Below are 72,089 nucleotides of genomic sequence, written 5' to 3'. Positions count from 1 at the left end.
TACCTATTACAGGATATATTGTACGAGTATTCTGATATATACCTCCGGTCTAGGACCGTGCTGTGTTATATATATCTGTACATATACTAGTCCAGTGCAGTTTATTTGTTATAATAATTATCTGCATTGCCTGTGACTGTGTGTGCCTGTATCTGCTGTGTGGTTTCACTTTCAGTGTTTCCCCAATATATCTATCACTATATTCTGTACCCTAAGGGACTAGGTGCATCAGTGTCATATATAGTGTGTCACAGTATTTACCTATTATGTGTATTCTACTGTGTACTCAGGCACATAATACTGGATTTATTCGCTGGTGTAATGTACTGTGTCTACAGTCACATACTAACAGATTTATTTGCAGGTATTGTACTCTGTCTGGCTTTATCATACTAATTCGCTCTGTTGTTGCATTTGTGTACAATGTCTATCAAGAAGGACAGTGAGTCTGTGGATGCTTCTGCATCATGCAGAGCATGTGCCAAAGATTTACCACAGGGGAAAGCTGTGTATGATGGTCTGTGTACTATGTAGCATACATCTCCCAGTCAGTCTGCAGCTCCTGTATCCAATCAGGAGCCACCCTGGGCTGCGTTCACAAACCTACTGGGTACTCTATGGAACGCCTTACGCCCCTTATGGGACCACCTGTACATTACAGCCACAAATTGTCCCTATGGTTAATCCGCCTTGGGCGGAAAATTTGTATAACCAGTTGTAGCAATTAAATCATTCCTTGGTCAGACAAAAATCTAGTTCAGGTCACTTTAGTGTCTCTGGGTTATCTAAGTGGGCTGCTTCCTCCTCACAATCCACTAATCTCTCAGATGTTTCATCTGACAAAGAGAGGGAGCATACTATCCTGTCAGACACTGAATCAGGTGTTTCTGACGAGGATTCGCCATTGCAAATTGATGTCTCTGCCCTTGTGGTTGCTATTAAGCAAATTCTACAAATAATTTTATTTACAGGTACCCCTGGATTATACTGGAGAAGAAGACCGACTCTTCGTGTCAACATAGGTAAGTATGTATGTATGTTGGTGTGCATGTATGTAATAAACTTGTACTATCACGGTGTGTTTGTTTTGTTTTTATTTGGGTATTTTTTTTTAGTAGAACTACAGGTACCAGCGGGCCCATTTCCCCCCCGCATGCTGGTACTTGTGGTTCTCCAAATACCAGCTTGCGGGGGAGGCTTGCTGGGACTTGTAGTACTGCTACAAAAAAACAATATTCTTATTTTTACACAGAAGGCTATCAGCCCCCCATCCACCGTCCTTGGATGGGGGGACAGCCTCGGGCTTCACCCCTGGCTCTTGGGTGGCTGGAAGGAGGGGATCCCTTGATTTAAGGGGTCCCCACTCCTCCAGGGTACCCCGGCCAGGGGTGACTAGTTGGTGATTTAATGCCAGGGCCGCAGGGACCAATATAAAAGTGTCCCCCGGCTGTGGCATTATCTCACTGACTAGTGGAGCCCAGTGCTGGTGTTAAAAAAAAGGGGGACCCCTACGTCTTTTGTCTCCCGTATTTTTTGCACCAGGACCTGGCGCACAGCCTGTGCAGGGGTGCGATCGGCTGTGCACAGAGCTGCACATACAAAAGTTTGTGCAGTTTCTGCACAGCTTAGGACTTACTCAGCCGCTGAGACAGTCAGGGATGTTGCTGTCGTCAGGAACCCTCCCAGGAAATGGCCAGGCCCGCCTGCGTTTTTCCGGACACTCCTAGAAAACAGTGAGTTGCTGCCCACGAACGCCTTCTGTCTGTCAATATTCTTAGTAGGATCCGTCGCTGCCTGCACATTGCGGGTCACACGCATGCGCAGTTCAGACCCGATCGCACGGCTGCAAAAAAATGCAGCATGCGATCGGGTCTGAATGACCCCCTATATCCCTCCTGTGGCTCCATGGGACCTGTTTGTTGTCCTGAATGCCATGCAAGAGTCTCCATTTGAACCTCTTGAGGTGGTGGACCCTAAATGGCTCACGGCCAAGGTCTTGTTTTTACTGGCTATTGCCTCTGCAAGAAGGGTGTTGAACTTAGGCGCATTGTCCTGTCGTCCACCCTTTCTAATATTTCATCGTGACCGGGCAGTTCTTAGAACTCGCCCAGGTTATTTACCTAAGGTGGTGACATTATTTCACCTTAACCAAGAGATTGTGGTTCCGGCCTTTATCTCTTCTGATTTGTCCTCCAAAGAGCAGTCTTTGGATGTGGTAAGGGCTCTCCGTGTCTATGTGGAGAGGACTGCCTCTATCAGGAGGTCAGATACCCTTTTTGTCCTGTTTGGTTTCCACAAACGTGGCTGGCCTGCGAGTAAGCAAACCTTGGCCAGATGGATTAGAATTGTGATTGCGCAAGCTTGTGCGCAGGCAGGGTCTCCCAGCTCCTGCTGCTATTAATGCCCATTCTACTCGGTCTGTTGGACCTTCTTGGGCGGCCCGCCGTGGTGCGTCTGCAGAACAATTGTGCAAGGTGGCTACGTGGTTCTCTGTGAACACGTTTATTAGGTTCTATGACTTTGAAACGTCCGCCTCCCATGATGCTTCCTTTGGACGCCGGGTTCTCATACCCGCTAAGGTGCATCCCCTCCCTTAAGGGACTCACTTTAGCAGGTATGAGAACCAGGCGTCAGACACCCGCCCTGCAAACGCTTGGACACGCTGGCGTTTTCCCAAACACTCCCAGAAAACAGTCAGTTGACACCCATAAACGACTTCTTCCTGTCAATCTCCTTGCGATCGGCCATGCGAATGGATTCTTCGTTAAATCCATCGCTCAGCAACGATCCGCTTTGTACCCGTACAACACGCCTGCGCATTGCGGTGCATATGCATGCGCAGTAGTGACCTGATCGCTGCGCTGCGAAAAACGTCAGCGTGCGACTAGGTCGGAATGACCCCCTATGTTCAGAGTTAATTATAAGTGCTTTAATAACCCCAGCACTTAATTGTGTTACTCCTTCGAGTCAGTGTTGCTCTGCTGTATAAGAATGCTCAGTTTTTTTCTGGTAATGTTTATTCTGCTAATGTATTCATCTGGAAGCGTGCCATTGTAATTTGTTTACATTTGTTTAATGAGTGCATTCCAATCTTGCTGTCTCCATGGTATATTTTTCTCTAAGTCTTTTTAGGTGTGTGTTATCTTAAGTAAACATTTCTAGAATAGCCATCAATAGAGTTGTGAAGCGATACTGCAATAATCACTAAAGACATTTAGTGTAATTCCTAGTTGTAACATCAGGAATCAGAATAAATTCCCTTTGTTTTAACCACCTGTTAGATACTTTCACAGAACTTTTGAATTACTCATTAAAAAGAGATCCACAAAATCCTTGGCTTGGATTTTTACGTTTCCGGTTTCCCACCAGCTGTCTCATTCCTGCAGCAAAACCATTACCCGAGCAATGCTATATGTACTGGCTAAGAAAATATCCACCTGATTATACACACGCCAATATTTTATAATATGACATCATGCATACCTCCCAACTTTGCCTCCACTGAAGGAGGGACAGTAACGCGCGCAGAAGGTGCACGTCCGATTTTGGGGGTGTGGCCTATCGGTAAGGGGGCATGGCCTCCCGGCAACCGTCACTATCTCAAACCATGCCCCCCATTTTTGTCATTATGGGAGCAGGGACAGCGCTCAGTGAGCTGCTAGTCATGCCCCCTGCCCCTCTCTGATCAGAGCAGCGAGTGACAGGGGGGGTTCTCCCAACTGCCCCCCCACCCGTGGGACACTGCGACCCGCGGGTGGGACAGCTGAACAGACCGTGAAAAATGGAACTGTCCCGCCAAAATCGGGACAGTTGGGAGGTATGCATCATGGTGCATATTTCTCAGTTATGTGGATTTGGTCCCAATAATTGTAATTTCTTATCACCTCATATTGCAGCAATAAGAAATTAAGGACCACTGAGATCTATCAATGGGGGTAATTCCAAGTTGATCGCAGCAGGATTTTTTATAGCAATTGGGCAAAACCATGTGCACTGCAGGGGAGGCAGATATAAAATGTGCAGAAAGAGTTAGATTTGGGTGGGTTATTTTATTTCTGTGCAGGGTAAATACTGGCTGCTTTATTTTTACACTGCAATTTAGATTGCAGATTGAACACACCCCACCCAAATCTAACTCTCTCTGCACATGTTCTATCTGCCTCCCCTGCAGTGCACATGGTTTTGCCCAATTGCTAACAAAAATCCTGCTGCGATCAACTTGGAATTACCCCCAATATTCACATGAAGGGACAACAGGCCTGATTCCAATGTGGTTGTAATTGCAATGCCACAATACCGTACAAGTAAAATTCAAAAGCAGCAGGAGGCGTCTGTAGCAAATACTGTAGATGGCTCCTGCCTGCTTCTGCGAATGGAGTACTGCTTCCAAAGACACGGCATCGGATCACCATCGTGACCATCGGTAGTTACAGCTCAAGCCAAAGCTTATTCAGACTGGGCATCAGAACCAAACTGCCAGGTCCAGGAAGTCTGCTTCAGAGCCAGAGAAGCTCATCTCTGCTTCATCTGTAAGTGGAGTGTGGCCTTAACGGGGATAATATGAATAATATCACTTTGATATGCTGTGAAGTTACAATCTGTTAATCCTAAATTGGGTACACAGTTACACATTATACCATATATTGCGTAATGTTGGTATTTTTGACCAATCTGCAGGACCGTCGTATACTGTAGTTTGTATGCCCAATTCGCCTTTCACTGTCATTGTCCTTTGAATCTTGATCATTCCATTGGATGTGCTGCAGACCCAGTGGGATGATTCCACAGATGCAGTGTAATTACACACAGAATATAATGATACAATACACCATTGTATAATGTATTGATTAGTGTGTATTGTGATGTGATGTATTATTACATCGCATAGCTACGTTGCTGGGTCGCTACGTTATTCAGGTGTGTATCTAGTTTTAGAATAAATTCTCCCAGAATTTAGTCTATCAGATACAATCTATAGAAACAAGTCACCATATCTGTGATGAAAAGATAACCACCAAGAAACAATAATGACTTATTACAGTAATGAGGCAGACAAGTGACAGATCTGTGTTTGTTGATCAGTCACAGTCAAGGGCGTAGCTACCAGGGGTTCAGGGAGTGCAGTTGCTACGGAGCCCCGACTACCTCTGGGGCCCGCCGTCACAGTGCTGTTCAGGTCTTTCATACTCCAGCCCTGGTATCCCGGCACCCACCGCTAGCTGGGATAGGTGAGGTGCGCCCAGCTCCATCTCGCACCGTTCATCTAGCCAGCGGGCAGTGCTGCAGAAGTCCGCCCACATGCTCCGCCCCCTCCCACATCCCCGCTCCTGGCTGCAGCATCTCCTGCGGAGACGTCTCTCTAGTCTCCTGCGGAGACGTCTCTCTAGTCTCCCAGCTCACTATGGGGATAGTACCCTGTAGCCATGAGGGGCCGCGGTGTGTGAGCATGGGGAGGAAGCAGGACTCCAGCCTGAGACAGTCAGCCCAGCCCAGTCTCCAGCAGCATCGGTTCCTCCAGGTTGAAATGTGACAGCAGCAGCAAGCAGCAGTGACTCAAGTAAGACACATCTATCTGTCACTGTCCCTAATACCAATCTCTACCATGCCCTCTGTTCTGTCATGGCCCTGTCACCCCTGTTCTGGCCCTGTCACCCCTGTCTTGGCCACATCACCCCTGTCCTGGCCCCGTCACCCCTATACTGACCACATAACCCTTGTCCTGACCACGTCACCCCTGTCCTGACCACGTCACCCCTGTCCTTGCCCCGTCACCCCTGTCCTGGTCACGTCACCCCTGTCCTGGGCACGTCACCCCTGTCCTTGCCCCGTCACCCCAGTCCTGGGCACGTCACCCCTGTCCTGGTCACGTCACCCCTGTCCTGGTCACATCACCCCTGTCCTTGCCCCGGCACCCCTGTCCTGGGCACGTCACCCCTATCCTGACCACATCACCCTTGTCCTGGGCACGTCACCCCTGTCCTTGCCCCGTCACCCCTGTCCTGGGCACGTCACCCCTGTCCTGGTCACGTCCCCCCTTTCCTGGCCCCGTCACCCCTGTCCTGGCCACGTCACCCCTGTCCTTGCCCCGTCACCCCTGTCCTGGCCCCATTACCCCAGTCCAGTAACATAACAAAATGTGGAAAAAGTGAAGCACTGTGAATACTTTCCGGATGCACTGTAAGTGAGACGATTTTAATCATCACCTCCCAGCACACACTGATATGTTGTATTATTGTTTCAGGAGAGGGGACTGTACAGTGATATATAAGGAGGGTATAGTACAGCTCTTGGCACACGCTGATATATGGTATTATTATCATATAGGGGAGAGGGGACCATACAGTGAAATATGAGGGGGAATAACAGCTCCCAGCACACGGCACACACTGATATACAGTATTATTATACAGGGGAGAAGGGACTGTACAGTAATGTATGAGGAGAGTATAATATACACCCTGGCACACACACTTATATGTTGTATTGTTATAGAAAGGAAAGGGGACTGTACAGTGATATATGATGAGGGTATAAAACAGGTCACTGTGTACATACTGGGAATATTTTCATTAAAAATAAAAATATCCTTCGGAATACAATCTTCTTACCGTTTCTGTCAACACTGGGTGGGGGCCCTTTCAAAATTTTGCTATGGGGCCCATAGAATTCTAGCTACACCCATGGTCACAGTGGACTATAGTAGAAAGGTCACTGCAGGTTGGGATATCCACAATAAATAGTCTGGGTTCCTGCAGTGAAAAGTGCTGCTGTGTAATTGAGGAAGTTCTCTCAATTACTCCAAGCTTGGCTTCAGCTTATACCCCTGGCATTATGCCACGGTTAGGAGGAATTAGGTGGGCTAGTTGAACAGGATATATTATTTATTCCAATATCAATAAACTGTATTTATCTTTCAGCAATAAAATCTTCTGAGAACTGGGATTACTGGTCTGTGCAAATATTTTCATATATAATTAGTGTCATTATTAACGACCAATATTGTTAAAGGGAAATTACATCCGATAAATAAGTGAAAAATACATTGCCATTTTACAATATATATATATATATATATATATGGATACATATATTACACCCCTATTTTAATTATATTAACAAACTGAATTGTATGCCTTATTGCTTATAATACAATAGCACGCAGTAATCTGTGAAAAACAAACCCTCTATACTAGGAGGGGGGCACCCTTGGGTTTTAAAGAGTTGCCCCTGGAATCTTTGTGTCAATGGAAATATCCATCTTTTTCAGTATTAATAAACAGAATACATTTTATCTTTGCCAATCTCTTATTGTATATTCTTAGTCTATTTACTAGGTCTCCGTGGTAGAAAGCATTATGTATCACTGCATATCATGATTACCATTGAGGGTCTTCTTTTGGTTACCAACAGCAACCTAACAATTCAGATAAAACTTAATTGGATATGTGCATTCGTGGCTATCTACAGCACATTTGTGTAGTGCTTTCACTGGGAGACCTTCTAACTAGAGATGTGCACTTGAAATTTTTCGGGTTTTGTGTTTTGGTTTTGGGTTCGGTTCCGCGGCCGTGTTTTGGGTTCGACCGCATTTTGGCAAAACCTCACCGAATTTTTTTTGTCGGATTCGGGTGTGTTTTGGATTCGGGTGTTTTTTTCAAAAAACCCTAAAAAAACAGCTTAAATCATAGAATTTGGGGGTCATTTTGATCCCAAAGTATTATTAACCTCAAAAACCATAATTTCCACTCATTTTCAGTCTATTCTGAACACCTCACACCTCACAATATTATTTTTAGTCCTAAAATTTGCACCGAGGTCGCTGGATGACTAAGCTAAGCGACCCTAGTGGCCGACACAAACACCTGGCCCATCTAGGAGTGGCACTGCAGTGTCACGCAGGATGGCCCTTCCAAAAAACACTCCCCAAACAGCACATGACGCAAAGAAAAAAAGAGGCGCAATGAGGTAGCTGTGTGAGTAAGCTAAGCGACCCTAGTGGCCGACACAAACACCTGGCCCATCTAGGAGTGGCACTGCAGTGTCACGCAGGATGGCCCTTCCAAAAAACACTCCCCAAACAGCACATGACGCAAAGAAAAAAAGAGGCGCAATGAGGTAGCTGTGTGAGTAAGCTAAGCGACCCTAGTGGCCGACACAAACACCTGGCCCATCTAGGAGTGGCACTGCAGTGTCACGCAGGATGGCCCTTCCAAAAAACACTCCCCAAACAGCACATGACGCAAAGAAAAAAAGAGGCGCAATGAGGTAGCTGTGTGAGTAAGATAAGCGACCCTAGTGGCCAACACAAACACCTGGCCCATCTAGGAGTGGCACTGCAGTGTCACGCAGGATGGCCCTTCAAAAAAATACTCCCCAAACAGCACATGACGCATATTTTAATAGGCACAACTAAAAGGCACCTCAGGTAAACAATGGAGATGGATGGATACTAGTATACTTATGGATGACGAGCGACTGCCGACACAGAGGTAGCTACAGCCGTGGACTACCGTACTGTGTCTGCTGCTAATATAGACTGGATGATAATGAGATAAAATTAAAATATATATATATATATCACACTAGTACTGCAGCCGGACAGGTATATATTATGTAATGACGGACCTGCTGGACACTGTCTGTCAGCACTGCAGACTCCTAAAGTAAGCTACTAGTATCAAGAAGATAGAAAAAAAAAACCACGGGTAGGTGGTATACAATTATGGATGGACGAGCGACTGCCGACACAGAGGTAGCTACAGCCGTGGACTACCGTACTGTGTCTGCTGCTAATATAGACTGGATGATAATGAGATAAAATTAAAATATATATATATCACACTAGTACTGCAGCCGGACAGGTATATATTATGTAATGACGGACCTGCTGGACACTGTCTGTCAGACTCAGCACTGCAGACTCCTAAAGTAAGCTACTAGTATCAAGAAGATAGAAAAAAAAAAAACCACGGGTAGGTGGTATACAATTATGGATGGACGAGCGACTGCCGACACAGAGGTAGCTACAGCCGTGGACTACCGTACTGTGTCTGCTGCTAATATAGACTGGATGATAATGAGATAAAATTAAAATATATATATATCACACTAGTACTGCAGCCGGACAGGTATATATTATGTAATGACGGACCTGCTGGACACTGTCTGCAGAATGCGTTTATAAAAACACCACACGACGAGTGTTTAACTTTTTCAGGCAGACAATCACAATATACTGGTGGTCAGCAGACAATCACAATACTGGTGGTCAGTGGTCACTGGTCAGTCACACTGGCAGTGGCACTCTGGCAGCAAAAGTGTGCACTCACTGTACTTAAAATATGTACTCCTGCTATAACTGCTCCCCAGTCTCCCCCACAATTAAGCTGTGTGAGCAGTGAGCACTCAGCACAGTCAGATAATGATATACAGTATTATATATGATGCAGCACACTGGGCTGAGCACAGATATGGTATGTGACTGTGTCACACTGTGTATCGTTTTTTTTCAGGCAGAGAACGGATTAATTAAACTGGTGGTCACTGGTCACACTATCAGCAGCAAGTAGTACTCCTCCTAATAATATGCTCCCCAAAATTTGTGTCTCTCTCTAGTACTCTAGTCTAAACGGAGAGGATGCCAGCCACGTCCTCTCCCTATCAATCTCAATGCACGTGTGAAAATGGCGGCGACGCGCGGCTCCTTATATAGAATCCGAGTCTCGCGATAGAATCCGAGCCTCGCGAGAATCCGACAGCGGGATGATGACGTTCGGGCGCGCTCGGGTTAACCGAGCAAGGCGGGAAGATCCGAGTCGCTCGGCCCCGTGTAAAAAAAACTGAAGTTCGGGCGGGTTCGGATTCCGAGGAACCGAACCCGCTCATCACTACTTCTAACAAAGTCTCTCCTGCTTTGCTGGTCCCTATTGCTGAGTATAACAAACGCTATCCTGAGACTGTTAAACTGAGTCATGCTGCTGCCCCAAAAGAGGTCTATGAGGATGGCAGTGAGTGGCATAGAGGTACTCCAGAAGAAATCAGTTATCTCTTAGTAAATTGTGAGAAGCTGATATGTCCTCTCTCTGGCTTTATCTCAGCTTAATAAACAGACCCCTTAATCTTTAAATACAGGACCAAGGATGCGGGAGCACGTGTTAAGGTGGGTACACACGGATAGATATATCTGCACATCAATTAATCTGTAGATATATCTATGGACGGACCGGGCGGTGTGCTGTGCATACTGACGCAATCACCGCAGCATGTGTACGGGCGGTCGGCTGATTGCCCGTACACACACAGCGATGCGCCAATATATTAGCTGTCGGCTGTGCTGCAGGGTCGACGTGATATATCTTTGAATGACAGGGTTCACAGACATATCACCTGTACACACTGGCCGACGGACCCGCGATATATCGGTCATTCAATAGTGTACAGGCCATTAGACACTAGTAAAGACATTCTAATTAAAATAATAAACATTTGTGTATCAGACTCAATATTAATATTGGACTAATATGGTTTTATAATATAATACACAGTAATAGATTAAATAAACATTAGCTTTCTCATGCACCTTTTAATAAAACTAAGAACACACTTCATTTTGCGCCTATATACAGTTCTACAGTTCTACCATTGGAATGCACTTTGCACTTTGTTGGTTGCAAACCTTGATATACCTTTATACATTAACCAGTAGGCCAAATCACTGATAGTAGTGAACTTTCTCATTGGGGCATGTATCTCTGTAAAATAGACACAGCTTCAGGGGGGAAAACCCATTCAGGGTTAGTAGGTGAATGTTTGGTCAGAGGTCGTAATCTGAGAAATGTGTTGCTCAGTTCCATCTGTTGTTCATGTGAATGACAGGAAGATATGTGGGATGGGGTGAATTCACAGCTGGGAAACTCAGTCATAATCCCCAGAGAAACAAAAATGTATATAAGATTACAATTACACAAAAATATGTCATTTAATAAAAGGTTTGCAAAAATAACACCATATACATAAACAACATGTTGGCCCATCCCGTTAGGCTGTCCACAGTGAATTAATGTCCACAGCTAGAAGGGGCACCTGCTACAGACCTGTAATACCCTGGGAACCTTTCCAGTAGATAGTTGCATGAATATCAGTACCTAAACTTGCCTTCCAGCATTGGCTGCATCATCTCTGTTGAAGGCATCTGGTGCTACTGTATAATGCTCAGCAATGCTGCTTACGCAGGGTGTACGCTAATGATCATGATCAGGACATATATCGCAACTGAGATGAGCGGGTTTGGTTCTTCGAGAACCGACCCCCCCCCCCCCCCCCGAACATAACGCTCCAAGCCCGGATCTGAGGCCGGCTCGGGACATCCCGCCGGACTCGGAAACCAGAACCAGGCGAAATTTCATCATCCCACTGTCGGATTCTCACGGGGTTTGGATATCATATAAGGATATAAGGAACCGCGCATCACCGCCATTTTCACTCCGGACTGTGTACTCTGTAGGGGTGCTGTTCCTGTCACTGTGGTGTACTTGTGCTGTTAGGGGTGCTGTCCTGACTGTCCTGGCTGTCACTGGTGTTCTTTGTGCTGTTAGGGGTGCTGCAGCTGTACATGGGTGTTGCTGTCCTGGCTATCACTGTGTTGTACAGGGGGCAGGGCACTGTCCTCCTGTATGCTTTGAAAATACAGGGGTGCTGGCTGTAAAAAAATATGGGGTGCAGTGAAAACAATGTACACTGGCACTGTCTTGTATGCTGTAAAAAACTGGGGTACTGCTGTTAAATAAATGTACACTGGTACTGTCTTGTATGCTGTAAAAAATCTGGGGTGCAGTGAAAATAAATATACACTGGCCCTGTCTTGTTTGCTGTAAAAAATCTGAGGTGCAGTGAAAATCAATGTACACTGGCCCTGTCTTGTATGCTGTAAAAAATATGGGGAGCAGTGAAAATAAATATACACTGGCCCTGTCTTGTATGCTGTAAAAAATATTTGGGGTGCAGTGAAAATAAATGTACACTGGCCCTGTCTTGTATACTGTAAAAATTCTGGGGTGCAGTGAAAATCTATGTACACTGGTCCTGTCCTGTATGATGTAAAAATTATGGGGTGCTGTTGTTAAAATAAAAGTACACTGGCCCTGTCTTGTATGCTGTAAAACTTCTGATGTGCTGTTGTTAAAATAAAAGTACACTGGCCCTGACTTGTATGCTGTAAAATTCTGAGGTGCTGCTGTTAAAATAGAAGTACACTGGCCCTGTCTTGTATGCTGTAAAAATACAGGGGTGCTGTTGTTAAAATAAAAGTACAATTGTCCTGTATGCTGTAAAAATGCAGATGTGCTGCTGCTAAAATAAATGTACACTGGTCCTGTATGCTGTAAAAATACAGGGGTGCTGCTGTTAAAATAAAAGTACACTGGTTTTGTATGCTGTAAAAAAACAGGGGTGCTGTTGTTAAAATAAAAGTAAACTGGTCCTGTTTACTGTAAAAATATAGGAGTGCTGCTGTTAAAATAAAAGTACACTGGTCCTGTATGCTGTAAAAATACAGGGGTGCTGCTGTTAATATAAAAATACACTGGTCCTGTATGCTGTAAAAATTAGAGATCAGCGGGTTCGGTTCTCAGAGAACTGAACCGTACCGAACTTCACCATTCGAGTCCGGATCCGAGCCAGGCTCGGGTTTTCCCTATCTGACTCGGAAACCAGTAAGAGGCAAAAAGTCATCATCCCGCTGTCGGATTCGCGTGGGGTTTGGATTCCATATAAGGAGCAGCGCGACCTCGCTATTTTCACTGCAGCATTGGAGAGTGTAGAGAGAGGACGTGTCTCCGTTCTCACGGTGTCCTCAGTGTCTGTGTCTTGTGCTGAATCTATTCAGAGTGCTTGTGTCCTCTGCTGTGTTGTGCTGCATCAGTTCAGTGGTGGTGTGTTGTGCTGCATCAGTCACAGTGGTGGTGGCATCTGCTGCCATATGCCCTGTGCTCCTGTATAATTAATTATTTGTGTTGTCCTGCATCAGACCAGTGGTAGTGTCCTGGGCATCAGTCAGTCCAGTGACCATTCACAGTGGTGGTGTCATCTGCTGCCATATGCCCAGTGCTGCTGTATAATTAATTATCTGTGTTGTCCTGCATCAGACCAGTGGTAGTGTCCTGGGCATCAGTCAGTCCAGTAACCATTCACAGTGGCGGTGGTGGCATCTGCTGCCATATGCCCAGTGCTGCTGTATAATTAATTATCTGTGTTGTCCTGCATCAGACCAGTGGTAGTGTCATGGGCATCAGTCAGTCCAGTGACCATTCACAGTGGTGGTGGCATCTGCTACCATATGCCCAGTGCTCCTGTATAATTCATTATCTGTGTTGTCCTGCATCAGACCAGTGGTAGTGTCCTGGGCATCAGTCAGTCCAGTGACCATTCACAGTGATGGTGGCATCTGCTGCCATATGCCCAGTGCTGCTGTATAATTAATTATCTGTGTTGTCCTGCATCAGACCAGTGCTAGTGTCCTGGGCATCAGTCAGTCCAGTGACCATTCACAGTGGTGGTGGTCCTGCATTCAGGGCCGGCCCGACGAATACGCGGGCTACGCAGCCGCGTTGAGTGCCGGGCCGTAGAGGGCGCTGCTGCAGAGAGTGAGTCACGGTGACTCACTCTCTACAGCAGCGGTGGCTAGCAAGCGGCTCGACCCGCTCCCGGCCACCGCTGCCCGGCGCGCACTGACGTCTCCAGCAACGGTGTGTATCTGAAATTCGGCGCCGGGCCGTGAGCCAATTAGAGCTCGCGGACCGGCAGCTGAGGCTCCTGATTGGCTGCCGGACCGCGAGCTCTGATTGGCTCACGGGCCGGCGCCGAGTTTCAGATACATACCGCCGCTGGAGACGGAGGGGTAGGAGAGGCGCGCGCTGCCCTCTCCTCCCCTCACAGCAGCAGCAGCAGCAGGTGAGCAGCACTTTTTTTTTTCAGGGGAGGAGGCACTGTGGGGACATGTATCAACACTAGGGGCATATTTGGCGCTGTGGGGGCATATCTGGCACTGTGGGAGGCACGGTGGGGGCATGTGTATCAACACTGGGGGCATATCTGGCGCTGTGGGAGGCACTGTGGGGGCATGTATCAGCACTGGGGCATATCTGGCACTGTGGGGGCATATCTGGCACTGTGGGGGCATGTGTATCTGCACTGGGGGCATATCTGGCGCTGTGGGAGGCACTGTGGGGATGTGTATCAGCACTGTGGGCATATCTGGCACTGTGGGGGCATGTGTAGCAGCACTGTGGGCATATCTGGCACTGTGGGGGCATATCTGGCACTGTGGGAGGCACTGTGAGTGCATGTGTAGCAGCACTGGGGGCATATCTGGCGCTGTGGGGACATGTATCAGCACTGGGGGCATATCTGGCGCTGTGGGAGGCACTGTGGGGACATGTATCAGCACTGGGGGCATATCTGGCGCTGTGGGAGGCACTGTGGGGACGTGTATCAGCACTGTGGGCATATCTGGCATTGTGGGGGCATGTCTAGCAGCACTGGTGGCATATCTGGCACTGTGGGGGCATATCTGGCACTGTGGGAGGCACTGTGGGGGCATGTGTATCTGCACTGGGGGCATATCTGGCACTGTGGGGGCATGTGTAGCAGCACTGGGGGCATATCTGGCGCTGTGGGAGGCACTGTGGGGACATGTATCAGCACTGGGGGCATATCTGGCGCTGTGGGAGGCACTGTGGGGACGTGTATCAGCACTGTGGGCATATCTGGCACTGTGGGGGCATGTGTAGCAGCACTGGGGACATATCTGGCACTATGGGGGCATGTGTAGCAGCACTGGGGGCATATCTGGCACTGTGGGAGGCACTGTGGGGGCATATCTGGCACTGTGGGGGCATGTGTATCTGCACTGCACTGGGGGGCATATATGGCACAGTGGGGGCATGTGTATCTGCACTGGGGGCATATCTGGCACTGTGGAGATATGTGTATCTGCACTGGGAGCATATCTGGCACTGTGGGGATATATGTATCTGCACTGGGGGCATAGCTGGCACTGTTGGGATATGTGTATCTGCACTGGGGGCATAGCTGGCACTGTGGGGATATGTGTATCTGCACTGGGGGCATAGCTGGCACTGTGGGGATATGTGTATCTGCACTGGGGGCATATCTGGCACTGTGGGGATATGTGTATCTGCACTGGGGGCATAGCTGGCACTGTGGGGATATGAAAACGAAATGGTTCAGGTTGTCTGCGCTAGAATATACCATACATAGTATATTATTACCACTTCTATAAGGCAGGTATATATGCTACCTCTAATAGTAGTGATGATCACTACAGGGTAACAATAAACCCTTCTTCATACTAAGACCTCCAATTCTTAGAGACACAGTTTGATACAATATCACACTCCCGTTCTGACACAGTAACAATTATGTGACCACGCAGGTGTTACAATGTTTCTCCTTTCTGTCTAGGTCTGGCTGATAATGCAGTAAGATTTTCCCCTTTTAACTTGGCTGATGGGCCGAACACTTTCTTCAGTGTTCTCACCCGCAGTCATCAAAAGGTATCTTTATCGTGAGCCCAACTATCTCTGCAATCTGTGCTGAATGGCAATTACAACTTACATTAGAGTTCAGTCTCGCGTGCTTCAAAAGGTATCTTTATGGTCCCCCACTTCTTATCAGAGAAAGACGTGTAGCATCGGTCCAAAAGGAACAGGTTTATTAAACCAAACACCAGTTAAAATACAGGTATGCTGAGACAGTCACTTGCAGGGAGATGTAGTGCAAAGCGTCCTTTCCGGTCTCTGTTCGTGCTGCAGCTCACGACCGGTGCCGGGCGGATAGATGTCAAGCAGCGGCTTCGCCTTCCCTTCAGTAATACTCTCAGCTCCCGGTATACAGACGGCCTCAACGCGTTTCAGATAGCTCTCTATCCTTCCTCAAGAGATACCGCCATGTCCATCTCCCCGGGTATTTATCCTCTGAGGGTCCCGGTCACGTGATCTGAAAGATCCAATCAGCATTATCTATACCCGGCTTCTCTCAATCAAAGTTAAAAACGGCCTATAATGCACCTCACTAGTAAAACCATTCTCATATACATACAATATATAAAATCTTTCTATTACATGTATAAAAACGATACAATTCATCTATTGAACTTTATATACAGATAATTTAAAACAAATCAGTAACCCTATCTAACATCCCTATACAGTGATTCCTGTAGTCAAGACATGCTAGTTGGGCAATCCCACATTATTAGAAGCCGGGTTTGTGAATGAATGTCCGTAGTAAACAGATGGAAAAAACAAAAACAAAAAGAGGACATATATTAGATGTTATGCAGCAGTAAATAGCCCTTTTCTTTCTACTACTTTTTATATGTTATAAGAACCATTTAGATTCAAATTCAATATTTAATCCATTTGGTGTCAGTTTTCATCTCATATATAGTGCGCATTTCTAGTCTAGCTAGTGCAGATTCCATATCTTTAGTACGCCAATTGCTTTTGCCTAATTTGATCCCACAGAATGATTTTAGTTCTTTAATCTCACATTTATGGCTATCCTTAAAATGCATAGACACACTGTGGTTCTCAAATCCTTTTTTAATATTTCGTACATGTTCTGATAAACGTTCTTTTAGCATTCTGCTTGTTCGACCGATGTACTGGGTCCCGCATATACATTCTAAAAGATATATGACATTTTTACTGTTGCAAGTAATAAAATCCCTGACTGAATATTCCACCTTAGTTATATTCGATTCATATTTTTCCACCTTATTTGGAGTTTTACAATTTTTGCACATAGTGCACTGGCCACATCTATAAAAACCTTTTGAGGTAATTCTAGTGGTCATTTTTTGTATAGGCAGGGCACTTCTAACCAATTTGGAACCTAGGTTTTCTGCTTTTTTGTACACAAATTTAGGATGATCTGTAATAGCATTTCTAAGAAGAGGGTCTCTTTTAAGAATGGCCCAATGTTTTTTAATTATTTTTTCTACCTGTCGGTACTGTGAGGTGTAGGAGGTAATGAACAGAACCTCCTTGTTAAAACTATGGGGGTCATTCCGAGTTGTTCGCTCGCAAGCTGCTTTTAGCAGCTTTGCACACGCTAAGCCGCCGCCTACTGGGAGTGAATCTTAGCATAGTAAAATTGCGAACGAAAGATTCGCAATATTGCGAAAAGACTTCTCTGTGCAGTTTCTGAGTAGCTCGAGACTTACTCTGCCACGGCGATCAGTTCAGTGCTTGTCGTTCCTGGTTTGACGTCACAAACACACCCAGCGTTCGCCCAGACACTCCTCCGTTTCTCCAGCCACTCCCGCGTTTTTCCCAGAAACTGTAGCGTTTTTTCACACACTCCCATAAAACGGCCAATTTCCGCCCAGAAACACCCACTTCCTGTCAATCACATTACGATCACCAGAACGAAGAAAAAACCTCGTAATGCCGTGAGTAAAATACCTAACTGCATAGCAAATTTACTTGGCTCAGTCGCACTGCGGACATTGCGCATGCGCATTAGCGACTAATCGCTCCGTTGCGGAAAAAAAATAACGAGCGAACAACTCGGAATGACCCCCTATGTGCATTATTTTTCTTATTTACACCCTGTAGCATCATACGTCTGTCCATCTTTCTGCATTTCTGTCTTGCACCTTGAATCATCCCCGGCTCAAATCCTTTATCTAAAAATTGTTTTTCCATGACATCTGCTTGTTCTTCATATGTTTCTAACATGGAGCAGTTCCTCCTGAGTCTTTGGAACTGACTGTTAGGTATACTTTTAATCCAATTCCCATGGTGATTGCTATTGAAATCAACATACGAGTTGCAATCTGTTGGTTTGGTATAATTTTTAGTGATTAATTTAGTACCCTCCGGACATATTGTAAGGTCCAAAAAGTTACTTTGGGGGCATGTGTATCTGCACTGCACTGGGGGCCATATATGGCACAGTGGGGGCATGTGTATCTGCACTGGGGGCATATATGGCACTGTGGGGATATGTGTATCTGCACTGGGAGCATATCTGGCACTGTGGGGATATATGTATCTGCACTGGTGGCATAGCTGGCACTGTGGGGACATGTGTATCTGCACTGGGAGCATATCTGGCACTGTGGGGATATATGTATCTGCACTGGTGGCATAGCTGGCACTGTTGGGATATGTGTATCTGCACTGGGGGCATAGCTGGCACTGTGGGGATATGTGTATCTGCACTGGGGGCATATCTGGCACTGTGGGGATATGTGTATCTGCACTGGGGGCATAGCTGGCACTGTGGGGATATGAAAACGAAATGGTTCAGGTTGTCTGCGCTAGAATATACCATACATAGTATATTATTACCACTTCTATAAGGCAGGTATATATGCTACCTCTAATAGTAGTGATGATCACTACAGGGTAACAATAAACCCTTCTTCATACTAAGACCTCCAATTCTTAGAGACACAGTTTGATACAATATCACACTCCCGTTCTGACACAGTAACAATTATGTGACCACGCAGGTGTTACAATGTTTCTCCTTTCTGTCTAGGTCTGGCTGATAATGCAGTAAGATTTTCCCCTTTTAACTTGGCTGATGGGCCGAACACTTTCTTCAGTGTTCTCACCCGCAGTCATCAAAAGGTATCTTTATCGTGAGCCCAACTATCTCTGCAATCTGTGCTGAATGGCAATTACAACTTACATTAGAGTTCAGTCTCGCGTGCTTCAAAAGGTATCTTTATGGTCCCCCACTTCTTATCAGAGAAAGACGTGTAGCATCGGTCCAAAAGGAACAGGTTTATTAAACCAAACACCAGTTAAAATACAGGTATGCTGAGACAGTCACTTGCAGGGAGATGTAGTGCAAAGCGTCCTTTCCGGTCTCTGTTCGTGCTGCAGCTCACGACCGGTGCCGGGCGGATAGATGTCAAGCAGCGGCTTCGCCTTCCCTTCAGTAATACTCTCAGCTCCCGGTATACAGACGGCCTCAACGCGTTTCAGATAGCTCTCTATCCTTCCTCAAGAGATACCGCCATGTCCATCTCCCCGGGTATTTATCCTCTGAGGGTCCCGGTCACGTGATCTGAAAGATCCAATCAGCATTATCTATACCCGGCTTCTCTCAATCAAAGTTAAAAACGGCCTATAATGCACCTCACTAGTAAAACCATTCTCATATACATACAATATATAAAATCTTTCTATTACATGTATAAAAACGATACAATTCATCTATTGAACTTTATATACAGATAATTTAAAACAAATCAGTAACCCTATCTAACATCCCTATACAGTGATTCCTGTAGTCAAGACATGCTAGTTGGGCAATCCCACATTATTAGAAGCCGGGTTTGTGAATGAATGTCCGTAGTAAACAGATGGAAAAAACAAAAACAAAAAGAGGACATATATTAGATGTTATGCAGCAGTAAATAGCCCTTTTCTTTCTACTACTTTTTATATGTTATAAGAACCATTTAGATTCAAATTCAATATTTAATCCATTTGGTGTCAGTTTTCATCTCATATATAGTGCGCATTTCTAGTCTAGCTAGTGCAGATTCCATATCTTTAGTACGCCAATTGCTTTTGCCTAATTTGATCCCACAGAATGATTTTAGTTCTTTAATCTCACATTTATGGCTATCCTTAAAATGCATAGACACACTGTGGTTCTCAAATCCTTTTTTAATATTTCGTACATGTTCTGATAAACGTTCTTTTAGCATTCTGCTTGTTCGACCGATGTACTGGGTCCCGCATATACATTCTAAAAGATATATGACATTTTTACTGTTGCAAGTAATAAAATCCCTGACTGAATATTCCACCTTAGTTATATTCGATTCATATTTTTCCACCTTATTTGGAGTTTTACAATTTTTGCACATAGTGCACTGGCCACATCTATAAAAACCTTTTGAGGTAATTCTAGTGGTCATTTTTTGTATAGGCAGGGCACTTCTAACCAATTTGGAACCTAGGTTTTCTGCTTTTTTGTACACAAATTTAGGATGATCTGTAATAGCATTTCTAAGAAGAGGGTCTCTTTTAAGAATGGCCCAATGTTTTTTAATTATTTTTTCTACCTGTCGGTACTGTGAGGTGTAGGAGGTAATGAACAGAACCTCCTTGTTAAAACTATGGGGGTCATTCCGAGTTGTTCGCTCGCAAGCTGCTTTTAGCAGCTTTGCACACGCTAAGCCGCCGCCTACTGGGAGTGAATCTTAGCATAGTAAAATTGCGAACGAAAGATTCGCAATATTGCGAAAAGACTTCTCTGTGCAGTTTCTGAGTAGCTCGAGACTTACTCTGCCACGGCGATCAGTTCAGTGCTTGTCGTTCCTGGTTTGACGTCACAAACACACCCAGCGTTCGCCCAGACACTCCTCCGTTTCTCCAGCCACTCCCGCGTTTTTCCCAGAAACTGTAGCGTTTTTTCACACACTCCCATAAAACGGCCAATTTCCGCCCAGAAACACCCACTTCCTGTCAATCACATTACGATCACCAGAACGAAGAAAAAACCTCGTAATGCCGTGAGTAAAATACCTAACTGCATAGCAAATTTACTTGGCTCAGTCGCACTGCGGACATTGCGCATGCGCATTAGCGACTAATCGCTCCGTTGCGGAAAAAAAATAACGAGCGAACAACTCGGAATGACCCCCTATGTGCATTATTTTTCTTATTTACACCCTGTAGCATCATACGTCTGTCCATCTTTCTGCATTTCTGTCTTGCACCTTGAATCATCCCCGGCTCAAATCCTTTATCTAAAAATTGTTTTTCCATGACATCTGCTTGTTCTTCATATGTTTCTAACATGGAGCAGTTCCTCCTGAGTCTTTGGAACTGACTGTTAGGTATACTTTTAATCCAATTCCCATGGTGATTGCTATTGAAATCAACATACGAGTTGCAATCTGTTGGTTTGGTATAATTTTTAGTGATTAATTTAGTACCCTCCGGACATATTGTAAGGTCCAAAAAGTTACTTTGGGGGCATGTGTATCTGCACTGCACTGGGGGCCATATATGGCACAGTGGGGGCATGTGTATCTGCACTGGGGGCATATATGGCACTGTGGGGATATGTGTATCTGCACTGGGAGCATATCTGGCACTGTGGGGATATATGTATCTGCACTGGTGGCATAGCTGGCACTGTGGGGACATGTGTATCTGCACTGGGAGCATATCTGGCACTGTGGGGATATATGTATCTGCACTGGTGGCATAGCTGGCACTGTTGGGATATGTGTATCTGCACTGGGGGCATAGCTGGCACTGTGGGGATATGTGTATCTGCACTGGGGGCATAGCTGGCACTGTGGGGATATGTGTATCTGCAATGGGGGCATATCTGGCACTGTGGGGATATGTGTATCTGCACTGGGGGCATAGCTGGCACTGTGGGAATATGTGTATCTGCACTGGGGGTATATCTGGCGCTGTGGGGACATGTGTATCTGGCACTGGGACATCAGTCATCCACTATCTCAATGTCACCCTGCCTCAGTCACCCATTATCTCCCTGTCACCCCTGCCTCACCAGTAATCTATAATCTCCCTGTCACCCACTATCACCCTGTACCACGGGGAGTACAATTGTGTAGCCACACCCCTTTCTTGAAAGACCACACCCCTTTTATCCCATGAAGGGGCACCAAAATAGATTTTTGTTTACTAAAAAAAATAAGCTTGGGCCGGCCCTGCCTGCATCAGACCAGTGGTAGTGTCATGGGCATCAGTCAGTCCAGTGACCATTCACAGTGGTGGTGGCATCTGCTGCCATATGCCCAGTGCTGCTGTATAATTATCTGTGTTGTCCTGCATCAGACCAGTGCTAGTGTCCTGTGCATCAGTCAGTCCAGTGACCATTCACAGTGGTGGTGGCAACTGCTGCCACATGCCCACTGCTGCTGTATAATTAGCTGTGTTGTCCTGCATAAGACCAGTGCTAGTGTCCTGTGCATCAGTTAGTCCAGTGACCATTCACAGTGGTGGTGGCAACTGCTGCCACATGCCCACTGCTGCTGTATAATTAGCTGTGTTGTCCTGCATCAGACCAGTGCTAGTGTCCTGTGCATCAGCCATCAGTCATTCCTGTGCCGCATATTGTGTTATATAACTCCAGAAAAATAATAGAGAACAAAAATTTGGAGGATAAAATAGGGAAAGATCAAGAACCACTTCCTCCTACTGCTAAAGCTGCTGCCACTAGCCATGACATAGACGATGATATGCCATTGTCGTCTGCCAAGGCCGATGCCCAATGTGATAATAGAGGGCATGTAACATCCAAAAAGCCAAAGTTCAGTAAAAAAGACCCCAAAAAATAAATTTAAATTAACTGAGGAGAAACGTAAACTTGCCAATATGCCATTTACGACACGGAGTGGCAAGGAACGGCTGAGGCCCTGGCCTTTGTTCATGGCTAGTGGTTCAGCTTCACATGACGATGGAAGCCCTCATAACTGAGGCCTTGACACTTATGTTGGTGTTAGACGTGCGTCCGGTATCCGCCATTAGTGCAGTGGGATTTAGACAATTGATGGAGGTATTGTGTCCCCGGTACCAAATCCCATCTAGATTCCACTTCACTAGGCAGGCGATACCGAGATTTTGTCATTTAATTCCAGTGATTTTGCCATTTAATTCCAGTGATTTTGCCATTTAATTACAGTGATTTTGCCATTTAATTCCAGTGATTTGGACGTATAATTACAGTGATTTTGCCATTTAATTACAGTGATTTTGCCATTTAATTACAGTGATTTTGCCATTTAATTCCAGTAATTTGGATGTATAATTACAGTGATTTTGCAGTATAATTACAATGACTTTGCAGTATAATTCCAGTGATTTTGCCATTTAATTCCAGTGATTTGGACGTATAATTACAGTGATTTTGCCATTTAATTAGTGATTTTGCCATTTAATTCCAGTGATTTGGATGTATAATTCCAGTAATTTGGACGTATAATTCCAGTGCTAATTGTTTGTGTTGCTTGGGTTAGTCATGCAGCTACCTCATTGCACCTCTTTGACATCTTTGCATGAGGTGCTGTTTGGGGCCTAGTTTTTGAAAAGTGCCATCCTGTCTGACACTGCCGTATGAGTCCAGGGGTACTGCTTTATTAGTCCTGGTGTACTGCCGTATAAGTCCACCAATTGCAGAAATTTTTAAAAATGACAGGGGCATGCTGGAGATGCTGTCAATGTACCGAACAATTGCGGCCCACTCTCGACATTTAGCCACTGTGTGACACTACTAGATGGGCCAGGTGGTTGTGTCGCTTAGCTTAGTCATACAACAACCTCGGTGCACCTTTTTTTCTTCTTTGCATCATGTGCTGTTTGGGGACTATTTCTTTAAAATGCCATCCTGTCTGACACTTCTGTATATGTCCAGTGGTACTGCCATTTAATTCCAATGATTTGGACGTATAATTCCAGTGATTTGGATTTATAATTCCAGTGATTTTGCAGTATAATTCCAGTGATTTTGCCATTTAATTCCAGCGATTTGGACGTATAATTCCAGTGATTTTACATAGTAACATAGTAACATAGTATTTGAGGTTGAATAGAGGCAAATTATACATTGTGTTCAACCTGTTTTAAGTTGTGATGATTCTACATACTTGCTGAATAATGTTTTATGACTAGTTAGCTACTATAACTCATGTTACCCCCGGATTAACCACGTTGATATTTTAAGTATTATAACCTTGGATAGCTTTTTCATTCAGAAATGTATCCATTCCTTTTTTAAATCCAATTACAGAGTCCGCCATTACCACCTTCCCTGGCAGGGAATTCCACATCCTGATTGCCCTAACAGTGAAGAACCCTTTCCTCCGTTGTGTTCGGAAGTTTCTCTCCTCCAGTCGCAGCGAGTGCCCACGTGTCCTAAACTGCGTTCTTTTAATAAATAATTCCTCTGATAACTCTTTGTGATGTCCCTTAACATATTTGAAGATATTAATAATATCTCCTCTTAGGCGCCTCTTTTCTAGTGTATACATATTCAGCCTAGTAAGTCTTTCCTTATAGTCCAGTCCTTCTAGGCCTTTAATCAATTTAGTAGCTCGCCTTTGAACACTTTCGAGTTCACTGATGTCTTTTTTATACAATGGTGCCTAAAACTGAACACAATATTCCTGGTGCGGACGTACCAATGCCTTATACAGCGGCATGATTACATCCGAGTCCCTTGTCTCAATTAAAGTATCCAGTGGTACTGCCATTTTATTCCAGTGATTTGGATGTATAATTCCAGTAATTTTGCAGTATAATTCCAGTGATTTTGCAGTATAATTCAAGTGATTTTGCCATTTAATTCCAGTGATTTTGCCAATTAATTCCAGTGATTTGGACGTATAATTACAGTGATTTGGACGTATATTATTAGTGATTTTGACGTATAATTACTAGAGATGTGCACCGGAATTTTTTTGGGTTTTGTGTTTTGGTTTTGGATTCGGTTCCGCGGCCGTGTTTTGGATTCGGACGCGTTTTGCCAAAACCTCCCTGAAATTTTTTTGTCGGATTCTGGTGTGTTTTGGATTCGGGTGTTTTTTTTTTACAAAAAACCCTCAAAAACAGCTTAAATCATAGAATTTGGGGGTCATTTTGATCCCATAGTATTATTAACCTCAATAACCATAATTTACACTCATTTTCAGTCTATTCTGAACACCTCACACCTCACAATATTATTTTTAGTCCTAAAATTTGCACCGAGGTCGCTGGATGGCTAAGCTAAGCGACACAAGTGGCCGACACAAACACCTGGCCCATCTAGGAGTGCCACTGCAGTGTCAGGCAGGATGGCACTTCAAAAAAATAGTCCCCAAACAGCACATGATGCAAAGAAAAAAAGAGGCGCATCGAGGTCGCTGTGTGACTAAGCTAGGCGACACAAGTGGCTGACACAAACACCTGGCCCATCTAGGAGTGGCACTGCAGTGTCAGACAGGATGGCACTTCAAAACAATAGTCCCCAAACAGCACATGATGCAAAGAAAAAAAGAGGAGCACCAAGGTTGCTGTATGACTAAGCTAAGCGACACAAGTGGCCGACACAAACACCTGGCCCATCTAGGAGTGGCACTGCAGTGTCAGACAGGATGGCACTTCAAAACAATAGTCCCCAAACAGCACATGATGCAAAGAAAAAAAGAGGAGCACCAAGGTTGCTGTATGACTAAGCTAAGCGACACAAGTGGCCGACACAAACACCTGGCCCATCTAGGAGTGGCACTGCAGTGTCAGACAGGATGGCACTTCAAAAAAAATAGTCCCCAAACAGCACATGATGCAAAGAAAAAAAAGAGACGCACCAAGGTCGCTGTGTGACTAAGCTAAGCGACACAAGTGGCCGACACAAACACCTGGCCCATCTAGGAGTGGCACTGCAGTGTCAGACAGGATGGCACTTCAAAAAAAAAAGTCCCAAAACAGCACACGATGCAAAGAAAAAAAGAGACGCACCAAGGTCGCTGTGTGACTAAGCTAAGCGACACAAGTGGCCGACACAAACACCTTGCCCATCTAGGAGTGGCACTGCAGTGTCAGACAGGATGGCACTTCAAAAAAATTGTCCCCAAACAGCACATGATGCACAGAAAAAAAGAGGTGCAATGAGGTAGCTGTGTGACTAAGCTAAGCGACCCAAGTGGCCGACACAAACACCTGGCCCATCTAGGAGTGGCACTGCAGTGTCAGACAGGATGGCAGATTTAAAAAATAGTCCCCAAACAGCACATGATGCAAAGAAAAAAAGAGGTGCAATGAGGTAGCTGTGTGACTAAGCTAAGCGACCCAAATGGCCGACACAAACACCTGGCACATCTAGGAGTGGCACTGCAGTTTTCTAGCGAGAGGATGAGTGCTTCCATCCTCATGTGAATCTGAACCACTAGCCATGAACATAGGCCAAGGCCTCAGCCGTTCCTTGCCACTCCGTGTCGTAAATGGCATATTGGCAAGTTTACGCTTCTCATCAGACGCTTTTAATTTTGATTTTTGGGTCATTTAACTGAACTTTTGTTTTTTGGATTTTACATGCTCTCTACTATGACATTGGGCATCGGCCTTGGCAGACGACGTTGATGGCATTTCATCGTCTCGGCCATGACTAGTGGCAGCAGCTTCAGCACGAGGTGGAAGTGGATCTTGATCTTTCCCTATTTTAACCTCCACATTTTTGTTCTCCATTTTTTAATGTGTGGAATTATATGCCAGTATCAATAGCAATGGCCTATTACTATATATACTGCGCACAACTGAAATGCACCACAGGCATGGATGGATAGTATACTTGACGACACAGAGGTAGGTAGAGCAGTGGCCTTCCGTACCGTACTGCTATATATACTGGTGGTCACTGTTAGCAAACTGCAAAACTAAAATGCACCACAGGTATAGAATCTAGATGGATAGTATACTTGACGACACAGAATTAGGTAGAGCAGTGGCCTTCCGTACCGTACTGCTATATATACTGGTGGTCACTGTCAGCAAACTGCAAAACTAAAATGCACCACAGGTATAGAATCTAGATGGATAGTATACTTGACGACACAGAGGTAGGTAGAGCAGTGGCCTTCCGTACCGTACTGCTATATATACTGGTGGTCACTGTCAGCAAACTGCAAAACTAAAATGCACCACAGTTATAGAATCTAGATGGATAGTATACTTGACGACACAGAGGTAGGTAGAGCAGTGGCCTTCCGTACCGTACTGCTATATATACTGGTGGTCACTGTCAGCAAAACTCTGCACTGTACTCCTCCTATATAATACTGCTGGTCCCCAGTCCCCACAATAAAGCAGTGTGAGCACAGATATATGCAGCACACTGAGCACAGATATGGAGCGTTTTTCAGGCAGAGAACGGATAAAACTGGTGGTCACTGATCAGCAAAACTCTGCACTGTACTCCTCCTAAATAATACTGCTGGTCCCCAGTCCCCACAATAAAGCAGTGTGAGCACAGATATATGCAGCACACTGAGCACAGATATGGAGCGTTTTTCAGGCAGACAACGTATACTGGTGGTCACTGGTCAGCAAAACTCTGCACTGTACTCCTCCTATAATACTGCTGGTCCCCAGAATAAAGATATTTGCACTGCAGCCCCCTGAAACAAAGTGAGAGGATGCCAGCCACGTCCTCTCACTATCATTTCCAATGCACAAGTGAAAAATGGCGGCGACACGCGGCTCCTTATATAGAATCCGAATCTCACGAGAATCCGACAGCGGGATGATGACTTTCGGGCGCGCTCGGGTTAACCGAGCCATACGGTAGAATCTGAGTATGCCTCGGACCCGTGTAAAATGGGTAAAGTTCGGGGGGGTTCGGTTTCTGAGGAACCGAACCCGCTCATCACTAATAATTACAGTGATTTTGCCATTTAATTCCAGTGATTTTGCCATTTAATTCCAGTGATTTGGATGTATAATTACAGTGATTTGGACATATGATTACAGTGATTTGGATGTATAATTGCAGTGATTTTGTAGTATAATTCCAGTGATATTGTCATTTAATTCCAGTGATTTTGCCATTTAATTCCAGTGATTTGGACGTATAATTCCAGTGATTTGGACGTATAATTCCAGTGGGAATTGTTTGTGTCGCTTGGCTTAGTCATATAGCTACCTCATTGCACCTCTTCTGCATCTTTGCATGAGGTGCTGTTTGGGGCCTAGTTTTTGAAAAGTGCCATCCTGTCTGACAATGCAGTGCCACTCCTAGACGGGCCAGTTCTTTGTGCCGCACACTTGTGTCGCTTAGCTTGGTCATACAGCCACCTCGATGCAACTTTTAGGCTTAAAAACAATATTGTGAGGTGTTCAGAATAGACTGGAAATGTGTGGAAATGAATGTTATTGAGGTTAATAATACTGTAGGAGCAAAATTACTCCCAAATTCTGTGATTTTAGCTGTTTTTATGTTTTGGGTTTAAAAAAAAAAAAATCATCCAGATCCAAAACCAAAACACGAAAGGGTGGTTTTGGCAAAACCAAGCCAAAACCAAAACACGAAAGTGGAATTAGAACCAAAACCAAAACACGAAAAGTGCCAGCCGCACATCTCTAGTAAAAATACAGGGGTGCTGCTTTTAAAATAAAAGTACACTAGCCCTGTCTTTTATGCTGTAAAATAAAGGGGTGCAGTGAAAATACAGGGGTGCTGGCACTGTCCGCGGTTGCAATGTCTAGACCTGGCCTTCACAACACTGTATGGGAAGAGGAGGCTCCTACCACCATTTGCACGCCCTCTGCAAGTGCTGGGAGGAGCACCGCCAGTCCAGTTGCTGATATTGAGATTGAGGATGTCACTGTAGAAGTACACCAGGATGAGGAGGATATTGGTGTAGCTGGCGCTGAGGAGGATGTTGACAATGAGGATTCTGATGTTGATGTGGTTTGCTTATATAAAGCACCAGTGGAGACAGTTGTTGGCCATGGGATAAAAAAAAAAGCTCTTTTTCATGCCTGAGCAAAATACCAAAAAAGCCACATCTTCGGTGTGTAATTATTTCTCCAAAAATCCGGACAACTGGTGTCAAGCCATCTGTTTCCTTTGTCAATCCATAATAAGTAGGGGTAAGGACGTTAACCACCTAGGAACATCGCCCCTTATACATCACCTGCAGCGCTTTCATAATAAGTCATTGTCAAGTTCAGAAACTTTGGGTAATAGCGTAAGCAGTCCACTGACACCTATGTAAATGATGTGGTTTGTTTGAATATTATTTTTCTGTGAGGATGAAGATGTAAACACTGAATGGGGGGGCGGGAATCTAAGAAAGAGGATGACAGTAGAGCCAGTTTGTGCAAGGAGATATTAATTGCTTCTTTTTTGGTGGGGGCCCAAACAAACCAATCATTTCAGCAAGAGCCGTGTGACAGACCCTGTTGCTGAAATGATTGGTTTGTTAAAGTGTGCATGTCCTGTTTATACATTATAAGGGTGGGTGGGAGGGCCCAAGGACAATTCCAGAGAGCCCAAGGACAATTCCATCTTGCACGTATTTTCTTTGCCACATTATTCCAGGGGTGCTGCCCTATATGGGGTGCTGCCCCTCTGCCCTATCAGTCCAGGGGTGCTGCCCCACTGCCGTTTAAGTCCAGGGGTGCTGTTGCCTGTCTGCTATGCTGTGTAATTCTCCAGAGGTGCTGCCTATGCTGTATAAATCCAGGGGTGCTGCCGTATAAATCCAGGGGGGCTGCTGTACTTGATCCTAGGTTTAAATCAAAGTCTAGAGCAGATATGAAACAAGCTTCAACATCACAAATAGATTTGTGAAATCATAGCCACAAAGGTGGAAATGGAAATTGCTATTTTGACAAAGTGTTTTTTTAATAAAGTGGGGAAATGTATAATATGTCTACTGTACAGTTGCATATGTGCAGTATGAACTCATATGTGTAATTTTTGTTATGTATGCTACGTTTTTTCCTCCATGTTGCTGCTTGGCGATGCATTGTACCTCAAAGAATTCCTAGTGTACGTGAGTACACCTGGCCAATAAAGCTGATTCTGATTCTGATTCTGAAAGACCACATTTGTGGCCAAACTCAGTGTGACTCAGAGGAGACTGAATCATAATCCAGCGCAACTGCCAGAGAGGTAAAAGTGATATTTTCTTCCAGAGCATTAGAGAGAGATTCTTCTCAATTATTTCATGTCAGGGACTCACTCAAATGAATGGCTCCAATTAGTCAACCTTAATTTTGATTTATTATTGATGGTCCACATTTTGGGATTATTTATTTAGAAGATGCGCATTTGTTGTACAGGCTTCATTCCAAAGGGCTGCGTAGGATTATCGCAAGACCTTGTGGTGTTAGAAGAACAGTTTCAGTGATCTTGCATTGCATCAGCTTTCCATTGCACTGCAGTACTAGATGGACCAGGAGCTACTGTGAAGCACAGTTACTGAATGAGGCCCAGTATGGAGTCTCATGGTGTCTTACAGCCAGGAAGATGTCTGTCTTGCCAGGCTGAGGCATGCAGTGGGCACAGAGGTTAGCATTGCTTCCTCCCACAGTCCTACATATAGTATGAAATGATTTTCGACTGTAGAGTGGTAAGCTCCACTAGGGCAGGGACTCAATAACAAAAAGTTCACTGCACAGTCCTGCTTAGTGCTGTACCGAACCCACCCGAACTCAACTTGCCCCATCCGGGCTGCTGTGGGGGCTCAGGAGGGGCTGATAAAACATCTAAGGGGCTGCTTTATTTAAATATGAAAAAATAAACAAGACAGACAGGTATTCTCACATGCGTGTAACTGGGAGCTGTAAAAAATGAAAATAAGGCGTCTGCCACAAAATATGTAAATAAAAGTGCAACTAAAAAAATGGAAAAAAAAGAAACTTACAAGATTTTCACAAAACAAGTCTCCAGACTCTGAGGAGCAGAAAAAATCCAATCTTGATCCTGTGGTATACACCAGTTTATTGGCATCCCAGCATTAAATCCGAGATTATTGTAATCCCTGAAAATGGAGGAGGTATAAATTAGGAGGCTTTGGCCCCTAGTTTTTCAGTTTGTTCAGTAATGTGGTAATTATATATTTGTTTGGTTAAAGTCCTTTCCGTTACACACCAGTATAGGAGGGGAGGTGAAAGCCTGTGTGTTGTTCCTGATTGCGTGTGCCTCTCTAACTTTTAATCACCTTCTTGACACTGTCCTCTTCCTCTTGCCTCTTCTCATAATGTGAAAAGTCATCAAATATGGAGGTGGTATGTTTGTAGCTAGCTATGATTCTGAGAAGTTGGCAAGCTTTTTCCAGGGGGACCACCTGTCGCTGAAATGATGGGTTTATTAAACTGTGCATGTCCTGTTTAAACAAAATAAGGGTGGGTGGGAGGGCCCAAGACAATTCCATCTTGCGTCTCTTTTTTTTCTTTGCATTATGTGCTCTTTGGTGCCTATTTTTTCAAACTGCCATCCTGTCTGCCACTGCAGTGCCACACCTAGATGTGCCAGGAGTTTGTGCTGCCCACTTGTGTCGTTTAGCTTAGTCATCCAGCTACCGCGGTGCAACCTTTTGGCCTAAAAACAATATTGTGAGGTGTTCAGAATAGACTGGAAATGAGTGGAAATGAATGTTATTTAGGTTAATAATACTGTAGGAACAAACCCCCCTCCAAAAAAAATAATTCTGTGATGTTAGCTGTTTTTATGTTTTTTTCAAAAATCATCCAGATCCAAAACCAAAACACAAAACCCGAAAAGTGTCCGCCGCAGATCCCTAGTTATAACACACCTATACAATGGATGAATCACTAGCAATGTAAAAATAACACAATGTTATCTGTAAATAAACTACATTTTCAGCTGAACCACAAATCCGTTACCCTAAATTTGCAAACGTAAACAGCTTCCAGGGTTAATCGCTTGTCGCTGACACAATAATGCTCATTAAAACATTTGCATACATGTGCTTACTAGGTCTAAGGCTTATGGACAGGTGCATGGACTCATGGGGGAAAGACTGGGCTCAGCTGGATTATCTCTGCTGAAAAAATATACCAATTATAGGTAGGATCATTTCAAGTAAGCTTTCTGAATGTGTCTTCTTTATCCCTTAATGCACAGATATTATGAAATATACAAAACAGGATAATTACTTCAAGAGGATCTCATTTACTTGTTTTTGCATCTATTTCCTTTCCCAGGACTTAGTAGTTGGACAGCCTTTGCTTTATGTCTTCGCTTTATGTTAATTGATGTACAAACAATGGTGCAATGAAACAATTCAAATTAAAGTGTAACCATTGTCTACGTACTGTACATCGACTGGGCTGTTTTATGGGCATTGCAGCCTGCCAATTCTATGGGAACTAGTGACATACAGTAACTGGAACCTGCTAACTTAGTATAACATTACAGCTAGTTAAAGAACCAGCCACTTCTTATCATAGGTCCTGCACGGCTGCAGGCAGCAACATTTGAGTGGTGAATTGGGCAATCCAGGGAGCCAGAGAATGGATTATCCGCAAAATTCCTTTCAGTTACTGATGCATGTATCTAACAAGCATTCAGTTATTCATTTCATAACAGAAGAGTCTAGTCCATGCAAGAACTATACAACACGCTGGCGATAGCAAGCTAGGGTGGCCAATTCATCCCTTTATTAAGGAACAGATATTGGGCCACATGTAATAGCGTCTGAGTTTGCCCCTCCAGCAAACTTGGATGCTATTACATCTTGCCCTTTATTTCTTAAGTGCTGATCTTGTATTACATATAGGGGATCATGGCACAAAGTATATATAATAACAGAAAGTAAAGATGACCATACCTGAGTACAGTATCATCTATTAGGAGTCCCAACATAGCAGCCAACTTTTAAATCTGATTGACGCTAGCTCTTGTTACTTCTTCCCACCTATATGACAGAATAAAGCCATGATTAGTTGTAGATGCAGCACACATATTTGGGACGCTTGTGCACCTGGAGTACCAATATGGTTCGCTACAATGAGAATAAATAAAACATTTATGTACAAAGTTGCTGAAATAATGCATCAAAAGGGTAACATTACCTTGGCTATGAACTGCCCCCAAACAAAATGGTTAAAATTTCAGTTTTCTCTGTCTCACAACAACATAAAATTGATTAATTGGAGTTCCCTATGCATGGGCTTTAAAATCTCATGTAAAGCTGCTTTCTTTATTTTTAATTACCTGCTGACTAATTACCAGCATAGCATTGCTCCTGTGGGATTCCACTGCCATCAGATGGGTTATATAACCCCTTAGACTTTGCTACCCTTCTCCATTCTCTAATCTGAGCTCAGCATCAAGCATTGAGACGTGCATTGGCGATCTGCAGATCCTCCTTCCATCCTACTATATTTACAGGTTCAGATTTTTTAACATTGGACCTCCTGATACCCTGACAGACATGGTGCGACAGAAGAGTACCTCCTTACGCTCAATCTGCAGCCGAACCCTACGTCACACTAGTGCACATGGAGTGCCCAACATCATAGAGTCCCAGACCCAGTGGAGGAGCTGCTGCTGGGCAGCATTTGTATTCCTGGTTCTAGGCTGCATGCTGTGGCAATGCAGTCAACTATTTGCCACCTATCTGCATTACCCCACACAAGAAAAAGTCACGCTTGTGAACAGCGCCAGACTCCCCTTCCCAGCCATCACCTTTTGCAACCTTAACCGTGCTCGCATTTCCCAGATTAATTCATCCAAATATCAATCTCTGACTGAACACTTGTCACAAATGTCACATACTGGAGGGAATTATGGACTACTCAATCATGCTAAGGAAAGGTACTTTGCTTTTGCCCTATCACAGCTCAGTACCCAGGAGCAGATGGCACTGGGGCACCAGCTACAGGACATGCTGATGTCCTGCGTGTTTCATGATGAGGCCTGTGATGAAAGGTCAGTACAGCTATAGGACAAGTAAAGCATCTACTTGAAAATAATAAATAACAAAGACTATACACTAATAATAAACCTGGAATAACATAGCGTGTCATAATGTGATTAAGCCTTGCTAACACCACAGTATCACTAAGGGGGACATGTACTAAGCAGTAATAAAAGTGTAGAAGTGAGCCAGTGGAGAAGTGGCCCATGGCAACCAATCAGCTGCTCTATATATGTTTATAGTATGCAAATTATAAATGTTATGTAACTTACGTCAATGCTGATTGGTTGCCATGGGTAACTTCACTGGCTCACTTCTCCACTTTTATCACTGCTTAGTACATGTCCCCCCAAATGTATTATGCAGTGTAGAAATAACATACAAATTAGGAAGCTCGACTAGTAATGAGTAGTGGTAAAATCTACTAAGCATTTAGGGGACATGTACTAAGCAGTGATAAAAGTGAAGTGAGCCAGTGGAAAAGTTGCCCATGGCAACCAATCAGCTGCTCTGTATACTTTTATAGTATGCAAATTATGAATGTTACGTCAATGCTGATTGGTTGCCATGGGCGACTTCTCCACTGGCTCACTTCTCCACTTTTATCACTGCTTAGTACATCTCCCCCAATTATTAACATTAATAAGCCTATTCATCTTGGGCATTTATATGTTGGTGTACATATGTGTGATAAGTATTTTCAGGTCTTTTTCTTGGCACCAGATATGGCACATTGTAATACTAATATCACCAGATATGGAACATCATACTTTTAATATCACCAGATGTACAGTAGCTCTGTATAATAATATTATCACCAGATACTGTATGGTTTGGCTTACTTTATGTAAAAGCCAGATATAACTCAATATACTGTACACCAGTTAGCAGTAAATATGGCTCAGTTGGGGATCATTGGTACCAGATACTGTAGCTTGGTTTTCCCTACTTGGCACTAGATGTTTATTGGTTTTCTAAATTATACTTTTTATTGGAGTACTGAGCCAGGGAAAGATGGAATAGCCAGGCAGGCAGTACTTATGTAGGTAAGGTATGAGGCCTCTGTTGCCTATCTTATGTCTGATGTCCATAACAACCAACAGAATTTTTTAAAGGAATGGTAAATATATATCTTACATTAGTAGTATAACAGCCATCTGGGTCCATACCGTTCCTTAATACCAGTATTGTAGGGGAGCTGGACCAGTGCATATACAGATGTGCCCTCATACACTTATTGCCTATACACCATATGGTATATGACACCTGGCACGACTGAGCCGCTACGAGAAGTGTAATGTCTTTTCTTTACATTTGACATCTCATTCACTTAATAAATGCAGCAAAATACCCCTCACAGTGTACTAGAGAAGCCAGACTACGACTGCAACCACACAGGTACTAAGGCCCAAATGTATTTTTGCCTTAAAAAGTGTTAAAGTGAAGAGTGATAAAGTACCAACCAACCAGCTTCTGTCATTTTTCAAACACATCCTGTAATATGGCAGTTAGGAAACTGATACTTTATCACTCTTTATCACTTTCCACTTTATCACTTTTTAAGGCTTAATACATTTGGGCTAAAGTCACAGATGTAGCTCAAGAGAACTTAACATGACAATAGCTGCTGCATTGTAACACTTTGTGTACAGATTCAGACTCATGCGAACACAGATATACAAATGTTGCACATCAAATTGATCAGTACAATATAGCAAACTTCTTTTATAATCTCTGATTGTTTTGTTTATGAAAGAAGTCGGACAATTTAATCGGGAAAGAAACGTGGCACAGCATACCTCCCAACATGACCCTCTCCAGGAGGGACAGAATGCTCTGCTTCTGGACTTCCCTCTTAAGTTATAATTGCCATCACCTGTGCTGAAACACCTTTCTTATCCATTAGCCTGTTCAACACAAGTGCTGGCAATCATGAATTAAGAGAAAATCCAGGAGCAGAGCATTTTGTCCCTCCTGGAGAGGGTCATGTTGGGAGGTATGGCACAGCCTAGTTGCCTGGTGCGCCGGGGGTGGAGGTCTGTTTGGCACAACTGAAGCCTCAGCATACGAGGACACATCAGTATGGTCACTTGTTCTATTGCAACTCTCCAGGATACAGGCATCTCCTAATATGGCCCCAACACAGATCTGAACCCTTGCTCTAGGATATGTACAGTATTGTTCTGTATTTGATGCAGCAAATCATGATCGAACAGGATCTACAAATGCAGTATGGGCCCGGGGTAGTGTGCATATCCATACCTCCCAACATGACCCTCTCCAGGAGGGACACAATGCTCTGCTCCTGGACTTCCCTCTTAATATAGGATTGCCATCACCTGTGCTGAAACACCTTTCTTATCCATTACCTGTTCGAAGCAGGTGTCGGCAATCTTGAATTAAGAGAAAAAATCCAGAAGCAGAGCATTGTGTCCCTCCTGGAGAGGGTCATGTTGGGAGGTATGCATATCTGTTTGATGTTTCTATTAAGGCACAGGTTCTCAAACTCGGTCCTCATGACCCCACACAGTGCATGTTTTGCAGGTCTCCTCACAGAATCACAAGTGAAATAATTAGTTCTACCTGCGGACCTTTTAAAATGTGTCAGTGAGTAATTAATACACCTGTGTACCTGCTGGGTTACCTGCAAAACATGCACTGTGTGGGGTCCTGAGGACAGAGTTTGAGAACCTGTGTATTAGGCATGTATTCACAACCTCGGTCCCCAAGGCACAGTAATAGTCCAGGTTTTTGTGATATCCATGCTTCAGCACAGATGATTAAATCAAAATAACTGAGGTACTAATTGAGTCACCTGTGCCTTGGATATCACTAAAACTTGGACTGTAGTGTGCCTTGAGGACTGACTTTGGGAATGCCTGTATTAAGGTATGCTCATACCTCCCAACATGACCCTCTCCAGGAGGGACCCAATGCTCTGCTTCTGAACTTTTCTCTTAATATATGATTGCAGCACCTGTTTTGAACAGGGTAATGGATAAGAAAGGTGTTTCAACACAGGTGATGGCAATCATAAATTAAGAGGGAAGTCCAGGAGCAGAGCATTCTGTCCCTCCTGGAGAGAGTCATGTTGATAGGTATGGTATGCTTATAGTATTGTTATTCCACTGAAATGCACAGGTCCTTCTAATAATGTTCTTGGAGTTAATGTGTATCTTGTGTGTTTCAGCTTCTTTACTCCTTTCTTGAATCCCAAGCTTGGGAACTGTTATACCTTCAATGGTCCAAGACATAATTCATCAAAAACAGAAGCAGAGGTCCTAAATGCCACCAAGGCTGGCTTCAGTTATGGTGATTTCATATTACATTTCCATTCCTTAACTATACGTCATATGAGCATACCTCCCAACATGACCCTCTCCAGGAGGGACACAATGCTCTGCTTCTGGACTTTTTGCTTAATGTATGATTGCCAGCACCTGTGTTGAACAGGTTAATGGATAAGAAAGGTGTTTCGGCACAAGTGATGGCAATCATACATTAAGAGAAAAGTCCAGAAGCAGAGCATTCTGTCCCTCCTGGAGAGGGTCATGTTGGGAGGTAAGATATGAGTAGTGTCAGCTTCCTTTTCCTATTTTGATGATTTCTGTATGAGAAAATACTGTACATATTACACTCTTATTTGTACAGTCTTCCAAACAGTGTTTCAGCTTTACCAGCTTTCTTATGAAAGCAGCCGCTGCTATTGCTGTAGCTTTCCTGCTACAATACCAGTTTCTTGTCGCTGTTTGCAAGGCTGCAGGGTACTGCAGGTAAACTGATTCGCTGATAATGTTGTACATTGCCAGGCAGTCTGAGCCCAGCAATATACAGCTATACATCATACTTGCCTACCTGACCCTCTCCATGAGGGAGAAAATGCTCTGTTCCTGGACTTTCCTGGTAATGTATGATTGCCATCACCTGTGATGAGCTAGTTAACGGATAAGAAAGGTGTTTCACCACAGGTGATGGCAATCATACATTACCAGGAAAGTCCAGGAACAGAGCCTTTTCTCCCTCATGGAGAGGGTCAGGTAGGCAAGTATGCTATACATGGTATATACTGTATTATGTCACTCGCAGTAATATCCCGCACATACAATAAGTGGTTAAAAAACACCTGTTACTAATTTGTCATTCAATTCGCTGTCTTTATTATTTCATAATACATCCCAACAAGGTATAGGGTTGAAAAAAGTCCTGCGTATAACTTTGACACATATTGAATATATAACAGCTGATGGTTGGTATTTTATATGTTTGTCTTGCTTTCATTACAATCCACTACCCTACATTGAAATGCACAGAACATACAAAACATACTTAAGCAAGGAGTACACTTTATATGCAGGGGACGCATAACTGAAGATTGTCATTCTGCTACTATAGTCTGACTGCATCTCTGCCTGACAGGTCTGACCATGGAGCTTTTCATTGAGCAGCACGAGTACATCAGCAGCCTAAGCACGGCAGCAGGACTGAGAGTTGTTCTGCATGGGCAAGGGAAAATGCCTTTCCCTGAGGATGAGGGAGTGAATGTTCCCCCTGGACAGGAGTCTGATATTGGGGTAGTGAAGGTATGAAGTGGTAAGACATGTCACCTACACACATCATTCATTAACAAACATCTGAACAGCCAAAATATAACTACATTCATGCAGCATTCTTCATGTATTCCAAAGGTATATCTTTTTTCTATGTTCACCATTTTACATGTCAGCATGATGTTAGCCATCTTCTGGGCATCTTGAAAAATGAATGAATATTAATAAGAGAGTGAACATTCCATCTACTGGCAGGAGCATGCTGACTGTGCCCCCAAAAACATCCAGTGACATCATCAAATCAGAAGCGTCACAAGTGGGGTAGGGGCTGGGTGTCAACCTTCCAAGGGGTTACACAAAAATGCCAAACTCCTCCGCAGTGTAATATTATTCTGCAGCATTCGGCTCCTGTCACTGAGAAGGAGTCAGCAGTACAGCCACAGTCACCGGGGGGCAGCCAGCACGCCCATTGAAGGAGGTAATCAGGGGCTTTTAGTGACATCAGTGGGGCTTCTGTGAGACCACACCCTCTGTCCACAAAGACATGCCCCCTATATGAAGGCACGTGCAGGGGATCTCTTAGCAGCAGTGAGTGTCATTGACAATGGTGCCACCCCTGCATAAATCAACCAGCTTTCTGCACACTGGCTCTGAATGATCACATGACAGGAGTGGCAGAGGAACTTCTGACATTTTTTTTTAATTTTATTATTACTGTTATTGGTTTTTAAGGCACCATATTGCTGCATAGCACCAGACAGTGGACCTGATTCAGATGTGGGCCGATTAGCTATAACTGCTACTTTCATAGAAGCAGCAGCAATAGCTCTAATATGGTAATGCTGCAGGAGACGTCATGCCTCCTGCATGCATTACTGAATTGAGTTGTGTCATAGGACGTAGTATCAGATCTTCTGCAACACCATCGCCAGGCTGCTTGACTCATGAGGTCATGCATGTTGGCTGTCGCAGGTTCTTCTAAGAGGCCAGGAAATTTCCACTCTCGGACAGAGATCCTGGCTCTGTCCCTCCCCAACAACGGTGGTGACATGCCTACGTTTTGGGAAACGGTATCCAACACCACGCCCTCCCCACCCCGGAACGACATCAGACTGTTATTCACTGACATTCTGATGCCGCAGTGTGACCAATGTAGCAAATCCGTGCTGCACATGTGCACTATGGGTCTGGCGCATGCGCAAAGTGCTGAACACTGGGAAGGCTGTGTTAGAAAATGCTACGCGCAACACTCGGCTTTCTCTTACCAGGTCTGTAGGCGCCTGCCACCTGGCCTCACCTCACATTCCCTGGGTCTCCCATGCTCAAGTCAGTGCCAGCACTATCCTCCGATCTCTATAGGGACAGACGCACGACAATTCAGCAAATTTGTATGAACAGTATGAAATTATACAGTTGAGACATTTGTTTTCAAACCTTTCTATGCATCATTCTATGTCAACGGGAAGTGGTTATGTAACGAGCGGTCGGGAGACCGCCGGTCACTATACCGACGCCGGGATTCCGAACAGTCACCAGCCCGCCAGTTGGTATGCTGACCAACCGGGACTATTCCCACTTGTGGATGTTCACAACACCCATAGAGTGGGACTAGAACCTGTGGAAAACGTAGCAAGCTTCGTTGTGCACGCCTTCCCTGTTGGCCATCTAACAACCGGGATCCCAGTGTCGGTATGGTGACCAGCGGTCTCCCAACTGCCAGTCACCCAAACCCAACCCATTTGAACTGGCTATTTTGTGCAACTTACAAAAAGAAAATGGATAATTCATTTGTAGGGAAATTGGGCCAGATTCATGTTTGTAGGAAAAAGCTAATTATCAAGCAACTGGGCAAAATCATGTTGCACTGCAGGTGGGGCAGATGTAACATGCAAAGAAATGTAGATTTTGGTAGGGTGCAGTGGCAGCTGCTGCCCCTGGGATGCAGTGCTGATCGAAGACTGCAAGGGGAGCTGGCCAGCACATATAGACATACATGTCAAGTTGTATGTAATGTATGTGCTGGCTTCCTTACCCGGGGATCAGCAGCCGCCGCAGCACGCACAGGACAGAGGAACACAGTACTCAGCATGTCTGTCTTCAATAAACCCACCCCCAGACTCCTGTGAAATCAGCCAATGGAAGCCTGGGGGCAGGCTTTAGAAGATAGACTGAGCACTGTGTTTCTGTGTCCCTTGCAGGGCCGTTTCTTGGGGCAGGCGAGAGGTGCAACCGCACTGGGCACTAACTGTGGCTCCCTGCTTCCCCCTCCTATTTCTCCCAGAGTAACCTGCTCGGGGGGGGCGGAGTTTCACGGAATGACGCGGTTGCATCGTTACGTCACAACGCAACCCCGTCACTCCGCGAAACACCCCCCCCCCCATCCCGAGCGGAGTACAGAGGGGAATCCAAGTTAGGAAGAGGGAAAGGCCGGCGCGAGAAGCGACTGGTGAGGCGAGCCAAAGAGCGGTAATCGCCTCTGTAAGTATTCTCTCTCTCTCTCTCTCAATGTGTAAAATGGGGACACCTGCCGTAATGTGTGAAATGGGGACTCTTGCCTGCCGTAGTGTGGGGATTTAATGTATCAAGGGCATTGCGGTGTGTGGCATAATATGGTGCAGGGGGCATTACTGTGTGGGGCTTAATATGGTAGAATTTTTTTTATCCCGTGGTGGTCGTGATCTGTTGGAGCAGGGTCAAACTGGATTGTGAGGTAGTCTTTTCAGACGAGGCCATGCCCATTTAAATGAGACCACACCCATTTATATGAGGCCATGCCCCCTTGCCAGGTGCGCGCGCAAGTTTTTTTTTTTTTTATCTAGGTGTGTGGGGGGGGGGGGCACATTTTTTATGGCATGGGGGGCGCATTTTTAAATCTCGCACTGGGAGCCAAATTGGCTAGAAACAGCCCTGGTCCCTTGTGTGCTGCGCCGGCTGCAAACACATTTATTACATCAGTGGCGTCAGAAGGAGGGTGTGGGACGCCTAGCCCCGCCCCGTAAAGTCAAGTTCCCACCACGCAATGTCACGCCCCCATCCTGCAAAGCCGCGCCCCCTTGTGTACCCGCTGTACCGGGTGTCAAGGGGCAGAGCGACGCCTCTGTGTTACATACAAATTGACTTGTATGTTTACATGTGCTGGAAGGCACCCGCCTGCAGTCTTTGGTCTGCAGTTACCGCTGGTGGGGTGCGTTCAAACTAAAATCTAAAATGCTGTGTAAAAATAAAGCAGCCAGTATTTACCATGCACAGAATAACATATAACCCACCCAAATCTATCTCTCTTTGCACATGTTACATCTGCCCCAATTTTAGTGCAACATGGTTTTTGCTCAGTTGCTTGATAAATTGCTTTACTTACAAACATGAATCAGGCCCATTATACCTAAAATATAATATGATCAGACCAATGAAAGTCATGAATGCAAATGTCTAATTTATTACTTTTGCATAATGTCTATAAGATTTAGTAAAAAAACAATGCAAAAATGATTCAATAATTTTCCATGATAATTAGGCAATTTAGGACATTGGCCCTCATTCCGAGTTGTTCTCTCGCTAGCAGATTTTAGCAGCATTGCACACGCTAGGTCGCCGCCCTCTGGGAGTGTATCTTAGCATAGCAGAATTGCGAATAGAAAATTCTTAGCAGTTTCTGAGTAGCTCGAAACTTACTCCTACACTGCGATCAGCTCAGCCCGTTTCGTTCCTGGTTTGACGTCACACACACGCCCTACGTTCGGCCAGCCACTCCCCTGTTTCTCCAGACACTCCTGCGTTTTATCCTGGCACGCCTGCGTTTTTCCGCACACTCCCAGAAAACGGGCAGTTTCCGCCCAGAAACACCCACTTCCTGTCAATCACACTCCGATCACTTCAACGATGAAAATTCTTCGTTCGGACGTGAGTAAATCTACTAAGTTTTGTGCTAAAATACTTAGCGCATGCGCACTGCGTACCATGCACATTTTTGCCATAATCGCTCCGTTGCGAAAATCGGCAAAGACCGAACAACTCGCAATGACCCCCATTGCTCCTTTACATCATAGTACTGATATTTAAATGTATATTAGTCAAGCACTGTAAGTCTAATAACAGTTCTTATTCCTAAAATAAATGCTATAATCAGAAAATCACATAGGAAAAGTTAGCATATGTGTATGTCTTAACAGTTATGGAAAAAATTATAAAAATAAACTACAGTGTGTAGCATTATTAAATTGGCACGTTAAGGTCATACATGTCTGAGCAAACAAAGCCACAAATATTGCATTCCATATTTGATGACAACCAGTGAATCTATTTCTAACAGGTCCATGTTAAACGTTTGCAAGAGCCGTACAGAAGTCGGTGTAGCAGCGGATACAACATAAGGAACTATTATGCAGATGTTTATGGGACAGACTATAGTAGAGAGGTGAGTTCTAAGTGCTGACATAGGGCCTAATTCAGACCTGATCGCTAGGCTGCGTTTTCGTACAGCGGGCGATCCGGTCTAAACTGCGTAGCACAGATACAAAGCAGGTCGCCGCTCAGCGATGGGTTTGTGCGAAGGATCCAGTCACACGGGCGTTCGCAAGGAGATTGACAGGAAGAGGGCGTTTGTGGGTGGCAACTAACTGTTTTCTGGGAGTGTTTGGAAAAACGCAGGCGTGTCCAAGCGTTTGCAGGAAGGGTTCCTGATGTCAGTTCTGGTCTCGGAGAGGCGGAAGTGTTCGCAGCGGCTGAGTAAGTCCTGGGCTACTCAGAGACTGCACAGAATCTGTTTGTACAGCTCTGCTACACATGCGTTCGCAACACTTGCAAAGCGAAAATACACTCCCCTATGGGCGGCGACTATGTGAACGCAGGACTGCAAAAAAAACCTGAGCGAGCGAATAGGTCTGAATTAGCCCCATAGAGCATCTGAATGATTAGCAATGTCTTGCAATTGAAAGTTGCCAAGTTTGGTCGTGTTTTGAATTGATTCAATTATGATTATATGATGCCATCCATTGTATACATAAGATCCTAAATGCCATTGGCATTGTATGCAAAAAATGGATAAGGATGCAAACTTACACAGAAAGAAAACAATATCACCAATATAGGATCCCTTGGTGCTAAAAATTAATATGATGAAGAATCTCAGAAAGATGTCAGTCTCTAGTGTTGGATCTTCTGTTTTCAATGAGTCCCTCAAAGACAATAGAGAAAACGCCTCATAGGGCAATATTGCAATGATGTCAGTGCTTACACTATTTTCAGTGATCTCAGTGCTTACACTATTTTACTTGTAACATTTTCGGTCGAGAACGGCGAGGGGCCCAATTAGAGCAGGACACATCTGCGCGATTGGTGTGCATAGTAAAAAAAAACCGACTGCATACTTTTTCCTCAGCTGTGATACCTTTTCCTCAATATTGCATATTAGTTAGCACATAGCCTAGGTTTCTTATTGCAAAGGTATTGGCATAAAGTGATAAATAAAGCATACATGTGAGGGTCAGTCACATTGAACAATATAAGTGAACTAAGATGCAAACTGAGGAAAAAGTAGCAGGAAAAAGTACACAATCCAGATTAAACAGGCAAAAGACACTTTTGCCTGTTTAATCTGGATTGTGTACTTTTTCCTGCTACTTTTTCCTCAGCTTTGCATTTTAAGGGCCCTACACATTGACCGATCGGCTGCCGAGCTGCCCGACGGCGGATACGGCCGACGGGCAACCCGCCGGCGGGGGGGAGTGAAGTTTCTTCCCTTTCCCCACCGTCACCCGGCTCCATAGAAATGCAGGCAAATATGGACGAGATCGTCCATATTGGCCTGCATGCACAGCCGACGAAGCACCAGCGATGAACGAGCGCGGGGCCGCGCATGGTTCATTGCTGGTGCCTCCACACTCAAAGATATAAACGGTATCTCGTTCATTAATGAACGAGATCGTTCATATCTTTGAGTGATATCGCACAGTGTGTTGGGCCTATTAGTTCACTTATATTGTACTAATTTCTTAGAATTTGGGCGTATTTGGTGCAATTTGAGATACATATTTGATATTTTGATATGAAAACTAAATTTATGTCCAGCGCTTAATGAGCCCCTCTGAAAAAGCCATTTTGCTGAAATGAGAAGACATTGGTGGGAATTCAATTGGGCACAAGGGTTAGCGAGGTAAAAAACCTTCAATACCTAGTGGACAATTTTGGATTACTGCAGGCATGCTCACTCCTGATACTTGCGGTACCCAATCGCAAAAAGATGGTCACAGGATATTCAGAGCTGAAAACCGGCGGCGCGTGAAAATATAAATAAATATATATATATATATATATATATATATATACTACTTATATTTTAAATAATTTGAAGAGGTGTAGTGGGGTAGAGTACCCAATATGACCTTTACAAAGTCCCAAACTGAATAGATACATATTAGCTAAAATATCAAGCTTGCAACTACATAGGCAAACATTTAATTTACACTTATTTTTCTATGAAAAACTGCTAAAATGTTACTAACAGTAATTTGCCAAAAAATGTATTATCAACTGGGAATTTATTCAAACATAAAAATGAATTTCCCTTAGAAGTCACAATATGGGTTTGTGTGGGAATGGTGCTTCATACTCCCTGCTTCATACGTTCCCTGTTTGCCAAAATGATCTAAATACATCACGTTGCATGGGATTGTGTTTTGATGGACGTTTGCTTGCTACTGTTCAGGTTGTCAAAGTTTCTATTGCCAATAGATATAGTAGCAGTTAGCGTGGCAATATTTCTATTTTTCAAGTTCAAATACACTTATATATCACTATATGTCACTTTTTCCCGCTTCCCCAGTTAGTTTGTAATGCATCTATAAAGTGCACTTCGCAGCAAAGCAAAGGCGTATATTAGTCAGACGACAGAGAATATTATATTACTTATATGACAGGCAGCATAATAGTAATTCCCCCCTTGTGTGTAGTGCTAGCTGCCTGACGTGCCTGCAGAAAAGAATGGCTATATCATATGTCCCTCAAACCAGAATAATATAAAATGTAATCAAACCTAAACCTTTATTGTACATAAATAATAATAATTAAAGCCAAAGTAAATATACTTTGGTGTGTCAGTTATTTTCAAACACAGTAAATATATTTCTGTGCAGTGCTTGGACATCTTTTCCATGATTTAGTGGTAGCCATGCCCTATCCAGTCAGACAACTTATTTTTTCCATAGAACATGTTGCAGGATAAACACTTTTTCTGTGACCTGACTGTGAACTGTGATGTACTTATCCTCATGCACTTTTGAACCTCTTCTTAGTTTGTTTATTTGTTCTAGCATGATTGGTGCTTCATAGACATCACTGAATGCAGAATATCGCCATTTACTACCCTTATTAAATCTTACTAATTAATCTGTAAAAATCATTTTATTGTAGGATATCTTATGTTTCCATTCCTTACATTTTTTTATAGTTAAGTAAAAATATAACTATATAAATAGAGAAGTTACTTCCGTAGCTCTGCAGCACTGAAAGCATACATTACAATGGGTGTGGTTCATCAAATCGACAGTGCTAGGTCGACAATGTTTAGGTCGACCACTATAGGTCGACAGTCACTAGGTCGACATGGATGGAAGGTCGACAGGGTTTCTAGGTCGACATGTGCTAGGTCGACAGGTCTAAAGGTCGACATGAGGATTTTTTTATTTTTTCGGTGAGTGACCGGGATCCCAAATTAGTGCACCGCTTCGCTCGCCATGCTTCGGGCATGGTGCCTTCGCTCCGCTACCGCTTCGCTCGGCACACTTTACCGTTCCAATCGTAGTCCACGTGGTTCGTTAAGTATGAAAAAATTCAAAAAAATGTGAAAAACTCATGTCGACCTAGCACATGTCGACCTAGAAACCCTGTCTACCTTCCATCCATGTCGACCTAGTGACTGTCGACCTATAGTGGTCGACCTAAACATTGTCGACCTAGACACTGTCGATCTTCAGACCGGATCCCCATTACAATACTGGGGCTGATGCACAGTTGAACACAAGTCGGTTTTGGAACTGGATCTTGAATATTTCTGATTGGAGCCGAGCGCATACAACTATGGGGGTAATTATGAGTTGATCGCAGCAGGATTTTTGTTAGCAGTTGGGTAAAACCATGTGCACTGCAGGGGGTGCAGATATAACATTTGCAGAGAGAGTTAGATTTGGGTGGGTTATTTTGTTTCTGTGCAGGGTAAATACTGGCTGCTTTATAATTACACTGCAATTTAGATTGCAGATTGAACACACCCCACCCAAATCTAACTCTCTCTGCACAACTGCTAACAACTGCCCAACTGCTAACAAAGATCCTGCTGCGATCAACTCAGAATTACCCCCTATGTGTGAAGCAGCTGTACACAAATCATCTGCAGTTGTGGCTAAGAGTGTAACTTGGCGGTGATAGGGTGTTGGCGCGTAGGCTAGGTTTAAAGAGGGTGTAACGAGAGTATGTCAATTGCAGAAAATGTTATGCGTATACATAAATATGTCTAAAAACAGACTCTTTTGCATCAAGAAAGGGTTGGAGCCAGCGGTGTATCTATAATGGGTGCAGTGTGTGTGGTGCACACGAGCCCCTGGGTCCAGAGGTGGCCCACACCACAAACGCTGCACCCATTTCTCTTATACTTACCTGTCTGGCGTCCATCGGTGTCCGTGTGTGGGCCCCCTCCTCTCCGAGTCCCGTAGCCGGTAGCGCTGCTAGCTCTCTGTAAGAGCACTAGAGACTCTGGCACAGTGCCAAAGTCTACAGCGCATGCTCAGGTGTCTGAAAAATGGCTGCCTTGTCATTTTTTCGGAGACCTGCGCATGCGCTGTAGACTCTGGCACTGTGCCAGAGACTCTAGTGCTCACTCAGAGCGCTAACAGCGCCGCCGGTGCCGGCTACGGGATGGGAGAGGAGGGGACCCACACACGGAGACTGCACACGGGTCCCCTCCTCTCTAGATATGCCCATGGTTGGAGCAATAGTTTTCCTTCCTCCTGCATCATGCGGGAGGCTCCCATTTCAGCCATAAATCTGCTGCTGCCCTGCTTTGTAGGTTACATCTCCCAGATTCTTCAAATTCTACTCAGGGTGACACTAAGGAGTTTCTTTGCAAGAACAATGATTTGCTGTAGCTGCTCAGGAGTCACTGCTGACGACTCTCATTATCCCCCTTGTAGGAACCCTGACAGGAGAAAGAGACAGCAGCACATGATAATACACAAGGTCTTCTTCTTATCTATGCTGGTGTGCACTGACCCATAGTGTGCTGCTGCTAGTTAGCTGTAAGAGTAAGTTGCTGTTAATAATCTTTCTTTAGTATAACACATTTGTTTAATTAGAGTGTCTGGTGTGTGTAATGATTTAGCCAATGCTGTAATGCTATGGAAAACAGCACATCCATTAAATATGGGTAGTGCCTACACGATGCAGACAATCCAACGTTTACAATAAAGTAACATCTAATACACCAAAATCATAATTCACTTATATGTTTAGGGATGAATTCACACAAGGTCAACTTGCATTTGGAATGTATTGCATAGGCATCACATTTATCATGTATATTGAGCTTGAGTGAGAAGAAAAGAAATATCACAGCAAATATATATTGCAAACAAGAAACCCAGTATTCCAGACAGCAATACTTTCAATACTTCCCAAAATATATTGTTACTAATGTTATATAGAAATATCTTGCAACAACAAGCATTTAAGCATAGACACACCCATTTGTGGAACTTGACACACCCTTTGGGCAGAATATGACACACCCCCTCGGCGGCACGGCGCAATTTGCGTGCACATCCTACTGTAATCTCCCTGATTCTAGTTTTTAAAAGTAGGCAAGTATGGTGCAAGTGCACACAAATAAAGATGACTGGTCTTAAACCAAGTGTATGGGTGAAGGGATGGATATGTACAGATCTGCATATGGACACATTTATGTACGTATGGCTTGCACTCAGCTCTGCATCAGCCCCACTGTGTATAATGATTTGTTTTAATAGGAGAAATAAAGTGAGCTGTAGAAGCAGGATGTGGCAATTACAGTGCTAACTATCGTGCCCAGGCTTATATCGGATTGGGTATGATAAAAAAAATTGTATTGCACACATTACCTGATATATCGATGTATCAATACAAGTTAAATGTCTTTGCATTACAAATGGTTGGAAGTTAATGGCCTTGCTGTTAATAGCCCTAGGATCCTGTATGGGACAGTAATTAGAGGTTAAAGTTTGTGTTTAACACCGCAGGAGTCAACCCTACATCCCAGTAAAAACACTATGTCTATCAACGGGTGAAACCTTCTTCCTGGAACTGCTAAGAGCTTGTGTACACAGTCCCAGTTCAGCCAGCTTCAAACAAACAATTAAAACATAAGGGAATCTATCCCTGCCAGAGTGGATCAGAAACCCCAAAAGCGTAAGCTCAGATTTAATAAAATCTGGTTTTGGAAGGGTTAAAAATGAATCCCAAGGGGGTGGAGCTGTGTGTGTACTGCAGTAACTTTGAATATGGGAAACTGACTCTGCAAATTGTATATTATCGTTGAGGTGGTTCCAGTGAGAGACTGTATCCTATAATGTTACCAGCATATGCAGAGAGGCCTCACTCTACCGTGTTCTGTAATGCAGGTGACTAGAACATTGTTTTTCTCCCTATTTTATTTCTTGAAATAGTAATTTTCTTGTGTAACTATTTACAATATTATATTCTTTTAACCGTAATTTTTTTCTGTAACTAAAAGCTTTGAAGTTTTACTTAAATTAAAAATCTTAATTTTAGTTCTGGTTTCTGTGTTTCGACACCCATACCCCGAGAGGCTTATGTTACCTAATTTTGTATGTATTAATAATTGTGTATGCGGGTGGGAGCAGAAGCTCACCCTGGGCGTGGACCCTCAAAGATGCTTGACCTGGCTGGCGCAGAGACCGGTACTTCTGCTGGTGGCAATTACCGAGTTGATTTACCACACGCACTGAGGTAATCAGTAAGGTGTCTCAGATTGGCATATCTGAAGAATCGCTACGCTGGAATTGTGACACTATTTATTGGTGACAGGTACAGCAGTACTGCACAATCTGAAATGGGTTGTAAGTTAATATATGAATAGGGTTGTGTCTATTTACACTTGATGGATAGGGCCCAGATGTGACACTACGTGAGGGCGGAATTTCTCTTCCGCCCTTACAACATTTTGATTGTTTCTTAAGGCTATGTTTGTTGTAGGTTATTTTCTTTAAGTTGATTTTTATTGTACCCTCGAGGGCTCACATTGCTTGCCACGCTTTGGGCCCGGGGTCTCCTTTCTCTCTTGCCAAAAGTTGCTATTCCAAATAAATAGTGATGTTGACCAGTGTATTATGGGAAAGGTCCTATGCAAGATGGGTATCTAGATGCTACCATACAAATAGTTTAGGTCACCTAAGTCTCCACACTACAAATTGGCTTCACTCACTCTCATGCTGGCTACACCCCTTCTGTGCTGTCCTCCTCCTCTCATCACGGCTCTGCCCCCTCCAATACTTATTCCATCTACTAGTCCAACTGTCCTAAGGCTGTCCCGTCTCCCTGCAGTGGGAGCCATTGGGGTTCGCACACTGTGGAGATGGGACAGTTGTAAACAGTTACTATGTAGATGTGTGATGCCAAGCAAGTACGTGACCCCAATCTATTATAACTGTATACATGGAATGAATTTGTGTGCTATAGGTACCATTTTTAAAAACTGACTTATCTAGGCAGAATGCTTTCAATCTGATCTCATGATTGATAATTCGACTGTGCAAAATGTACTGCTGACATTAGTATATGTAAGGGCAATGTCTGCATAAAGCCACCAATAGTGTACAGCAGGAGCAGACAATAGAGTCAGCTATTATAAGGCAAACAATTACACTACCTTGGAGTTTAGCAACAGCTGAAGGGGATCCGTTTAATTTGCCAGCTGTCAGGATCCTGACGGTCAGGATACCAACGCCAGAATCCCAACAGCCGGCAATGTGACAGCTGAAATACTTGCGCTACAGGACTATTCGCACTCGTGGGTGTCCACGACACCCATAGAGTGGGAATAGATCCAGTGGCGAGTGCAGCGAGCCCGCAAATGGACTCTGCACTCTCCCTGCTGCTGGCATACTGGCAGCCGGGATACCGTTGTCGGTATATTGACAGCCGGCATTCCGTCCGCCGGTAAATCATACTGAATCCCAGCTGAAGATGAGCACTTTCATAAAGCTAGTATTAAATGCTATTGAATGTAACTTCCCATAGTCTGCCCTGTATGAAGGAAAAGGAAGTAATAAACTCTGCTTCAAACCTATGTCAGTGTTTGTAGAACATTTATTTACAATTGCATTTGTCCCCAGGCTTGCAAGAAGAGCTGTGCACACAATAAGATTATCAAGAACTGTGGTTGCAGAATGTGGGAGTTCCCAGCGCCCCCTGGGTCTAAAGTACCTCTGTGTAACATCAGCGAGCCATCCGTCAGTGAGTATACATTCCCAGGACCTATAGCCTGCATGGGTGACATGGATCTGCTGAGCTCATTCCAACAACCTGGGTTTGTGTTTATTTTTCTTAACAGATAATTGTGTGGAAACGTATGAATATAAACTATCCCATGATCAGCTGAAATGCCACTGTCCTCTTCAGTGTGAGTGAGTATCAGCTACCCTTCCATTATACATCTATTATATACTATATCACCCTCCAACATTATGTATAAATAGCACATCACACTCTACAGGGGCTTTCGCTAAAATCAAGCAAAAACAGTGTGGGGCTGATAAAAGTTGAGCAGGCACTAGCGCTGCAACTACGGCGGTATGCGGCGGTATGACGTATCGGTAAGAAATTCCCAGCCAGTACGCTGTATCGCCGGGCCATCATACCCGCCTCCCGCTGGCTTCTGTATGAGGGGAGGAGAGCGCAGCGCCTCTCCTCCCCTCAATTCTCTGTGATGTCCGCGGTCTCCAATGGCGGCGGCGGCAGGGTAAATATCAATAACGCACCGGTTTGCTAGCCAATCAAAGCTCACGGACCAGTAGCCGCGGCTCCTGATTGGCTGCCGGTCCGGCGCCTCATTTGAGATACCCACTGCCGGAGAGGAGACTGGACTTCACGAGCATTGAGGCACACGCTGCGCTCTCCTCCCCTCACACAGCACAAACAGACTAATAGGCCCTACACACTATGCGATCCGCCGCCGAGTTGCCCGACGGCGGATACGGCCGACGGGCGACACAGCAGCGGTGGGGCAGTGACGGGGAAAGTGAAGTTTCTTCACTCCCCCCGTCACCCAGCTCCATAGCAGTGCAGGCAAATATGGACGAGATCGTCCATATTGGCCTCCATGCACAAGCGACGGGCACCAACGATGAACGAGGGTGGGGCCGTGCATCGTTCATTGTTGGTGCTTCCAACTGAAAGATATGAACGGTATCTCATTCATTAATTAACAAGATCGTTCATATCTTTCAGTAATATCGCCCAGTGTGTAGGGCCTATAAGGCAGCGGTGAGCAGGGGGGGCACACTGGGACAATGTATATCCTGGCACTGTGGGGGCATTTGTGTATCTGGCACTGTGGGGGCATTTGTGTCGGCACTGTGGGGGCATTTGTGTATCTGGCACTGTGGGGGCGTTCGTGTATCTGGCACTGCGGGCAGTGTATATCTGGCACTGTGTGGGCATTTGTGTATCTGGCACTGCAGGGGCATTTGTGTATCTGACACTGCGGGGGCATCCGTGTATCTGGCACTGTGGAGCAATGTATATCTGACACTGGAGCAATATGTATCTGACACTGGGGCATTTGTGTATCTGGTACTGTGGGGGCATTTGTGTATCTGGCACTGTGGGGGCATTTGTGTATCTGGCACTCTGGGGCAATGTATATCTGGCACTCTGGAGCAACGTGTATCTGGCACTATTGGGGTCATATGTGTATCTGGCCCCCCCATATGTGTATCACGCCCCCATTTTCATTGGCCACGCCCCATGTGGCATTTGGTCACACCCATTTTTGGCGCGCGTACTCATAACACATTTTTTCTACTTGCACCACTGGCAGGCACCCTGCATGAATCACATCGCACATGCTTTCTAAAGAATTATTATCATATCAAAGTTTTCTATATTTTCACAACCAAAGGGGTGGAAGTGGGTTATAGTGGGTATTCTCATGCAGGCACAGTGCAGAGAGAACTTGTCAATGCAGAGTACAGTACAGTAAATATATGCCTATTTGAATGCATAGCTGTGAATGTCTGATGCAAGTGGGTGTTAAGGGAGCTTCCTGCACTGCTACTGTGACAGTTGCACATGACTGCCACCTACCACCGTAGTGCCTGCCAATAGTAAGGATGATAACCGGCAGCCAACCAGGCGCACATTTAGAGGGAGTTGCATTGTGAGATGCATACTACTTGTGTACGGCAAATACATATACATATCAGCCATGCACACTTCTTTGGAGCAACATACAGTATGCCGGATTTACTTCCAACTTTGCATTAGTCCCATAACATTTAATCTCCCAAAGCATGAACAGCAAATTACATTATATACTTTCCTGAAAAAAAGCCATGTGATTCCAGTGAAAGAAATTCTGGAAACTATACAGACAGCAGTCTCTAATCTGCCTCATAGTAGCGACTGCTGGTGGTTAATTGGCTTGTCATTCGTTTGGTATGGAGGGATGCTATGCTGATCCTGGCGTATGAGATGCCGGCAGTCAGAATACTGACAACTGAATCCCGACACTCAGGATCCCGACACCTACAAAGTAACTGTGCTAGCCATAATCCCAAACCCTTCTTACCCGCAGCCTGATTCTAACCAACACCCCCCTGCCCCCACACAGATCCGGCCCTAGCCAATATGATGCCCTAGGCAAGATTTTGGCTGGTGCCTCCTAGCACCACTGCTGGTTCCGCCTCTGACCATCACCCATAGCAGTCATTATTTTGGTGTTTGTACCCCCTATATTTTAAATAGGAACAGTTCGCACATTTGGCGCACAGCCCAAAAAGGGGTGTGTTTTTGCTGGCAAGGGGCATGGCCACACAATAGTAACCCCACTTCCAATTATGCCACACATTACTGCAACTTTATTCACATTTGATCATGCGATAGTGTCCATAATTCATATTACATCCCACAGTAGTATCACTTTACCTTATAAACGTTACTCCTCACAGTAGAGCCACTTATTCACATTACATCACACTGAATTGCTCCTTATTCACATTACACCACACCCTATTGCTCTTTATTCACACTAGACGACACAGTAGTGCCCTTTCTATTTGCAACGCAACATAGTAGAGCACCTTATACACATAATGCCACACATTAGTAATGCATGTATACACAATTGCACACAGTAATGCTCCTTACACTTATGAGACACATTATTAATGTCCTTATAAACATAATGCACCTTACACATTATGACAACCTTTATTAATGCCCTTTTACACATAATGTCCCTTACACATATGCCACACATTATTAATGCCCTTATACACATAATGACACAGATAGTGACCCCTACACATTTGCTGCACATTATTAGTGCCCCTATACACATAATGACACACATACAGTAGTACCCTGTTACACATATGCCGCACATTATTAATGCCCTTATACACATAATGACACACATAGTGCCCCTTTACACATATGTTGCACATTATTACAGTTTTTTATTATTATTATTATTATTATTATTATTATTATTATTATTATTATTATTACAGTCCTTTCAGAGTGGCCGGAGTGCAGGTGCTGGCATTGCGATCCATGTCAGGATCCCGGCATTGGTATTCCGAGCAAGCAAGATTTATTAAGCTTTGTGAAGTGATAAAGTGGAAGGTGATATTGGTATTCCGACTGACGGGATTCAGAACACCAGGATCCTGACTGGATTCCAGTATGGATATATGTTCTGTGCAAAGCACTGTGTAATCTGTCAGAGCTATATATAAAGTAAATTAAAGGAGAAGAATAAACTGTAACAGATTACTTAAGTGACAGTCTAACAATATTATATTTACAAGCATACAGTAAGTGTTTCTATTGCCAGGGAAGAACATTTTGAACTCACTCTCTCTTCATCCCAGTGGCCGAGCAGCACATACTTGGTAAGTTCTGCTATCTACTCATAACCTAAACTCAATATGGGCGTGGTATAGATTTACCGTGTCTAGGTAGACTGGATGGTCAACATGCACTTAGGTCGACAGGGTCAAAAGGTCGACAGGTAAAAGGTAGAGAGTGCTCATGTGGTGAGCTGGCGATGGAGGTATTTAGGCTGGGAGGCTAGAAGTGGTGAGGTTAGACGTGGATCATCGATTATAGGACAGGCTACTCTAGGTGGACGTGGGGGATAAGGTTGGCAGGTAAAAAAGGTCGACAGGGTCAAAAATTCGACATGACAATGATCAAAACCAAAATGGTTGACACAAGTTTTTTCCAGTATTTTGGGTGTCATTTTGTATGTTTCACAATGTATGATCACAATGAGTGGAAACGTGTAGCCTCGCGGGCTCGCTTGCTCGCCACAATTCGGGCAAGGTGGCTCGCTCCGCTTCCCCTATGCTTGCCACAGGTTCCTTTTTTCCCAATCGTAGTCCAATTGGATAGTTATCAAGCAAAAGTTAGGAAAACATGTAAAAAAAAAAAAAACTTGTGTTGACCTTTTGTACCTGTCAATCTAATGCAGATCGGCCATATGGTGTCAACCTATTGACTGTCAACTTAGACACTGTAGAACTATCATCCGGACGCCCTCAATATACACTACACATTACAGTGCCTCAACACCCTAATCTTAATGCATTAATTACATGGAAGTCACCCGGATGCCCTGAAACCATTTTCTGCTAGTAAGGTTGAGTAGCATATAACACATATACATATATGCTGTTCTCCAGGGAGGCTTCAAGCCCTCTCCCAAGATGGCTGCTGAGATAGCTACTGAGAATGTGCAGGGGCCATCTTGTCTTTTACTGTGTAAGACTGTGTACAGTGACACGGTGTGAGACAGAAGTCTCCTGCTTAACTTCTATGAGAGACCTGGTTTATACCTGCTATAAAACTGTTCCAGAATCCCTGCATTACTACCTGTTTGTAGAATAGACTCACTGGCTGGTGAGTTGTATAGCACGCCCATCACCAGTGTACATGTAACAGTGAGTACAGCTATACAGTACCTACTATCGATCACTAAATCAACACAGCTGGTTAAGTAAAGGAGCTGTTAATTAAAGTCATCCACTGTGTGCGCTTATAAAACTCATCTCAACACCTGCACACACTTCATTTCCAACACAAAATGTAAATAATGCAGCACCGTGGACACAAATTAACACACATTTCAGACAAATAAATATTTATATAAGTTCTAAATTTCCAGTTATGCATGTGGTAGATATAATTACGCTGTAGATTGAAGCCAAATATAGGATGTTAGGGGATAAACCTGTCCATGCTGGCAGTAATGTATAGTCCTGTAATGAGACTACGTTTCACAACTGTACTGTGAGTTTAACAGACAAGTCATCTTTAAGTATCTTTCTAATTCTCACAGTGTTTTCTTCACGGCTTTCTAATGGTAGATTATTACAATATATATATCTTTGATGACTTGATGATGATGATGATGATGATGATGATGATAATGATACTTCTTATTGTGCTCCATGGGGGTAATTCCAAGTTGATCGCAGCAGGATTTTTGATAGCAATTGGGCAAAACCATGTGCACTGCAGGTGTGGCAGATATAACATGTGCAGAGAGAGTTAGATTTGGGTGGGGTGTGTTCAATCTGCAATCTAATTTGCAGTGTAAAAGTAAAGCAGCCAGTATTTACCCTGCACAGAAATAAAATAATCCACCCAAATCTTACTCTTTCTGCACATGTTATATCTGCCCCCCCCCCCCCCTGCAGTGCACATGGTTTTGCCCAATTGCTATCAAAAATCCTGCTGCGATCAACTTGGAATTACCCCCCATGTACGAGGCCTGTGTTGTAACACGCTTCCACTGTAACATGTTGATATCAGCATAACATCTGCTTTGAGTAAAGCATGGGTGCTGTAAACTCAAATTTATGGATGGCAGAAGGTTAGTGTGCAAAAAATAAATTTTTATAGAAATCATTTCAACAGACCTGACCTTTTCAAAGTTAATTATAGTCAATGGGAAATTCCATATTGGATAAACCTAAATTTATATCTGCTCAGCCCAAGGCCTGCCTACAGTATTTCAGATGTAAAATGTACCTACAGCATTGATTAAGGTTGTCTTCCATACAGGGGCATAAGTTCATACTAGGAGCCTGGAGGTGAGATAGTTGTCAGTGCCCGCCCTCCACTCACATTTACTACCAACACTTGATCCCAGCAGCACCCAGACACACACTTTCTCCAGGGCTGCCAAGATGGGGGCTACTAATTAACTGGGCCCAGGTTTGTTAGAGGAGCTCGGGCTGAGTCATCTGCAAAGGGGACTTGGTTCCCATGTGTGATTGCCTGTGCCCCCTGTACAGCTGTGAGGAGCAGGCGACATTAGGGTGGGGGGGGAATGGATACTTAAGAGGAAGTCTCTCCCCATAGGTGCTGGCAACTGTGGGAGGGGCCCTGCCTCCTGCAGATCATGACCACATTCACCCTCCACATTCAGCAGCACCCAGACATGGAGAGGGAAGACCACAGCACATGCTTATTTCTGCTCTGTGGAGCATAAAGCACAACCTGGAGCAATGGAGGAAGTCATTGATTGCCTTCCATTGTTTCTGTATTTGTGTCCCTGCTTCCACTGTAAATACATAAACTAGACAGAAACATGTTATAATTATAATAATGAGAATAAAAAAAGGGAATAAGGACAAGATGGTTTGGACCAAGAATAAGTTTGTCACCTGTCCGGGATTCCTCAGGATAGTCCAGAAATCAGCAGCGCAGTCCAGTGTCATGGTAATCCCAGCATCCCGGCAATAATAAAGTTCCTACTCTTTACAAGAACAGTGACTGAGGATCATATTTCCATTACTTTAAAAATCCCTTATTATGCCGGTTTTACAGTTTTCAGAGGATAATCCGTAGTTTCTATTCAATAGTTCCTGCTGATGTAGTATTACATATATGAATTATAAAAGTATAATCCTATATATTAAAAGGCTAACACTGTTCCTCATCTCTATGAGGGGAATTCAAGTGTTTTGTGCACTGTCGTCCACTAGATGGCACCCAAACGATCAGTTGAAGTATTGCTCCATTCGGGTGCGCACAGCCATCGTCTCTGTTGTTCTGTCATTCTGACGAGCTGGTAACTGCTAATAAATAATTCTAATGAAAAGGCATTCTGAATTCATAAGACTTCATTCAACATGCAACCATTCTTTTTACCTTTGTGCACTAATTCCATACATTCATCCAGAGCTTCCAAATCATTCTTATGCTACCAACACGTGCCAATAAGTGCCACTTGCTCAAATATTGCAGTGGATGTCACTCCACAACTAGTGCAATGCTCTGTATAATTGACCCCGGTGACTTTGGGTGGGTGTGAAATCATTGGGTGTGGGGTATGATATAATTCCTGCCTGGCTAGGGTCCATAATATAAAAACATATAATCAAAAACACACACGTATAATAATAATAATAATAATAATAATAATAATAATAATAATAATTTAAAAAAAAATATATATATACACTGCTCAAAAAAATAAAGGGAACACTTAAACAACACAATGTAACTCCAAGTCAATCACACTTCTGTGAAATCAAACTGTCCACTTAGGAAGCAACACTGATTGACAATCAATTTCACATGCTGTTGTGCAAATGGAATAGATAACAGGTGGAAATTATAGGCAATTAGCAAGACACCCCCAATAAAGGAGTTGTTCTGCAGGTGGTGACCACAGACCACTTCTCAGCTCCTATGCTTTTTGGCTGATGTTTTGGTCACTTTTGAAAGCTGGCGGTGCTTTCACTCTAGTGGTAGCATGAGACAGAGTCTACAACCCACACAAGTGGCTCAGGTAGTGCAGCTCATCCAGGATGGCACATCAATGTGAGCTGTGGCAAGAAGGTTTGCTGTGTCTGTCAGCGTAGTGTCCAGAGCATGGAGGCGCTACCAGGAGACAGGCCAGTACATCAGGAGACGTGGAGGAGGCCGTAGGAGGGCAACAACCCAGCAGCAGTACCGCTACCTCCGCCTTTGTGCAAGGAGGAACAGGAGGAGCACTGCCAGAGCCCTAAAAAATTACCTCCAACAAGCCACAAATGTGCATGTGTCTACTCAAACGATCAGAAACAGACTCCATGAGGGTGGTATGAGGGCCCGACGTCCACAGGTGGGGGTTGGCTTACAGTCCAACACTGTGCAGGACGTTTGGCATTTGCCAGAGAACACCAAGATTGGCAAATTCGCCACTGGCGCCCTGTGCTCTTCACAGATGAAAGTAGGTTCTCACTGAGCACATGTGACAGACGTGACAGAGTCTGGAGATGCCAAGGAGAATGTTCTGCTGCCTGCAACATCCTCCAGCATGACCGGTTTGGCAGTGGGTCAGTAATGGTGTGGGGTGGCATTTCTTTGGAGGGCCGCACAGCCCTCCATGTGCTCGCCAGAGGTAGCCTGAGTGCCATTAGGTACCGAGATGAGATCCTCAGACCCCTTGTGAGACCATATGCTAATGCAGTTGGCCCTGGGTTCCTCCTAATGCAAGACAATGCTAGACCTCATGTAGGTGGAGTGTGTCAGCAGTTCCTGCAAGACGAAGGCATTGATGCTATGGACTGGCCCGCCCGTTCCCCAGACCTGAATCCAATTGAGCACATCTGGGACATCCTGTCTCTCTCCATCCACCAACGCCACGTTGCACCACATACTGTCCAGGAGTTGGCGGATGCTTTAGTCCAGGTCTGGGAGGAGATCCCTCAGGAGACCATTCGCCACCTCATCAGGAGCATGCCCAGGCGTTGTAGGGAGGTCATACAGGCACGTAGAGGCCACACACACTACTGAGCCTCATTTTGACTTGTTTTAAGGACATTACATCAAAGTTGGATCAGCCTGTAGTGTGTTTTTCCCCTTTAATTTTGAGTGTGACTCCAAATCCAGACCTCCATGGGTTAATAAATTTGATTTAAATTGATAATTTTTGTGTGATTTTGTTGTCAGCACATTCAACTATGTAAAGAACAAAGTATTTAATAAGAATATTTCATTCATTCAGATCTATGATGTGTTGTTTAAGTGTTCCCTTTATTTTTTTGAGCAGTGTATATATATATATATATATATATATATATATGCGAAAGCCCTCACTCGCTCATCCTCTTACTTCCCAATATGTTAGGAAGCTGAAATGTAACACAAGTATTCTTCAGGTGAGAAATAGGAAAATTACTTAATTAGAATTTAAAAAAATCTCCCCTAAGGGGATGAAAAGGGTGTTGACATAATGACTCATAACCGATCTGTGGCTTGCGTTGCAGGAATGAAAATGCCCAAACGGACAATCGGATCAAAGTTTGGATTGCACCTCCAGTGTGTAGAATTTAATAAATTACAAAAATGCGAAAGCCCCACTCACTCACTCACTCACTCACTCACTGACTCATCCCTAATTCTCTTACTTCCCGATATGTTAGGAAGATGAAATTTGACAAAGATATTCTGCAGGTGGGAAAAAGGAAAACTACTTAATTAGAACTTTTATAAATCTCCCCTAAGGAGATGAAAAGTAGGTTGACATAATGACGTCATTACCGATGCGTGGCTTGCGTTGCATGAACGATAACACCCAAATGGACAATCAGATACAAATTTGGATTGCACCTCCAGTGTGTAGTATTTATTAAACTACAAAAATTATCCTGTCACTTTTCACTTTGTATCTGCTACTGGTGCTCCGCGGGTAACGCCAAGAACCATGGATTAATATTTGCTGACATTAAGACATCTCTAATTTACATCTGTATAGATTTACCAAATTTTTAACACTCATTTATATTTACAACTGTGAAAATCAGAAACTCCCGTGCGAAGAACGGGTAGAACAGCTAGTGAAATATAATAATGTATTACAATGTATAACTGTATTTTATTAGGACCTTTTCTCTAAGAATCTTCAAGCTAAACGAGGACTTCAAGACATGCAAACTATTAGGTAAGTCAAGACCTTGGTATAGTAAGCAAATACACATACACAAACTGAGGGATAATATGTTCCCCATAGAAGTGGAGGATATTTAACAAAGCTCTCCTATAGGTAACTGTGTGGGAAGGGTCCTATAATCCAGTTCCCAGACATGTGTTTTACTTTCTGAAACGATATAGAAATATCATAATTAGACTTAATTTGTTGATAAGCAAATGTCCCTCATATTTGTTTTTTGCTAATGTCAATGCTTATTCTTAAGATTATAGATTCAGCCACTGGCGACATGAGGGGGTGGGAGTGGGTACTAACTACCCGAGCCCAGGCTTGCTGGAGGAGCCCTCCTGAGTATACTTACCTTGGTCCGGGAAGCGAGTCCTTCCTCCTATGAAGCTCCATCTCCCAGACTTTGCTCACTGGTGCACATGCGACGGCTGGGGAGGAGGGACCCACTTCCAGGATCAGGGTAATATGCTGTTGCGTGATCACCTCCACCCTCTTCCCCCACCACCACCAATCCGAATGGTAACCCACCCACCCGAAGAAGCCCCGCAATTTGTATTTTCATAATATGTATTTTTTGGTAGGGGATGTGGATACACCCCCTGTTTAGACCATGCCCCCAAGCAATACCCGGGCCCGGCGCTGCTCTCTACGGCCATGGATTCAGTTTGTTCTGCTGAATCTATTTTAGCTTTAAAAAGTTTTCCACTTTAAACATACAGTTTACTACATCCCTTCTAATAATAGTATTTTGAGCAGAAAACATTTTTTCTTAAATTGGATTAGTTGTATAATTATGCTAATGACTGTCTTTTCCTTTTGCCAGAGACAATGTGGTCAAGGTTGTGGTTTATTACCAACAACTAAATTATGAGCTGATAGAGGAGGTTCCGGCTATGCAGGTAAGATCCAGGACTTCTGTATACTAGAGTAGTCATCCCTGCTTAACATTTATAAATTGCTGGCTCATACTGAAGGTGGTGCAACTGGTGCCACCACTCAGGGCACAGAGACACTGTGTCTGTAAGTACTTACATTACAGGTTTACAAGTATTCTATACATCCACAATTTATGATGCTGACATTAAAATATACTTATATAAATCAGGGGATGTTTTCAAAAGGTCGACATTACAATGTTGACGGTTTTGATGTCAACATTGTTAAAATGTCGATAGGCAACTTGTCAAGATTCTCAGAATGTCAAACAAGTGATATGTCAGCATTGTCAGAATATCAACATTAGGGTTAGGTTGCAGGGAAGGTTGGGGTTGGGCTGCGGAGGAGGGAAAGTTAGGGATATGGATTAGGAATAGGGATAGCAGAGAAATACTTTCCAGAATGCCTGACAATCAGAGGTCTGACCTGGAAGTCACAGTCACATAACCACCAGGACCCAGAAGACACTGCTGGAACCTCTGCAGCCCCCAGGAGAAAATAAGTCACCACTGGGCCACCAGGGACTGAATGTGACAGTCTAACATGTCAACATTTCATCGCTGCCAAATTGCAGCCTTGCCCCGGGTGACGAAAATCCTAGTTTCGGCCCTGCCTTGTACTTGTCCTATATTGTGCTGTATGTAAGTCACTGCTTTTCTTGTATTAGTCATTTGTTTATCTAAATAAAGGATGATGATGATGATGATGATGATAATAGTAAAAGTAATTTAGCCCTAGTGGTCAGACAGGGATAAATTATCTGTGCTGGCATCAATGGCACGTGGTGGGCGGTGGAGTATTGGAACTACTGACTCATACTGATTCCAGAAATGGGACAATTATGGTGAGGGGAGAGTGTGTTAAGTAACTATGGGTCTACAGTGGAGGTCTTTCATATAATAAGCACTATTAAAATGTTTTATATTGAAAGATGTTCTGAATATTCCACGTTTTATTCTCTTTCCTGTGTCTTTTGCAATTGTGAAGAGGGAAAACTTCACTGCACAGGGTGCAATGAATCTTAAGGGACCTACACACATACCGATCCGCCGCCGAGCTGCCCGACGACGGACACGGCCGACCCGACGGTAGGGGGAGGTGACGTCACCCAGCTCAATAGCACTGCACACTAATATGGACAATCTCGTCCATATTGGCCTGCATGCATAAGCGATGGACCACCAACAATTAATGAGAGCGGGGCCATGCATCGTTAATTGTTGGTGCCTACACACAGAACGATATGAACGAGTTCTCGTTCATTTATGAACGAGAACGTTCATATCGTTCTGTTTTATCTGCCAGTGTGTAGGGCCCATTAGAATCATGTTAAAGAGAAGTATTTGCTTTCAGCTAGTTTCTCCTAAGCTACAACAGAGAATAATCCCTGACAATCAGCATCCCCAGTGCCTACCCATGTTACATACTGTAATTATTTTTATGTTTCTTTGTTTCCTGTAGCTTGTGGACCTGTTTTCCAGTATCGGAGGACTGGTGGGTCTTTGGATTGGGGTCTCAGTTTGCACAGTGGCTGAGTTTCTAGAGCTTTTACTAAATTTACTGTCTTTTATCATTGTTCATATTCCAAAACATGAAGAAGAGCCACCAGAAAACCCCTACACAATCCCAAGCCCTCAGTCTGAACTATGTACCCCAACACGTCCCATTGACCACTGTCTTCTTTGGGATACTGTTGATGATTCTACCAGTCTGATCAGAAACAAATGCTGAAGCTTATACTTACTTTGAGACCACATATGAAAACAGCAAAACATTAAATAATATCAGCAATATATGGGATAGAAATGGCCTTTTGAAATTCTTGGTTATTTAATGTACTTGCAGTAGAGCTGTTATCAGTTAGTACAAATCAAACATTTTGCTGTGAGCATATGGTAATGAAGACAATGCAGCTATTTACTTTAATTATTAAAGGAGAATTATTAACAAAATGTTGTTTACTTTTTTTTAATGATTTTAATATATATTTCACCTTCTCAGGTACCAGAACTGACTCAAGTTGTCAAGTGAAAGGTTTCTTCTTAAGCTGGGTACACACCTGTCCAATTCTCGGGAGATCCAACTCCCAACCGACCGGTTTGCCCCACATTGGACAAGTGTGGCCTTTGCAACCCGACCCGCACACCTGATCCTGGTCGCCTGTTGGGTCTCCTCGTTTTTAAACCTGCTTAAAACTAGGAGACCCGACTGCTGTCCAGGCGACCGGCACTGTAGTGTGTAGGCTGCAGAGACCGGAGCAGGTGACCGATCACTGGTCCAGATAGCCCAACACACTATCAGCGCTAGGGCAGTGTGGGAACCGGAGGGGTCCCAGAACCGTCCGTCACTGCTGTGGGACTCGGGGGATAGTATGGCGATGGGTAGCAAGGTGGAGGGACAAGCAACTTTACCTGTGCAGAATTCAGCAGCGGGCAGAATGCTTAATAACGGCAGGCGCAGCTTCCAGATTTAAAAAATAGCGCCACGGTGTCATTTTTAAAATTAAAATGGTTCGCTGCGTCATTGCCATGCCCCCTTGTGCCGGCTATTATTAACCAGCGTGAAACAGCGGCAGTTAGTCCGATGGCGGAGGAGGAGCAGTGAAAAACTCCTGAAGAGAGAAGATGCCGGGGAAGTCCTTTATGGGCGGTGGCCATGCAAAAGAGCTTAAAGGCAGCTGCCCCCCAGGTGCTGTATAATAAAATATTAAAATGTTTGGTGTTGTTTTTTTATTTTAATATTTCTTTTACAGGTGTCCTATAGATACCAGAGGGCCCTTAATGCCCAACATGCTGGCACTTGTGGTTCTCCAAGTACCAGCATGCAGGGGAGGCTTGCTGGGACCTGTAGTCCTCATGTAAAAGACAATATTCTATTTTTCTGCTGCGGGGTACACTGGGCTCCACAAGTCTGGACAATGGGGTGTAGAGTAGGATCTTGATCCGAGGCACCAACAGGCTCAAAGCTTTGACTGTTCCCAGATTGCACAGCGCCGCCTCCTATATCACTCCGCCTCCCAGCACAGGAGCTCAGTTTGTCAGTTGGTGCTGCAGTAAGCAGGCACTTAACAGAGGGGCTGCTCCAAGCAGCCCTGAGAAAAGCTTTTTATGAGGTAAAAAGTGAAGACTTCAAGGGCAGCAGCGGTGGTAAATGTCTTGTGACATTCACTGCTGCAGCTCCAGCTCTCCCCAGCGGCGCTGTACACTCCCGAGCCCTGGTTGCCGGGTACCTACAGCGGAGGCTCCGGTTTTCTTCATGTTAGATACACACGGCAGGGGCTCTCCGGGATCGCGTGGCCTCGCTTCGGGAGGTGGTAAGTGGATCCTGCTCGCGGGACCCGGTCTTTATCGCGATCCGATGCGGTCAGTGGGAGGCGGGCCGTGCGCAATGGCGGTGGACACTGTGGATACAGGCGATCCCACTAGATCACCAGGGCATGGGCGCAGGTCAGGTTTTCTCTCAAAACCGATTTTAATATCGCCCACAGTACCCAGTGGTTTTGCCAGCAAGGGGGATAAGGCTTAGACCTGAAGCCCCTCCCCCAGCCCCAGGGCGCCATTTCCAGCAAGTGTTTCCGCCCTGGAGCTGCATCTCTGTCTTTTCCTCACTCCCTGTCAGTGTCTGCGGCACCATTACTCCTTAGCTCACTGTTCCTGTGACTGCTTGGGCAAATCCTCCTATGTAAAGCCGCCTGGTTGTCAGCGCTGTGCCTTTACATGACACTTAAGTATTCTACCTGCCTTTTTAGTCAGTGTTAGTAAGAAAGAGTGCATTTAGTCAGGGGTTTATAGTACAATTACCCTGTGATATACATCTAGTTTCTTACTGTGTAGTGTTATATCGATTAACTATATAGCTGTGTAAGCTAGTCCAGTGCAGTATTATTGTCTGTAATAACCTCTGCATTGTACAAACTGTGACTATTTGTGTGTGCATTGATAGCTGAGTGGTGTCCATCTCGTGTCTTTCACTCAACTTGCTATCCCTATATTCTATAACCTGAGGGGGCTTGGTGCGTCAGGTGTTATTTAATATAGGATTTTCACAAAGATAATAAGAATTTACTTACCGATAATTCTATTTCTCATAGTCCGTAGTGGATGCTGGGGACTCCGTAAGGACCATGGGGAATAGCGGCTCCGCAGGAGACTGGGCACAAAAGTAAAAGCTTTAGGACTACCTGGTGTGCACTGGCTCCTCCCCCTATGACCCTCCTCCAAGCCTCAGTTAGGATACTGTGCCCGGACGAGCGTACACAATAAGGAAGGATATTGAATCCCGGGTAAGACTCATACCAGCCACACCAATCACACCGTACAACCTGTGATCTGAACCCAGTTAACAGCATGATAACAGAGGAGCCTCTGAAAAGATGGCTCACAACAATAATAACCCGATTTTTGTAACAATAACTATGTACAAGTATTGCAGACAATCCGCACTTGGGATGGGCGCCCAGCATCCACTACGGACTATGAGAAATAGAATTATCGGTAAGTAAATTCTTATTTTCTTTAACGTCCTAAGTGGATGCTGGGGACTCCGTAAGGACCATGGGGATTATACCAAAGCTCCCAAACGGGCGGGAGAGTGCGGATGACTCTGCAGCACCGAATGAGAGAACTCAAGGTCCTCCTCAGCCAGGGTATCAAATTTGTAGAATTTAGCAAACGTGTTTGCCCCTGACCAAGTAGCTGCTCGGCAAAGTTGTAAAGCCGAGACCCCTCGGGCAGCCGCCCAAGATGAGCCCACCTTCCTTGTGGAATGGGCATTTACAGATTTTGGCTGTGGCAGGCCTGCCACAGAATGTGCAAGCTGAATTGTACTACAAATCCAGCGAGCAATAGTCTGCTTAGAAGCAGGAGCACCCAGCTTGTTGGGTGCATACAGGATAAATAGCGAGTCAGATTTTCTGACTCCAGCCGTCCTGGAAACATATATTTTCAGGGCCCTGACTACGTCCAGCAACTTGGAGTCCTCCAAGTCCCTAGTAGCCGCAGGCACCACAATAGGCTGGTTCAAGTGAAATGCTGAAACCACCTTAGGGAGAAATTGAGGACGAGTCCTCAATTCTGCCCTGTCCGTATGAAAAATTAGGTAAGGGCTTTTATAGGATAAAGCCGCCAATTCTGAGACACGCCTGACTGAAGCCAGGGCTAACAGCATTACCACCTTCCATGTGAGATATTTTAAGTCCACAGTGGAAAGTGGTTCAAACCAATGTGATTTTAGGAATCCCAAAACTACATTTAGATCCCAAGGTGCCACTGGAGGCACAAAAGGAGGTTGTATATGCAGTACCCCCTTGACAAACGTCTGTACTTCAGGAACTGAAGCCAGTTCTTTTTGGAAGAAAATCGACAGGGCCGAAATCTGAACCTTAATGGACCCTAATTTTAGGCCCATAGACAGTCCTGTTTGTTGGAAATGCAGGAAACGACCCAGTTGAAATTCCTCTGTAGGGGCCTTCCTGGCCTCGCACCACGCAACATATTTACGCCAAATACGGTGATAATGTTGTACGGTTACATCCTTCCTGGCTTTGATCAGGGTAGGGATGACTTCATCCGGAATGCCTTTTTCCTTCAGGATCCGGCGTTCAACCGCCATGCCGTCAAACGCAGCCGCGGTAAGTCTTGGAAGAGACAGGGTCCCTGCTGGAGCAGGTCCTTTCTTAGAGGTAGAGGCCACGGGTCCTCTGTGAGCATCTCTTGAAGTTCTGGGTACCAAGTCCTTCTTGGCCAATCCGGAGCCACGAGTATAGTCCTTACTCCTCTCCTTCTTATGATCCTCAGTACCTTGGGTATGAGAGGCAGAGGAGGGAACACATACACTGACTGGTACACCCATGGTGTTACCAGAGCGTCCACAGCTATTGCCTGAGGGTCCCTTGACCTGGCGCAATATCTGTCTAGTTTTTTGTTGAGGCGGGACGCCATCATGTCCACCTTTGGTTTTTCCCAACGGTTCACAATCATGTGGAAGACTTCTGGGTGAAGTCCCCACTCCCCCGGGTGGAGGTCGTGTCTGCTGAGGAAGTCTGCTTCCCAGTTGTCCACACCCGGAATGAACACTGCTGACAGTGCTATCACATGATTTTCTGCCCAGCGAAGAATCCTTGCAACTTCTGTCATTGCCCTCCTGCTTCTTGTGCCGCCCTGTCTGTTTACGTGGGCGACTGCCGTGATGTTGTCCGACTGGATCAGCACCGGCTGACCTTGAAGCAGAGGTCTTGCTAGGCTCAGAGCATTGTAGATGGCTTGTGAATGGCTTCCAATACCGCCTCCCTGTCGGAGGGAGACGTTGGTAAAGCAGACTTCAGGAACCGGCGAGGGGGAGACGTCTCGAATTCCAATTTGTACCCCTGAGATACTACCTGCAGGATCCAGGGGTCCACTTGCGAGTGAGCCCACTGCGCGCTGAAATTCTTGAGACGACCCCCCACCGTACCTGAGTCCGCTTGTAAGGCCCCAGCGTCATGCTGAGGACTTGGCAGAAGCGGGGGAGGGCTTCTGTTCCTGGGAAGAGGCTGCCTGCTGCAGTCTTTTTCCCCTTCCTCTGCCCCGGGGCAGATATGAGTGGCCTTTTGCCCGTTTGCCCTTATGGGGACGAAAAGATTGAGCCTGAAAAGACGGTGTCTTTTTCTGCTGAGAGGTGACCTGGGGTAAAAAGGTGGATTTCCCAGCCGTTGCCGTGGCCACCAGGTCCGATAGACCGACCCCAAATAACTCCTCCCCTTTATACGGCAATACTTCCATATGCCGTTTGGAATCCGCATCACCTGACCACTGTCGCGTCCATAACCCTCTTCTGGCAGAAATGGACAGCGCACTTACTCTTGATGCCAGAGTGCAAATATCCCTCTGTGCATCTCGCATATATAGAAATGCATCCTTTAAATGCTCTATAGTCAATAATATACTGTCCCTGTCCAGGGTATCAATATTTTCTGTCAGGGAATCCGACCAAGCCACCCCAGCACTGCACATCCAGGCTGAGGCGATTGCTGGTCTCAGTATAACACCAGTATGTGTGTATATACTTTTTAGGATATTTTTCCAGCTTCCTATCAGCTGGCTCCTTGAGGGCGGCCGTATCCGGAGACGGTAACGCCACTTGTTTTGATAAGCGTGTGAGCGCCTTATCTACCCTAGGGGGTGTTTCCCAACGCGCCCTAACCTCTGGCGGGAAAGGGTATAATGCCAATAATTTTTTAGAAATTAACCGTTTTCTCTGACGTCCTAGTGGATGCTGGGGACTCCGTCAGGACCATGGGGAATAGCGGCTCCGCAGGAGACAGGGCACAAAATTTAAAAGTTTGACCACTAGGTGGTGTGCACTGGCTCCTCCCCCTATGACCCTCCTCCAAGCCTCAGTTAGGTTTTTGTGCCCGTCCGAGCAGGGTGCAATCTAGGTGGCTCTCATAAAGAGCTGCTTAGAGTAAAAGTTTTGATAGTTTTCTTATTTTCAGTGAGTCCTGCTGGCAACAGGCTCACTGCAACGAGGGACTTAGGGGAGAAGAAGTGAACTCACCTGCGTGCAGGATGGATTTGCTTATTAGGCTACTGGACACTAGCTCCAGAGGGACGATCACAGGTACAGCCTGGATGGGTCACCGGAGCCGCGCCGCCGACCCCCTTGCAGATGCCGAAGTAAGAAGAGGTCCAGAAACCGGCGGCTGAAGGCTTTTCAGTCTTCATGAGGTAGCGCACAGCACTGCAGCTGTGCGCCATTGCGCTCAAGCACACTTCACACCAGTGGTCACTGAGGGTGCAGGGCGCTGGGGGGGGCGCCCTGGGCAGCAATGTTAATACCTTTCTGGCTAAAAAGAATACATCACATATAGTCCCTGAGGCTATATGGATGTATTTCACCCCTGCCAGGTCTCAGAAAAACCGGGAGAAGAGCCCGCCGGAATTGGGGGCGGGGCCTATCTCCTCAGCACACAGCGCCATTTTCCTACACAGCTCCGCTGCTAGGAAGGCTCCCAGGCTCTCCCCTGCACTGCACTACAGAAACAGGGTAAAAAACAGAGAGGGGGGGCATTTTTTGGCGATATTATATATATTTAAGCAGCTATAAGGAAACAACACTTATATAAGGTTGTTCCTATATAATTATAGCGCTTTGGTGTGTGCTGGCAAACTCTCCCTCTGTCTCCCCAAAGGGCTAGTGGGGTCCTGTCTTCTATCAGAGCATTCCCTGTGTGTCTGCTGTGTGTCGGTACGTGTGTGTCGACATGTATGAGGACGATGTTGGTGTGGAGGCGGAGCAATTGCCGGTAATGGTGATGTCACCCCCTAGGGAGTCGACACCGGAATGGATGGCTTTGTTTATGGAATTACGTGATAATGTCAACACGCTGCAAAAGTCGGTTGACGAAATGAGACGGCCGGCAAACCAGTTAGTACCTGTACAGGCGTCTCAAACACCGTCAGGGGCTGTAAAACGCCCTTTGCCTCAGTCGGTCGACACAGACCCAGACACGGACACCGAATCTAGTGTCGACGGTGAAGAAACGAACGTATTTTCCAGTAGGGCCACACGTTATATGATCACGGCAATAAAGGAGGCTTTGCATATCTCTGATACTGCAAGTACCACAAAAAGGGGTATTATGTGGGGTGTAAAAAAACTACCTGTAGTTTTTCCTGAATCAGAGGAATTGAATGACGTGTGTGATGAAGCGTGGGTTACCCCTGATAAAAAACTGCTAATTTCAAAGAAGTTATTGGCGTTATACCCTTTCCCGCCAGAGGTTAGGGCGCGCTGGGAAACACCCCCTAGGGTGGACAAGGCGCTCACACGTTTATCCAAACAAGTGGCGTTACCGTCTCCTGATACGGCCGCCCTCAAGGATCCAGCTGATAGGAGGCTGGAAAATACTCTAAAAAGTATATACACACATACTGGTGTTATACTGCGACCAGCAATCGCCTCAGCCTGGATGTGCAGTGCTGGGGTGGCTTGGTCGGATTCCCTGACTGAAAATATTGATACCCTGGATAGGGACAGTATTTTATTGACTATAGAGCAATTAAAGGATGCATTCCTTTATATGCGAGATGCACAGAGGGATATCTGCACTCTGGCATCAAGAGTAAGTGCGATGTCCATATCTGCCAGAAGAAGTCTATGGACACGACAGTGGTCAGGCGATGCGGATTCCAAACGGCATATGGAAGTATTGCCGTATAAAGGGGAGGAATTATTTGGGGTCGGTCTATCGGATTTGGTAGCCACGGCAACAGCCGGGAAGTCCACCTTTTTACCTCAAGTCCCCTCCCAGCAGAAAAAGACGCAGTCTTTTCAGCCGCAGTCCTTTCGTTCCTATAAGAACAAGCGAGCAAAAGGACATTTATATTTGCCCCGAGGCAAAGGAAAGGGTAAGAGACTGCAGCAAGCAGCCCCTTCCCAGGAGCAGAAGTCCTCCCCGGCTTCTGCAAAGGCCTCAGCATGACGCTGGGACCTTACAAGCGGACTCAGGGGCGGTGGGGGGTCGCCTCAAGAATTTCAGCGCACAGTGGGCTCACTCGCAGGTGGACCCCTGGATCCTGCAGGTAGTATCTCAGGGTTACAGGTTGGAATTCGAGAAGTCTCCCCCTCGCCGGTTCCTAAAGTCTGCTTTGCCAACGTCTCCCTCCGACAGGGCGACGGTATTGGAAGCCATTCACAAGCTGTATTCTCAGCAGGTGATAGTCAAAGTACCCCTTCTACAACAGGGAAAGGGGTATTACTCCACGCTATTTGTGGTACCGAAGCCGGACGGCTCGGTAAGACCTATTCTAAATCTGAAATCTCTGAACCTGTACATACAAAAATTCAAGTTCAAGATGGAGTCACTCAGAGCAGTGATAGCGAATCTGGAAGAAGGGGATTTTATGGTGTCCTTGGACATCAAGGATGCTTACCTTCATGTCCCAATTTGCCCTTCACACCAAGGGTACCTCAGGTTCGTGGTACAAAACTGTCATTATCAGTTTCAGACGCTGCCGTTTGGATTGTCCACGGCACCCCGGGTCTTTACCAAGGTAATGGCCGAAATGATGATACTTCTTCGAAGAAAAGGCATATTAATTATCCCTTACTTGGACGATCTCCTGATAAGGGCAAGATCCAGAGAACAGCTGGAGGTCGGAGTAGCACTAACCCAAGTAGTGCTCCAACAGCACGGATGGATTCTGAATTTTCCAAAATCCCAACTGATCCCGACGACACGTCTGCTGTTCCTAGGGATGATTCTGGACACTGTTCAGAAAAAGGTATTTCTTCCGGAGGAGAAAGCCAGGGAGTTATCCGAACTCGTCAGGAACCTCCTAAAACCAGGGAAAGTGTCTGTGCATCAATGCACAAGAGTCCTGGGAAAAATGGTTGCTTCTTACGAAGCAATTCCATTCGGCAGATTCCATGCACGAATTTTTCAGTGGGATCTGCTGGACAAATGGTCCGGATTGCATCTGCAGATGCATCAGCGGATAAAATTGTCGACAAGGACAAGGGTGTCTCTGCTATGGTGGTTGCAGAGTGCTCATCTGTTAGAGGGCCGCAGATTCGGCATACAGAACTGGGTCCTAGTGACCACGGATGCCAGCCTGAGAGGCTGGGGAGCGGTCACACAGGGAAGAAACTTCCAGGGCGTGTGGTCAAGCCTGGAAACGTCTCTTCACATAAATATACTGGAACTAAGAGCAATCTACAATGCTCTAAGCCTGGCAAAACCTCTGCTTCAGGGTCAGCCGGTGTTGATCCAGTCGGACAACATCACGGCAGTCGCCCACGTAAACAGACAGGGCGGCATAAGAAGCAGGAGGGCAATGGCAGAAGCTGCAAGGATTCTTCGCTTGGCGGAAAATCATGTGATAGCACTGTCAGCAGTGTTCATCCCCGGAGTGGACAACTGGGAAGCAGACTTCCTCAGCAGACACGATCTTCACCCGGGAGAGTG

General features: G+C 44.9%; 1 protein-coding gene across 1 annotated transcript; it reads left to right on the top strand.

The window, feature by feature from the left end:
- Positions 1-33,121: 33,121 nt before the first annotated feature.
- Positions 33,122-63,078, top strand: LOC134935475 (amiloride-sensitive sodium channel subunit beta-like). Its single transcript, XM_063930528.1, has 10 exons — positions 33,122-33,468; positions 36,648-36,769; positions 37,874-38,037; positions 42,314-42,418; positions 50,382-50,502; positions 50,600-50,672; positions 54,107-54,164; positions 60,153-60,211; positions 61,032-61,107; positions 62,606-63,078. Exons 1-10 carry the CDS (start codon positions 33,122-33,124, stop codon positions 62,873-62,875), a joined length of 1,395 nt encoding a protein of 464 aa, XP_063786598.1. The 3' UTR covers positions 62,876-63,078.
- Positions 63,079-72,089: the final 9,011 nt, after the last annotated feature.

Source organism: Pseudophryne corroboree, chromosome 6 (genome assembly GCF_028390025.1).
Source record: "Pseudophryne corroboree isolate aPseCor3 chromosome 6, aPseCor3.hap2, whole genome shotgun sequence".
In the NCBI taxonomy this organism is placed as follows: Eukaryota; Metazoa; Chordata; class Amphibia; order Anura; family Myobatrachidae; genus Pseudophryne; species Pseudophryne corroboree.
The sequence above is the reverse complement of the archived record's forward strand: the minus strand, read 5'-3'. Positions and strand labels throughout refer to the sequence as shown.

Bases quoted from the DNA above. Each gene is read 5' to 3' on its own strand.
- LOC134935475 (XM_063930528.1), top strand. From the start codon at position 33,122: ATGCTGTGGCAATGCAGTCAACTATTTGCCACCTATCTGCATTACCCC. The intron at 36,770-37,873 runs GTGATTTCATAT...TCTGCCTGACAG, and splicing joins CAAGGCTGGCTTCAGTTATG to GTCTGACCATGGAGCTTTTC. The intron at 42,419-50,381 runs GTGAGTTCTAAG...ATTTGTCCCCAG, and splicing joins GGACAGACTATAGTAGAGAG to GCTTGCAAGAAGAGCTGTGC.